The sequence below is a fragment of the Nothobranchius furzeri genome, chromosome 2, assembly GCF_043380555.1.
Source record: "Nothobranchius furzeri strain GRZ-AD chromosome 2, NfurGRZ-RIMD1, whole genome shotgun sequence".
Taxonomy (NCBI): Eukaryota; Metazoa; Chordata; class Actinopteri; order Cyprinodontiformes; family Nothobranchiidae; genus Nothobranchius; species Nothobranchius furzeri.
This window is the reverse complement of record NC_091742.1, coordinates 80,696,135-80,768,223: the sequence shown is the minus strand read 5'-3', so window position 1 is coordinate 80,768,223 and position 72,089 is coordinate 80,696,135. Positions and strand designations below refer to the sequence as shown.

The window sequence follows — 72,089 nt, the reverse complement described above, 5'->3', positions numbered from 1 at the left end:
TGCAGTATATGCTTGTTGAATATAAATCTTCATTAAAACGTTTAAATGTTCGTTTTTCAAAACATTAAAAAATTAATTAAAACGTTAAAATGTTCATTAAAACATTAAAATCTTCATCAAAATGTTTAAATCTTCAATAAAATGTTAAAATGTTCATTAAAACGTTTAAATGTTCATTAAAACGTTTAAATGTTCATTAAAACGTTAAATTCTTCATTAAAACATTAAAATGTTCATTAAAATGTCAAAATGTTCATCAAAACATTGAAATGTTCATCAAAACGTTAAAATGTTCATTAAAACATTAAAATCATCATTAAAATGTTAAAATGTTCTTTAAAACGTTAAATTCTTCATTAAAACGGTTAAATGTTCATTTTTTAAAACGTTAAAATGTTCATTAAAATGTTAAAATGTTCATTAAAACGTTAAAATCTTTATTAAAACGGTTAAATGTTCATTTTTTAAAACGTTAAAATGTTCATTAAAATGTTAAAATGTTCATTAAAACGTTAAAATGTTCATTAAAATGTTTAAATGTTAATTTTTAAAAACGTTAAAATGTTCATTAAAACGTTAAAATGTTCATTAAAATGTTAAAACCATCATTAAAATGTTTAAATGTTAATTAAAACGTTAAATTCTTCATTAAAACATTTAAATGTTCATCAAAACGTTAAAATGTTCATTAAAACATTAAAATCATCATTAAAATGTTAAAATGTTCTTTAAAACGTTAAATTCTTCATTAAAACGGTTAAATGTTCATTTTTTACAACGTTAAAATGTTCATTAAAATGTTAAAATGTTCTTTAAAACGTTAAAATGTTCATCAAAACATTTAAATGTTCATCAAAACGTTAAAATGTTCATTAAAACGTTAAAATGTTCACGTAAAAATGTCCATTAAAACGTTAAATTCTTCATTAAAACGGTAAAATGTTCATTAAAATGTTTAAATGTTCATTCTTAAAAACATTTAAAGGGTTCATTAAAACGTTAAAATGTTCATTAAAACGTTAAAATCTTCATTAAAATGTTAAATTATTCATTAAAACGTTAAAATGTTCATTACAATGTTAAAATGTTCATCAAAACGTTAAAATCATCACTAAAATGTTTAAATGTTCATTAAAACTTTAAATTCTTCATTAAAACGGTTAAATGTTCATTTTTTAAAACGTTAAAATGTTGATTAAAACATTAAAATGTTCATTAAAACGTTAAAATGTTCATTAAAATGTTAAAATCTTCATTAAAATGTTTAAACGTTCATTTTTAAAAACGTTAAAATGTTCTTTAAAATGTTTAAATGTTCATTAAAATGTTAAATTCTTCATTAAAACTTTTAAATGTTCATTTTTAAAAACTTTTAAAGGTTCATTAAAAAGTTAAAATGTTCATTTTTTAAACAAGCAGTCTCCTTCTGACATCACGTAGAAACAAGCAGTCTCCTTTTGACATCATAAAGAAACAAGCAGTCTCCTTGTCACATCATAAAGAAACAAGCAGTCTCCTTCTGACATCATAAAGAAACAAGCAGTCTCCTTCTGACATCATAAAGAAACAAGCAGTCTGTCTCTGACATCATAAAGAAACAAGCAGTATCGTTCTGACATCATAAAGAAACAAAGAGTATCTTTCTGACATCATAAAGAAACAAGCAGTATCTTTCTGACATCAAAAAGAAACAAGCAGTCTCCTTCTGCCATCATAAAGAAACAAGCAGTCTGCCTCTGACATCATAAAGAAACAAGCAGTATCTTTCTGACATCGTAAAGAAACAAGCAGTCTCCTTCTGATATCATGTAGAAACAAGATAAATATGTCTGATATATATCAGAATATATACAGTATATGCTTGTTGAATATAAATCTTCATTAAAACGTTTAAATGTTCGTTTTTCAAAACATTAAAAAATTAATTAAAACGTTAAAATGTTCATTAAAACATTAAAATCTTCATCAAAACGTTTAAATCTTCATTAAAATGTTAAAATGTTCATTAAAACGTTTAAATGTTCATTAAAACGTTAATTTCTTCATTAAAACATTAAAATGTTCATTAAAATGTCAAAATGTTCATCAAAACATTTAAATGTTCATCAAAACGTTAAAATGTTCATTAAAACGTTAAAATCATCATTAAAATGTTAAAATGTTCTTTAAAACGTTAAATTCTTCATTAAAACGGTTATGTTCATTTTTTTAAACGTTAAAATGTTCATTAAAATGTTAAAATGTTCATTAAAACGTTAAAATCTTTATTAAAAAGGTTAAATGTTCATTTTTTAAAACGTTAAAATGTTCATTAAAATGTTAAAATGTTCATTAAAACGTTAAAATGTTCATTAAAATGTTTAAATGTTAATTTTTAAAAACGTTAAAATGTTCATTAAAACGTTAAAATGTTCATTAAAATGTTAAAACCATCATTAAAATGTTTAAATGTTAATTAAAACGTTAAATTCTTCATTAAAACATTTAATTGTTCATCAAAACGTTAAAATGTTCATTAAAACATTAAAATCATCATTAAAATGTTAAAATGTTCTTTAAAACGTTAAATTCTTCATTAAAACGGTTAAATGTTCATTTTTTAAAACGTTAAAATGTTCATTAAAATGTTAAAATGTTCTTTAAAACGTTAAAATGTTCATCAAAACATTTAAATGTTCATCAAAACGTTAAAATGTTCATTAAAACGTTAAAATCATCATTAAAATGTTAAAATGTTCTTTAAAACGTTAAATTCTTCATTAAAACGGTTAAATGTTCATTTTTTAAAACGTTAAAATGTTCATTAAAATGTTAAAATGTTCTTTAAAACGTTAAATTCTTCATTAAAACGGTTAAATGTTCATTTTTTAAAACGTTAAAATGTTCATTAAAATGTTAAAATGTTCATTAAAACGTTAAAATCTTCATTAAAATGTTTAAATGTTAATTTTTAAAAACGTTAAAATGTTCATTAAAACGTTAAAATCATCATTAAAATGTTAAAATGTTCTTTAAAACATTAAATTCTTCATTAAAACGGTTAAATGTTCATTTTTTTTAACGTTAAAATGTTCAATAAAACATTAAAATGTTCATTAAAACGTTAAAATGTTCATTAAAACGTTAAAATCTTCATTAAAATGTTTAAATGTTCATTTTTAAAAACGTTAAAATGTTCATTAAAATGTTTAAATGTTCATTAAAATGATAAATTCTTCATTAAAACGTTTAAATGTTCATTAAAACGTTAAAATGTTCATTAAAATGTTAAAATAATCATTAAACTGTTTAAATGTTAATTAAAACATTACATTCTTCATTAAAACGGTTGAATGTTTATTTTTTAAAAATGTTAAAATGTTCATTAAAACATTAAAATGTTCATTAAAACATTAAAATGTTCATTAAAACGTTAAATTCTTCATTAAAACGTGTAAACCTTAATTAAAATGTTAAATTCTTCATTAAAACATTAAAATGTTCATTAAAATGTTTAAATGTTCATTTTTAAAAACGTTTAAAGGTTCATTAAAACGTTAAAATGTTCATTAAAACGTTAAAATGTTCATTAAAACATTAAAATGTTCATTAAAATGTTTAAATGTTCATTTTTAAAACGTTAAAATGTTCATTAAAATGTTTACATGTTCATTAATACGTTAAATTCTTCAATAAAATGTTTAAATGTTCATTAAAAAGTTAAATTCTTCATTAAAACTTTGAAATGTTCATTTTTAAAAACGTTTAAAGGTTCATTTAAACGTTAAATTTTTCATTATTACGTTTAAATCTTCATTTTTAAAAACGTTTAAAGGTTCATTAAAAAGTTAAAATGTTCATTTTTTGAACAAGCAGTCTCCTTCTGACATCATAAAGAAACAAGCAGTCTCCTTCTTATATCATGTAGAAACAAGCAGTCTCTTTCTGATATCATGTAGAAACAAGCAGTCTCCTTCTGACATCATAAAGAAACAAGCAGTCTCCTTCTGACATCATAAAGAAACAAGCATTCTCCTTCTGACATCATAAAGAAACAAGCAGTCTCCTTCTGCCATCATAAAGAAACAAGCAGTCTGCCTCTGACATAAAGAAACAAGTAGTATCTTTCTGACATCATAAAGAAACAAGCAGTCTCCTTCTGATATCATGTAGAAACAAGATAAATATGTCTGATATATATCAGAATATATACAGTATATGCTTGTTGAATATAAATCTTCATTAAAACGTTAAAATGTTCATTAAAACATTAAAATCTTCATCAAAACGTTTAAATCTTCATTAAAATGTTAAAATGTTCATTAAAACGTTTAAATGTTCATTTTTAAAAACATTACAAAATTCATTAAAACGTTTAAATGTTCGTTTTTCAAAACATTAAAAAATTAATTAAAACGTTAAAATGTTCATTAAAACATTAAAATCTTCATCAAAACGTTTAAATCTTCATTAAAATGTTAAAATGTTCATTAAAACGTTTAAATGTTCATTAAAACGTTTAAATGTTCATTAAAACGTTAATTTCTTCATTAAAACATTAAAATGTTCATTAAAATGTCAAAATGTTCATCAAAACATTTAAATGTTCATTAAAACGTTTAAATGTTCATTAAAACGTTAATTTCTTCATTAAAACATTAAAATGTTCATTAAAATGTCAAAATGTTCATCAAAACATTTAAATGTTCATCAAAACGTTAAAATGTTCATTAAAACGTTAAAATCTTCATTAAAATGTTAAATTATTCATTAAAACGTTAAAATGTTCATTAAAATGTTAAAATGTTCATCAAAATATTTAAATGTTCATTAAAACGTTAAAATCATCACTAAAATGTTTAAATGTTCATTAAAACTTTAAATTCTTCATTAAAACGGTTAAATGTTCATTTTTTAAAACGTTAAAATGTTGATTAAAACATTAAAATGTTCATTAAAACGTTAAAATGTTCATTAAAATGTTAAAATCTTCATTAAAATGTTTAAACGTTCATTTTTAAAAACGTTAAAATGTTCTTTAAAATGTTTAAATGTTCATTAAAATGTTAAATTCTTCATTAAAACTTTTAAATGTTCATTTTAAAAACTTTTAAAGGTTCATTAAAAAGTTAAAATGTTCATTTTTTAAACAAGCAGTCTCCTTCTGACATCACGTAGAAACAAGCAGTCTCCTTTTGACATCATAAAGAAACAAGCAGTCTCCTTGTCACATCATAAAGAAACAAGCAGTCTCCTTCTGACATCATAAAGAAACAAGCAGTCTCCTTCTGACATCATAAAGAAACAAGCAGTCTGTCTCTGACATCATAAAGAAACAAGCAGTATCGTTCTGACATCATAAAGAAACAAAGAGTATCTTTCTGACATCATAAAGAAACAAGCAGTATCTTTCTGACATCAAAAAGAAACAAGCAGTCTCCTTCTGCCATCATAAAGAAACAAGCAGTCTGCCTCTGACATCATAAAGAAACAAGCAGTATCTTTCTGACATCGTAAAGAAACAAGCAGTCTCCTTCTGATATCATGTAGAAACAAGATAAATATGTCTGATATATATCAGAATATATACAGTATATGCTTGTTGAATATAAATCTTCATTAAAACGTTTAAATGTTCGTTTTTCAAAACATTAAAAAATTAATTAAAACGTTAAAATGTTCATTAAAACATTAAAATCTTCATCAAAACGTTTAAATCTTCATTAAAATGTTAAAATGTTCATTAAAACGTTTAAATGTTCATTAAAACGTTAATTTCTTCATTAAAACATTAAAATGTTCATTAAAATGTCAAAATGTTCATCAAAACATTTAAATGTTCATCAAAACGTTAAAATGTTCATTAAAACGTTAAAATCATCATTAAAATGTTAAAATGTTCTTTAAAACGTTAAATTCTTCATTAAAACGGTTATGTTCATTTTTTAAAACGTTAAAATGTTCATTAAAATGTTAAAATGTTCATTAAAACGTTAAAATCTTTATTAAAACGGTTAAATGTTCATTTTTTAAAACGTTAAAATGTTCATTAAAATGTTAAAATGTTCATTAAAACGTTAAAATGTTCATTAAAATGTTTAAATGTTAATTTTTAAAAACGTTAAAATGTTCATTAAAACGTTAAAATGTTCATTAAAATGTTAAAACCATCATTAAAATGTTTAAATGTTAATTAAAACGTTAAATTCTTCATTAAAACATTTAATTGTTCATCAAAACGTTAAAATGTTCATTAAAACATTAAAATCATCATTAAAATGTTAAAATGTTCTTTAAAACGTTAAATTCTTCATTAAAACGGTTAAATGTTCATTTTTTAAAACGTTAAAATGTTCATTAAAATGTTAAAATGTTCTTTAAAACGTTAAAATGTTCATCAAAACATTTAAATGTTCATCAAAACGTTAAAATGTTCATTAAAACGTTAAAATCATCATTAAAATGTTAAAATGTTCTTTAAAACGTTAAATTCTTCATTAAAACGGTTAAATGTTCATTTTTTAAAACGTTAAAATGTTCATTAAAATGTTAAAATGTTCTTTAAAACGTTAAATTCTTCATTAAAACGGTTAAATGTTCATTTTTTAAAACGTTAAAATGTTCATTAAAATGTTAAAATGTTCATTAAAACGTTAAAATCTTCATTAAAATGTTTAAATGTTAATTTTTAAAAACGTTAAAATGTTCATTAAAACGTTAAAATCATCATTAAAATGTTAAAATGTTCTTTAAAACATTAAATTCTTCATTAAAACGGTTAAATGTTCATTTTTTTAAACGTTAAAATGTTCAATAAAACATTAAAATGTTCATTAAAACGTTAAAATGTTCATTAAAACGTTAAAATCTTCATTAAAATGTTTAAATGTTCATTTTTAAAAACGTTAAAATGTTCATTAAAATGTTTAAATGTTCATTAAAATGATAAATTCTTCATTAAAACGTTTAAATGTTCATTAAAACGTTAAAATGTTCATTAAAATGTTAAAATAATCATTAAACTGTTTAAATGTTAATTAAAACATTACATTCTTCATTAAAACGGTTGAATGTTTATTTTTTAAAAATGTTAAAATGTTCATTAAAACATTAAAATGTTCATTAAAACATTAAAATGTTCATTAAAACGTTAAATTCTTCATTAAAACGTGTAAACCTTAATTAAAATGTTAAATTCTTCATTAAAACATTAAAATGTTCATTAAAATGTTTAAATGTTCATTTTTAAAAACGTTTAAAGGTTCATTAAAACGTTAAAATGTTCATTAAAACGTTAAAATGTTCATTAAAACATTAAAATGTTCATTAAAATGTTTAAATGTTCATTTTTAAAACGTTAAAATGTTCATTAAAATGTTTACATGTTCATTAATACGTTAAATTCTTCAATAAAATGTTTAAATGTTCATTAAAAAGTTAAATTCTTCATTAAAACTTTGAAATGTTCATTTTTAAAAACGTTTAAAGGTTCATTTAAACGTTAAATTTTTCATTATTACGTTTAAATCTTCATTTTTAAAAACGTTTAAAGGTTCATTAAAAAGTTAAAATGTTCATTTTTTGAACAAGCAGTCTCCTTCTGACATCATAAAGAAACAAGCAGTCTCCTTCTTATATCATGTAGAAACAAGCAGTCTCTTTCTGATATCATGTAGAAACAAGCAGTCTCCTTCTGACATCATAAAGAAACAAGCAGTCTCCTTCTGACATCATAAAGAAACAAGCATTCTCCTTCTGACATCATAAAGAAACAAGCAGTCTCCTTCTGCCATCATAAAGAAACAAGCAGTCTGCCTCTGACATAAAGAAACAAGTAGTATCTTTCTGACATCATAAAGAAACAAGCAGTCTCCTTCTGATATCATGTAGAAACAAGATAAATATGTCTGATATATATCAGAATATATACAGTATATGCTTGTTGAATATAAATCTTCATTAAAACGTTAAAATGTTCATTAAAACATTAAAATCTTCATCAAAACGTTTAAATCTTCATTAAAATGTTAAAATGTTCATTAAAACGTTTAAATGTTCATTTTTAAAAACATTACAAAATTCATTAAAACGTTAAAATGTTCATTGAAACATTTAAATCTTCATTAAAATGTTAAAATGTTCATTAAAAAGTTTAAATGTTCACATAAAAATGTCCATTAAAACGTTAAATTCTTCATTAAAACGTTAAAATGTTCATTAAAATGTTTAAATGTTCATTTTTAAAAACATTTAAATGTTCATTAAAACGTTAAAATGTTCATTAAAACGTTAAAATCATCATTAAAATGTTTAAATGTTCATTAAAACTTTAAATTCTTCATTAAAACGGTTAAATGTTCATTTTTTTAAAACGTTAAAATGTTGATTAAAACATTAAAATGTTCATTAAAATGTTAAAATGTTCATTAAAATGTTAAAATCTTCATTAAAATGTTTAAATGTTCATTTTTAAAAACGTTAAAATGTTCTTTAAAATGTTTAAATGTTCATTAAAATGTTAAATTCTTCATTAAAACTTTTAAATGTTCATTTTTAAAAACTTTTAAAGGTTCATTAAAAAGTTAAAATGTTCATTTTTTAAACAAGCAGTCTCCTTCTGACATCACGTAGAAACAAGCAGTCTCCTTTTGACATCATAAAGAAACAAGCAGTCTCCTTCTGACATCATAAAGAAACAAGCAGTCTCCTTCTGCCATCATAAAGAAACAAGCAGTCTGCCTCTGACATCATAAAGAAACAAGCAGTATCTTTCTGACATCATAAAGAAACAAGGAGTATCTTTCTGACATCATAAAGAAACAAGCAGTATCTTTCTGACATCATAAAGAAACAAGCAGTCTCCTTCTGCCATCATAAAGAAACAAGCAGTATCTTTCTGACATCGTAAAGAAACAAGCAGTCTCCTTCTGATATCATGTAGAAACAAGATAAATATGTCTGATATATATCAGAATATATGCAGTATATGCTTGTTGAATATAAATCTTCATTAAAACGTTTAAATGTTCGTTTTTCAAAACATTAAAAAATTAATTAAAACGTTAAAATGTTCATTAAAACATTAAAATCTTCATCAAAATGTTTAAATCTTCATTAAAATGTTAAAATGTTCATTAAAACGTTTAAATGTTCATTAAAACGTTAAATTCTTCATTAAAACATTAAAATGTTCATTAAAATGTCAAAATGTTCATCAAAACATTGAAATGTTCATCAAAACGTTAAAATGTTCATTAAAACATTAAAATCATCATTAAAATGTTAAAATGTTCTTTAAAACGTTAAATTCTTCATTAAAACGGTTAAATGTTCATTTTTTAAAACGTTAAAATGTTCATTTTTTGAACAAGCAGTCTCCTTCTGACATCATAAAGAAACAAGCAGTCTCCTTCTTATATCATGTAGAAACAAGCAGTCTCTTTCTGATATCATGTAGAAACAAGCAGTCTCCTTCTGACATCATAAAGAAACAAGCAGTCTCCTTCTGACATCATAAAGAAACAAGCATTCTCCTTCTGACATCATAAAGAAACAAGCAGTCTCCTTCTGCCATCATAAAGAAACAAGCAGTCTGCCTCTGACATAAAGAAACAAGTAGTATCTTTCTGACATCATAAAGAAACAAGCAGTCTCCTTCTGATATCATGTAGAAACAAGATAAATATGTCTGATATATATCAGAATATATACAGTATATGCTTGTTTAATATAAATCTTCATTAAAACGTTAAAATGTTCATTAAAACATTAAAATCTTCATCAAAACGTTTAAATCTTCATTAAAATGTTAAAATGTTCATTAAAACGTTTAAATGTTCATTTTTAAAAACATTACAAAATTCATTAAAACGTTAAAATGTTCATTGAAACATTTAAATCTTCATTAAAATGTTAAAATGTTCATTAAAAAGTTTAAATGTTCACATAAAAATGTCCATTAAAACGTTAAATTCTTCATTAAAACGTTAAAATGTTCATTAAAATGTTTAAATGTTCATTTTTAAAAACATTTAAATGTTCATTAAAACGTTAAAATGTTCATTAAAACGTTAAAATCATCATTAAAATGTTTAAATGTTCATTAAAACTTTAAATTCTTCATTAAAACGGTTAAATGTTCATTTTTTTAAAACATTAAAATGTTGATTAAAACATTAAAATGTTCATTAAAATGTTAAAATGTTCATTAAAATGTTAAAATCTTCATTAAAATGTTTAAATGTTCATTTTTAAAAACGTTAAAATGTTCTTTAAAATGTTTAAATGTTCATTAAAATGTTAAATTCTTCATTAAAACTTTTAAATGTTCATTTTTAAAAACTTTTAAAGGTTCATTAAAAAGTTAAAATGTTCATTTTTTAAACAAGCAGTCTCCTTCTGACATCACGTAGAAACAAGCAGTCTCCTTTTGACATCATAAAGAAACAAGCAGTCTCCTTGTCACATCATAAAGAAACAAGCAGTCTCCTTCTGACATCATAAAGAAACAAGCAGTCTCCTTCTGCCATCATAAAGAAACAAGCAGTCTGCCTCTGACATCATAAAGAAACAAGCAGTATCTTTCTGACATCATAAAGAAACAAGGAGTATCTTTCTGACATCATAAAGAAACAAGCAGTATCTTTCTGACATCATAAAGAAACAAGCAGTCTCCTTCTGCCATCATAAAGAAACAAGCAGTATCTTTCTGACATCGTAAAGAAACAAGCAGTCTCCTTCTGATATCATGTAGAAACAAGATAAATATGTCTGATATATATCAGAATATATGCAGTATATGCTTGTTGAATATAAATCTTCATTAAAACGTTTAAATGTTCGTTTTTCAAAACATTAAAAAATTAATTAAAACGTTAAAATGTTCATTAAAACATTAAAATCTTCATCAAAATGTTTAAATCTTCATTAAAATGTTAAAATGTTCATTAAAACGTTTAAATGTTCATTAAAACGTTAAATTCTTCATTAAAACATTAAAATGTTCATTAAAATGTCAAAATGTTCATCAAAACATTGAAATGTTCATCAAAACGTTAAAATGTTCATTAAAACATTAAAATCATCATTAAAATGTTAAAATGTTCTTTAAAACGTTAAATTCTTCATTAAAACGGTTAAATTTTCATTTTTTAAAACGTTAAAATGTTCATTAAAATGTTAAAATGTTCATTAAAACGTTAAAATCTTTATTAAAACGGTTAAATGTTCATTTTTTAAAACGTTAAAATGTTCATTAAAATGTTAAAATGTTCATTAAAACGTTAAAATGTTCATTAAAATGTTTAAATGTTAATTTTTAAAAACGTTAAAATGTTCATTAAAACGTTAAAATGTTCATTAAAATGTTAAAACCATCATTAAAATGTTTAAATGTTAATTAAAACGTTAAATTCTTCATTAAAACATTTAAATGTTCATCAAAACGTTAAAATGTTCATTAAAACATTAAAATCATCATTAAAATGTTAAAATGTTCTTTAAAACGTTAAATTCTTCATTAAAACGGTTAAATGTTCATTTTTTACAACGTTAAAATGTTCATTAAAATGTTAAAATGTTCTTTAAAACGTTAAAATGTTCATCAAAACATTTAAATGTTCATCAAAACGTTAAAATGTTCATTAAAACGTTAAAATCATCATTAAAATGTTAAAATGTTCTTTAAAACGTTAAATTCTTCATTAAAACGGTTAAATGTTCATTTTTTAAAACGTTAAAATGTTCATTAAAATGTTAAAATGTTCTTTAAAACGTTAAATTCTTCATTAAAACGGTTAAATGTTCATTTTTTAAAACGTTAAAATGTTCATTAAAATGTTAAAATGTTCATTAAAACGTTAAAATCTTCATTAAAATGTTTAAATGTTAATTTTTAAAAACGTTAAAATGTTCATTAAAACGTTAAAATGTTCATTAAAATGTTAAAACCATCATTAAAATGTTTAAATGTTCATTAAAACGTTAAATTCTTCATTAAAACGGTTAAATGTTCATTTTTTTAAACGTTAAAATGTTCATTAAAACATTAAAATGTTCATTAAAACGTTAAAATGTTCATTAAAACGTTAAAATGTTCATTAGAACGTTAAAATCTTCATTAAATGTTTAAATGTTCATTTTTAAAAACGTTGAAATGTTCTTTAAAATGTTTAAATGTTCATTAAAACGTTAAATTCTTCATTAAAACTTTTAAATTTTAATTTTTAAAAACTTTTAAAGGTTCATTAAAACGTTAAAATGTTCATTTTTTGAAACAAGCAGACTTCTTCTGATATCATAAAGAAAAAAGCAGTCTCCTTCTGACATCAAAGAAACAAGGAGTCTCTTTCTGACCATAAACAAGCAGTCTCCTTCTGATATCATTTAGAAACAAGCAGTCTCCTTCTGACATCATGTAGAAACAAGCAGTCTCCTTCTGAGCTTCTTACTTCGGTTAGGTGTTTTGATGACGTATGTTGCTTCACCAAGTTTGTGACTGACTGTGAAAGGTCCCTCATATTTTGGGGTGAGAGCTCCCCCTGTAACGGGGGTTAACACTTGGTCACCAGAGGAAAAAGTCTGTTTAACAGCCTTTTTGTCAAAGTTGCTTTTCATTACCTTTTGGGCGCTTTGAAGGTGTTCTTTAGCCACCTTGTTCGATTCCCGTAACCGATATTGGAACATCTTAATGTACCTGTCCACAGCGATACGCTTTATTTCAGGTGCCTGCAAGAATCATTCTTTCAAGGCCTTTAATGGCCCACGGGGAACATGGCCGAAGACCAACTGAGCAGGACTGAATCCTAATGACTCTTGTTTAGCCTCCCGCGCTGCAAACAGCAAAAAGGGGACTCCTTCATCCCACTGGCGTCCTGTAGTAAGGCAATATTTACGCAACATATTCTTAAATGTCTGACGCCATTGTTCCAACACACCCTGAGATTCGGGGTGATAGCATGACGACACTGTATGTTTTATTCCCAGGGTCTCAGTAACCGCTTTAAACAGCTCAGACTTAAAGTTCGAGCCCTGATCTGTTTGAATCGTGTGGGGTAATCCAAATGTAGAAAAGAAGCCCACCAATGCTTTTACAATGGACTTTGAGGTTATCGAAGACAGGGGAATGGCTTCGGGGAATCGGGTGTTTTTACACATAAGGGTGAGTAGAAACCTTTTTCCTGATTTGGTGCGGGGTAAAGGACCCACACAATCCATCACTATGTGATCAAAGGCATCCCCAACAATCGGTATGGGCTGGAGAGGAGCGGAAGGTAAGTATTGGTTTGCTTTTCCCACGACTTGGCAAATATGGCAACGCTTACAAAACTGACTCACATCCTTTCTTAAGCCTGGCCAGAAGAAGTGTTCCAAAACAGTTTGGTAAGTTTTCTTGATGACAAAATGTCCTGACCAATCGCTCTCATGGGCGATTGTCAGTATTTTATGTTTGAATTTTTGAGGGATAACAATCTGTGTTACAGTTTTCCAGGTAGCTCCTGCATCATTAGGGTCAGTCCAAGATCTCATCAAAACCTCGTTTTCAAAAAAGTACTTAATGTTACTTTGCTCTGTACCCCTGACTGCTGCAAAACATTTGTCTAGAGATTTATCCGCCTTTTGCTCTTGCACTAAAGTGGTTCTAGACACACTGTTGTCATCAAGCTTTAAATGTTCCGGTTTTTCCGAGGACATTTGTTCTGGGTGACATTCTGGTTCTGAGACCTGCCCAAGATTTTCTTCAAACAGGGGAGAAATGTCAAGTAACCCATCATTTAGTTTTGATTGAGAGCGCGTCACAACACATGAGGTAAATATGTCAGGGAAGAACTTAACACAGTCTAGGAGATTCGCTGTGGGGGCCATCGACTCAGCCTGTTTCCTGACCTGTCGCCAGAGACGCGGAGCCGGGAGCGAAGATTCGACCCTGTGAAAGCCCAGCTGCGCGCATTGAATATCCGCTACGGGATGCTATACCCAGCCCAGTTGATCATCACTCATAACGAGAGGCGCATCATCTTCAAATCAGAAGAAGAGGCTGAGGACTACATTAAAAAAAAAATAAAACGACAACCAGCGACAGACAACGGGGCTGACTGAGTTCGGGGACTGTCTGGTCTTATTATCTCTGTCTCTCCCCCTCTGAGAGGGGAGCGGATCACACAGTAAGGCAAGAACCGAACTATATATTAGTGGTTATGGTGGTTCTAAAAGCAAGTAAGTTTTTTTTTTATTTTGTTTTTTATTTTTAAATTTATTTATTTATTTTTAATTTTTTTAATTTTTATTTTTATATATATAAGAGTTCTACGGTATGTATCCTATTTTGTTATCTCTTATTAATATCCCGTTGAATTATATACCGAATGGTTATGTCTTTTAATACTATCATAATTATTCTTGCACTGATCAGGGATTTCCTGTGGGGGGCGAAATGGACCTCTGTTTTTTTGGGGGTTTTTTTCTCTTTCTTTCCTCCTATTGGCTGATGCTGACTCTTGGGGGAGTCTACTGTAGAGACGGGCACACCAGAGCTGATATGAACGAGCAGTTGTACGCTACCCTCACTGGGGATGGAACGTCTTATTTAACCCAAGGTCTTAGGTTTAGAGGGTTTGGAGCCACGTTTTGTTTGGGGAAACGTGGGGGGGGGGGGGGGGGTTGCTTTAGAAACTTCACTCAATATGATTTAAATGAAGAGTCTTTACTCAATATGAAAGCAAAAGTCAAAAAGGTGCAGCCACGATCCTTTGGCACTATCATACTAAAACATATTAATCATGATGGGTAGATCTGCTATAAAAGTCCTTATGTGGAATGTGCACGGTTTAAATAACATGGTTAAACTTAAGCAAGTATTAGGCAGAATAAAACAGTTAGGGGCCACAGTATGTTTTTTACAAGAAACACACCTGTTGGAGAAAGATATCAACCGAGTAAGAACCAGATGGCCTGGACAAGTATTCTCCTCTGGATTCTCCTCTCACTCTAGAGGGGTCATAATTCTGGTCCATAAGTCGATTCCGTTTCAGTTAAGAGATAAGTATTTAGATCCCTCTGGGAGATTTATTATACTGAATGGCACTATAGTTTCAACTCTTGTAAATCTGGTTTGCTTATATGCCCCTAATGGAGATGATCCTACTTTTTACCAGCACTTCTTTTTAACTATTTCCTCTTTTACTGGCCATTACATAATAGGAGGTGATTTTAACTGTGTGATTAACCCTGGGATTGATAGATCAAACACCCATGTTACTCCCTCTCACCAACAAACTAGAACAATGACTGGGAAATTTATGAAGGACCTCATCTTGATGAAGGTGTGGAGACTATTACACCCTAATAAAACTGAGTTCTCGTGTTTCTCTAGCACCCATAAAACATATTCACGTATTGAATTTTTCCTGATCTCAACAAATCTAATGTCTCTGGTACAAAATTGCTGGTATAAAGCTATTTTACTTTCCGATGATGCCCCAGTCATTTTATCTCTTCTACTGCCGAACCTTTTACTCCAGCTATTCCCATTTTGTTTCCAAGCAAAATGGTTGAGATATACAGAGTTCGTAAAATTCATAGATGGGAAGATAAATGATTATTTCACTTTTAATACGAACCAAACAAACGCATCAATAAAATGGGAAGCCTTTAAGGCCCATATAAGGGGAGAAATGATAAGCTATACTGGGAGCAAATCCAAAATCCATTTGAACAAACTAAAGGAACTTGAAGAACAAATTAAAGAGTTACAGGACCACTTATATCACCACAATGATGTTGAAAAATATAAAAAACTCCTTCTGTTAAAGTCAGAATATAATGAACTTAGCGCAAATAAAATTGCTACAAATCTAATGTGGTTGAAGCAGTCCTATTATGATCAAGGGGAGAAGGCAGGGAAGCTCTTGGCTTGGAGGCTAAAAAAATACAATCAGAAAGAACCATAAACTCAATTATAATGGACGATGGAATAGAGATTATGGATCCGGAAAATATAAATAACACTTTTGCAAACTATTATGAAAATTTATATAAATCAGAATACCCTGAAAATGAAAATGCACAAAACCAGTTTTTAGATCGATTGAAATTTTCGACCCTTCCCGAAGAAGTCAAAAAGGCCCTTAATGCTAAGCTGAGCATAGAGGAACTCAGAGAAGCACTGGGTCTTATGAACAGCGGCAAAGCTCCAGGTCCCGACGGACTCCCAATTGAAATATATAAAAAATTTTCTGACAAGTTATTGCCACACCTGTTTGAAATGTTTAATGAGTCCTATGAAAGGGGCATTTTGCCACCATCTCTGAGAGAGGCATCTATTTCAGTCATTTTAAAACCTGGTAAGGCCCCAACAGATATGAGCTCATACCGCCCCATATCACTAATGTCCTGTGATACTAAAATATTGTGTAAGGCCCTAGCTCGTAGGATTAATTCATACATTCCAAAATTAATTTCTGATGATCAAAATGGATTTGTTATGGGCTGCCAGGCCTTTTATAATACTCGTCGGCTTCTGAATATACTGTGGGATAAGCAATTTGCTACTGACCATGCCTTTTTATCATTAGACGCTGAAAAGGCGTTTGATAGAATAGAGTGGAGATATCTTTTTGAAACCATTAAGAGATTCGATTTGGGAGGAGAATTCCTGAATTGGGTCCAATTGTTATATACGGAACCGATAGCCAAAATCGTAACAAACAGTCAGATATAAAGGCCTATACAACTTGGTAGGTCTACTCGACAGGGCTGCCCACTCAGTCCGTTATTGTTTCTTTTGGCCATTGAACCACTTGCTATGGCGATACGCAAATCCTCTGAATTAACCGGAATAAGAATAGGTCAAGTCGAACATCGGGTATCATTATTTGCAGATGACATCATTCTGTTTTTAACTAACCTAGAGAAGTCGGTTCCGGCAGTGGGCGATATTCTTCAGAATTTTGGGTACTTCTCTGGGTACAAGATTAATCAGAAGAAAAGCTCCCTGCTATTTCTAAATAAAAATAATCCTCATATCCAGACACAATTTACCAGTACCTGTGACGGCTTTACCTACTTGGGAATACAGATTGTCCCTGACATAAAGAAAATTGTTCCCATTAATTATGACCCCTTGATACAAAAAGTTTCAGAGCTATTGGTAAGGTGGGATGGGATGCCGATTTCTATGATAGGTCGCATTAATACGTTGAAAATGTCAATTCTACCAAGATTTCTCTACTTATTTCAATCCATCCCCCTATATACCCCAGACTCTATGTTTTCATCACTGAATAAACTTTTCTCCAGATTCATTTGGAACAGCAAACGACCCAGACAACGCCTCTCCCTGTTATACTTACCTTATGAGCGTGGAGGGCTTGGAGTGCCCAATATGAAGATGTACTATTGGGCAGCCCAGATAGGTGCAGCTACTTGCTATTTTCCAACTAGGGAGACTCCTTCCTGGGTTAAAATTGAGAATAACAATATAGGACTGCCATTACAATCTTATGTTTACTCAGATACAGCTAAAAGAATAGTGAAAAATACAAAAAACCCTATAGTTAGAAATACGATTTCAATATGGCACCAAGCACATATAGCTTTAAATGAGGAGTCGCAACTATCAGCTTTGTCGCCGATTTGGGGTAATGTTAGGTTTAAACCTGCACGTGCTGATAGAGGCTTTAAAATCTGGGAAAGCAAGGGAATAGGCCAAATACAAGATCTGTACGAGGATGGAATTCTAATGTCCTTTGAACAATTAGCAAATAAATATGATCTACCTAGGAGACATTTTTTAATTTTTTTCAAATTAGAAGTTTCGTTACTAATATACTGGGATCGACTGTACAACCCACGTTATCTACTTTAGAGAATATAGCAGCTAACTATGACCAAAGTAGGGGCCTCCTCTCCAAATTTTACAGTACCCTAATCTGGTATGAACGAAAATAGCAACTCATATTTACAGGCCTGTATATCTGATCTGGAAACAGACATTTCAGCAGAAGAGTGGAACGACTGTTGTGAACGTGCGCAAAAACAAACAATTAACACAAGATTTAGATTATTACAGTACAAGTGGCTGTTTAGAACCTATATCACACCAGTGAAGCTTCATTATTTCAACCCTAATATCCCTGACGATTGTAATAAATGTGGAAAAGAAAAAGGGACACTTTACCATTGTATGTGGCAATGTGAAGAACTTCAAATTTTTTGGAAACAAATCTGTACAATTATTTCAGATTTAATTAAATGTAAGATGCCCCTTGACTGTAAACTTTGCATACTGCACATCTATCCAGACAGCTTTGTGTGTAACAAAAAGAATAAGAAATTGGTTGAATTCTCCTTGTTACAAGCTAAATATGTTATTGCCTTGAAATGGAAGGCCACAGAAAGGCCAGGAGTGAAACAATGGATCAATTCTATGTCCAGTAATCTGGCGCTTGAGAAACTAACGTATATGGCCAGAGGAAAACTCGAGGACTTCAAGGACATCTGGCTGCCCTTTTTGCATCTTCTTGACACCTTTGACTTTGAAGAAGTGGAGTTAAGTTGGGGGTGGGAGGGAGGGGATTTTTGGGGTGGGGGGGGTGGTTGTTGTATTTTGTTCTGTTTTAAACTGAAAATCATAATAAACATATTTGGGGGGAAAAAAAAGTATGTATGTGTAATAGAAATAAAAATATATTAGAATTAGTGTAACTCACTGTGATCCAAACAATAAATCAGCCATAGCTGATTAGTAAATATGACATGAGATCTGGGAGTTTTTAAGTTTCATTCTTTTATTACATTTTTTTCTTAGATCTGTTTAAAGGTCACCATGGCAGCCTGTGTCTCCAACATCAGCTACACAACGCAGCAAGTGTAAGTTCCAAATACCTGTCTTGACCACTTCATGTATGGTTTTGTACTTTAAACAATTATGACAAACCTGTGATTTTTTCTCCATAGCCATTTGGATCATTGGAGACAGTTACGTGAGGCGTGGTGCCCAGAGAGCTGCAGAGACCCTCAGAGACAACCTTTTAATATTTTACGTTTTTTTTTAATGTGTCGACACTTTGTGCCCTGTTGTTTTATAAAATGTAGTGTAAAAAATAAATGTTTTTGCTCAATTACTGGAATTTCTTTGGTTAAGACTACAAAGTGAGGAATAATCATTTACAAGTTATTTGTACAACAGGCCCATTTTAAATCCCAACAGTTTCTTAGCAGCCAATAGAAATGCGTTCTTTACTAACTTTACTTGGTTTAAAAATCTTACTAAAATAAACAGAGTGCCGTATTGCAAAACCCAATCATACTTGTTATGTAAACATTAGCTTTGTAGATATTTGTGTGCAACAAAAACCAAACTTAAATAATTAGTCATTCTTTATTGAAAAACAACAAAATACAGGTATACAGAAAGTGTGGGATAAACAAGTAAATAGGAGGAAAAATTAATACAACTAGGAAACCAACATAAAAACAGCAACCAGCAGCTGCACCTGTGAAGAAACATTTCTAAGAGTCATCAAGAAAACAGCACTCAGAAAGTTTGGGTCAACAACTGTCTCTCCGGTCTCCGTTCCACCTCCACCGGCTCCCCCCAGGGCTGTGTGCTCTCCCCCCCGCTCTACATCCTCTCCACCGACGACTGCAGATCCACACATCCCAACTGTCACCTGGTGAAATACGCTGATGATACAGTCCTCCTATCACTGCTGTCAGGCTCCTCACAACACCACAGACCTGCTCTTCAGGAGTTTGTAGAGTGGTGTGACAGCTCCAAACTGGTGGTGACCTTCTGCAGGAGGCCGAGGGATCCGGCTGCTTCAGTCACCACCATTATCCATGGGAACCCAGAGGAGGTAGTGGAGGAGTACAAGTATCTGGGAACCACCTTTGACCAATCTCCAATACTTTGTGATGTTACGTTGCCATGTCCTTAACTTCTGATAGTGATGTGCTGGTGAAAGCTAAAAGATGTAAAGTAAAATGAGTCAAATATACTTTAAGTGCTGCATGAAACTGATCTAGCCATGTGATCTGTAAGCTCTTTGAATCACTAAGGAATGTTTTTTTTATTGATTGATTTTTTATTATTTTCAAATTTTCAAGTACACTTCAGGTGTTTTACTATTTTGGATACACTGTCCTCAGGCTCCAGCTTTGTTTTATATTGATTGTATTAAAACAAAGGAAACAATCTGAAGTTGCTTTTAATTTACCGGTCCAGCCCACTTGGGACTAGATGTCCCTCAATGTGGCCCCTGAGCTAAAATGAGTTTGACACCCCTGGTTTAGATCGTATCTCCACAACAGGACATTCTGTGTTAAACTGGGTGATGTTTTTTCTTCTTGGGAGGGGCTCCGCTGGGGGGTCCCGCAGGGGTTGATCCTTGGTCCTCTTTTGTTTGCCATTTATCTGCTACCTCTGGGTCAATCTTTCGTAAACATGGCCTATCATTCCATCTCTATGCTGACGATTGCCAGATTTACTCTCCATTGTGTCAGGAGAAAGGTCACTCTATCCAGTCCTTTGTCTCCTGTGTTAATGAGGTGAAGTCTTGGCTAATGGCCAACTATCTACATCTGAATGAGGGAAAGACAGAGCTCATTGTTTTTCACCCCAACAGCAGGAATGTGGATCGTTATGTTGATCTTGGCCCTCTTTCTCCATACTCAAAACCAGTTGTTACCAGTTTGGGGGTGAAACTTGATGCAGGACTTAAATTTGATGCTCACATCAATTCGGTGATCCGGTCCAGTTTCTTTCACTTGAGATGCCTTGCAAAAATCAAGCATATGCTGTCGAGAGCCCACCTGGAGCGGGTACTGCATGCCTTTATAATTTCTAGGCTTGACTACTGCAACTCTCTCTATGCAGGGTTGTGTCAGTCATCCCTGCGTCGCCTACAGGTTGTGCAGAACAGTGCCGCCAGGTTCCTGACTGGGACCAGGAAACGGGACCACATCAGTCCGGTTCTGGCCTCCCTGCACTGGCTTCCGATTTGCTATCGCTCACAATTCAAAATCCTCGTCTTTGTTTATCATTTCTTCCAGGGTGGTTCTCCCCCCTATCTGGCCACTCTCCTGAACAAACATTCCCCATCACGCGCTCTGCGCTCCTCTGACCAAGGCCTGCTCGCTGTCCCTCGTTGTAGGTGTCGTACCCGTGGGGACCGGGCTTTCTCAGTCCTAGCACCGTTACTCTGGAACCAGTTGCCACCCTCAGTTAGGCTGTCCCCATCTCTGCCAGTCTTTAAGAGTCGCCTAAAAACCCACCTCCTCCGCTTGGCGTTTCCAGAACATGTTTGATTTTTGGCCCTCTTTTATGTTGAATTTATTTCACAGTTTTCATTGGTTCACTCAAACCATCCACTCAATCCAAATGTGTTTCACACATTTGTCCTGTACCAGAATGTTTCATCTATCTTGTAATTTGTATTTTATAATTTGTATTTTGTAATTTGAATTGCTTTTATTGTTGATTTATTCAATATGTTTACCTATAACTGTACCATGTTCAGCGCTTTGGGCTTACTGACAGGGTTGCGGAAGGCGCTTTATAAATAAAGCTTTGATTGATTGATTGATTGATTGATTGACAACCTCCTGAAATTCTCTGCTAACACAGAGGAGATTCTCAGGAAGTGCCACCAACGGTTATATCTCCTTAGGAAACTCAACTCCTTTGGAGTCAGCTCCTCAGTCATGATGACTTTTTACTGTGCCTTCCTGGAAAGCATCATGACCTTCTCCATCACTTGCTGGTTCTACTCTCTTAGCCTCCAGAACAGGAACAGACTCCAGCACACTACATCAGTGTGTTCCAAAATCGTGGGCCTGCCTGTTAGAACTCTTGCTCAGGTTTTCTATCAACAAGCCCTGAGACAGGCAGCCAAAATCCTCTACAACCCCTCTCACATTCTCCACCCCGCATTTCAATGGCTCCCCTCTGGGCGACGCCTACGCTGCATTTCCTGCAAGACTGAGAGGAGGAGCCACCTTTGTCCCCAAAGCCATTCTGCTCTTTAACTCCAGCAGATAAGACCATCCCCTGATAAACCCTCTCCTTGGGCTCTCCATATATTTAACTTTTATACAGACGACACTTTAGTCACTTTATTCACTTACTCAGTGATTTTTGCATATTTTACTGTTTTATCCATCTTCTTGCTGCTTTATTACTTCCTTATTGCCTATTTATTCAATGTTCCTGGCCTGAATTTGTGCACAAAAATGCAACAAAAAAAAAGTGATGCTTACTCAGATTCAGAAAAAGAAACAAGTTCAGAGAGCTCTGAGGATGAGGATGTTTGATTCAGAGGGAAGAGATACAGTGGGAAAAAAATAAATCAATGTTGCACTTTCTATATGTTCTTGTGTGTATTGCAGTATGTGTGCGTTTTTCACAACAACAGTGTTAATAAAATGACAAAATCTTCATTCAGTGGCATTCATAATCTCTTTTTTGACTGCAGAAAAAAATGGCTAGTGGAAATCCAAGGTGATGATCATAAAGGTTAATTTTGAACCCTGGTTTTTACAATGAAAGAAAGTTTATATTTTGGATTTGTACTTCGTTCTCACTTGGTGTCGTTCTTATCCTGACCAGCAGGTGGCGGTAACACGTTCATCGTTCTCCAAGCGCCAACCAAAACCAAGACGAAGAAGAAGTAAAGGACTGTTGGCAAACTTAGCTTGTTGTATGAGGTGAATATTGAGTCTCCGGCTTAAACATGTATTCAGGAGAGTCTCTGATGGACTTTGTCAACAAGCAAGTAGCTACTGCTAGAAAACTCATCACGAAGGTTGAAGAAGCCTTGGCCCAGTTCGAGGAAGGGCTCGGTGATCAGCGCAGACTTATGGCAAGCCAAATGAGCATTTATTCTGATATCAGGATATCAGCCAGAATTGTCATGAACATGTAAGCCATTTCTGTCCACTAGTTAACTAGTTAGACATGTTTGTGTCAACTAGTTAAATATCGAGGGTGAAAATGTGCCCACTAGTTAACTAGTGACAGCAGAAATGCGCACTAGTTAACTAGTGAATACATTTAGGCTTCAGTAGTTAACTAGTTGACACAAAAACTGCTCACTAGTTAACTAGTAAAAGCAGAAATGCATAGCAGTCAGCTACTTGAAGGTATTTGTCTCACTAGTTAACTAGTGAGGGTCAAAATGTGCACACTAGTTAACTTGTGGTAGAGATAAATGCGCACTAGTTAACTAGTGAACATATTTTGGCTTCACTAGTTAACTAGTTGACACATAAATGGCTCACTAGTTAACTAGTAAAGACCAAAATGCATACCAGTCAGCTAGTTGAAGGTTTTTGTGTCTCACTAGTTAACTAGTGATGGCCAAAATGTGCACACTAGTTAACTTGTGGTAGACATAAATGTGCACTAGTTAACTAGTGAACACATTTTGGCTTCACTAGTTAACTAGTTGTCACATAAATGGCTCACTAGTTAACTAGTAAAGGCCAAAGTGCATACCAGTCAGCTAGTTGAAGGTTTTTTGTGTCTCACTAGTTAACTATTGATGGCCAAAATGTGCACACTAGTTAACTAGTGAAGGCTTAACTCCTAACTAGTTAACTAGTTGGAGTAGGTCAGTGCCACTAGTTAACTAGTGAACCATTAATGGCTCACTAGCTAGCTAGTTGATGGCAGCAGGCTCACTAGTTACCTAGTTGATGCATCCATTGTCCAAACTAGTTAACTAGTGAGGACATAAATGTATACTAGTAAACTAGTTCAAGTCTACATTCACACTAGCTAGCTAGTTGCGCAGAATTCTAATTAGGAGGCGGAGAATTTCTCAAATTAAGACTCTCTATTGGCTCCCTGTGTCAAAATAAAATATGACAACCAATCACAGTGCGGAATTTCGTAAAATCCCACCCCAAACATTTGCATGCGGCACACAAGTTAACATGCTGGCCAGAGGAACCTCAGCTAGTGAACTAGTAGTGGCTTCAGTGTGACACTTACATGTAAACTTGTGAAGGCAGAACTGCTCACTAGTTAACTAGAGAGGGTACAAATGTCCACTAGTTAACTAGTGAGGTGCAAAATAAGTGTCACTAGTTCACTAGTGGGCCCCAAATCGCCCACAAGTTAACTAGTAAGGTGCGGATATGCTCACTAGTTAACTAGTGAGGTGCAGATTTGCTCACTAGTTAACTAGTGCGCCCTAAAGCGCCCACTAGTTAACTAGTAAGGTGCAAAAAAGCATCACTAGTTAACTTGTAAAGTGCAGATATGCTCACTAGTTAACTAGTGGGCCCCAAAATGTCAACATGTTAACTAGTAGGGTGCGGATTTGCTCACTAGTTAACTAGTGAGGCACAGATATGCTCACTAGTTAACTAGTGATGTGCGGATTTGCTCACTAGTTAACTAGTGAGGTGCAGATTTGCTCACTAGTTAACTAGTGTGCCCTAAAGCACCCACTAGTTAACTAGTAAGGTGCAAAAAAGCATCACTAGTTAACTTGTAAAGTGCAGATATGCTCACTAGTTAACTAGTGGGCCCCAAAACGCCAACTAGTTAACTAGTAGGGTGCGGATTTGCTCACTAGTTAACTAGTGAGGCACAGATATGCTCACTAGTTAACTAGTGAAGTGCGGATTTGCTTACTAGCTAACTAGTGAGGTGCGGATTTGCTCACTACTTAACTAGTGAAGTGCGGATTTGCTCACTAGTTAACTAGTGAGGTGCGGATTTGCTCACTAGTTAACTAGTGAGGTGCGGATTTGCTCACTAGTTAACTAGTGAGGTGCGGATTTGCTCACTAGTTAACTAGTGAGGTGCAGATATGCTCACTAGTTAACTATAATTTTTTCTCACTAGCTTATAGAGGGCAAACTGAGCCTTACATGTTAAGTAGTGAACACAAAACACTGTCACTAGTTAACTAGCTGCAGAAAAATGCCCCTAAAACTAGTAAATTTGTGGAATTTGAATAAATACACACTTGGCTGGCATTCTGTGTAACATGTTAACTAGTTCGACCGCTGTACTGCTCACTAGTTAGCTAGTGAGCAAATCCGGCCTTTACATGCAAATGAAGAAATGCAGAACAGCTATGTGATTGGTCCATGTAGGACTGAGAAACAGAGAAAGTATGGCGGACTCTGTTCAGGCTGTTCTAAGAGAAAATTTGATAAACTAAGATCGTTTGAGCACATAAATATGTTTTGACGATATTTGTAGCGAGAAAGTTGTGGTGTATTGCTGTAATCTTTGTTCAGTTAACGTGTGCAGTCTTTAGTTTTCAGTTATTAGTCTGAAAAAGCCTGGAGGCGGAAGGCAGCGGCAGACAGCATGTCTGTTTCTGTTGACAGGAAAGTGCAGAAACTCCGCAGAAATCTCCGTCAGATATATTGTTTCACATTTGTACGGAAGCGACAAGTTTATAATAATAAAAAAGGCTCTATTTTACATACGTTGCTGTAAAGCCTCCAGCTCTCATAGTGTTTTAAAGGTATGAATTTGCGAAGAGATGTAGCACCTAGTGCCGGTGGTCTAGTGACTAACGCGTTCGCCTGCAATGGTGAAGGTCGCGGGTTCGATACTGGATCATACACTTTAGTTGTGTACATTATTTCACTTCTTTTCTTTTGCATAATTTTTGTATTTATGTCAACAAGAAACAAAATACGTAACGGATTAGTGGGCAGAGTTACACACACACACACACACACACACACACACACACACACACACACACACACACACACACACACACAAAACATGTTAACAAGTATTTTATGAGTATGAATCTGATTATTGCCGACAGTCGATATTTAAGCATGTGTGTCCCCCTTCCTCAATCCATCCTCGCAAAATAAAATCATCGGCACAGCACAGCAGGCTTTCTCTTGATCCAGAACTAGCACTTCGAAATTGATCATGTCCGCGGCCATCTGCTGCACAATCAGCTGCTCGCATCGCGGGAAACATTGAAAACAGCTTCATGAACTGAGACACAACAGGGTTAACATCGACAAAAAAATCCACAAATAAATCTAAATAATTAATGCCATTTCCGTCTTTTTCGTTGAAATATACAAATAGCAGATCATAAATCTAGAGCAGAAAAAGCTGCTGCAGGAAGCAGGGTTTGTAGTTATTCATGCACCAATTCATCAATGTGATTATTGATCAAGATCAGGTAAACTGATATTAATGTTGCAACATTTCATTTGATCATCTGAATGATACCACACAACTGAATGACCTGTTGAGTCTCTGCATATTCAGGTATTTACTACGGAAAACAAACAACAGCAGGCAGCAGCAGGACTCCCCATGTTATTTCTCGGGTCGCTGGCCCGCGGTCGTCGGGGCCGCTGCGGTCAGCTCTTAGCCGGGAAGCCCTCGTCCGGCTGCGTGGGCTGCTTCACCGTGGACCAGCTCCCAGCAGCCGCTGGTCGGGAGAAACGCTCTGGCTGCAGCTCCGATCAGACCCTACCAACACCTCGCCACAGACAGCACCGCATTAAAAGCCCACAATTACGACCCGCTCCCCAAAGTTACAGTTCTCAAGCACTGATGAACACATAAATAACCCACAACAGCTATGAAATGTGTGTTATTTACGGCAAAAAGGAGATATTTTTCAAGCCGACGTGCCAATGTTAACCGCAGTTGGCTTGGAAATGTGCTGATTTTATTATTTTTGTCAATTAAAATCCCCCTTGTTTGCTCTTACGTTTTACGAAAACGCAATATTAATTAAAGCACGCTTTAGTGATCAGCATGTAAAGCAAAGAAGAAATGTGAACATTTCAACCCATTTCGAACCAACCAGTAATATCATTTCTTAATACGGTGCAGCGGCAGCATTTAAAAACCAAAATATAGTTTTTACTCTCCAAAAAAAGGAGAAGACAGTCACGGTGCAGCAACCCATTTTAGTCCATTAATCTCCACAATAAATATCCAGACAGAGAATTTCTACGGCCTCGCTGTAAACTCCAATGTCACCCAGGACCAGTCTTAAAGAGACAACGCGCTTAAAGGGAAAGTGTGTAGATTTCTGGCAATAGGGGGTAGTAAATACCAAAGTCACTGCAAACAAGCTGTATTTTTTGTTCAAGTGAGGACCTTACTAACTAATGCTCATAAAGCCAACAAAACTCTCTGGACTCTAGCTGTAACTCTCAAATTAGGATATGAGATTAATGACTCAGGTTCACGCTCCAATACATTAATTGTTTGAGAAATGCATCTTTTTATGTTGAGTGCCATCTGCCAAATAACACACGAGAAAAGGAAGAAGAAGAGTGTTGTTGCACAGTTTTCAAAGGAGTCAAAAACCACCAGCAAAACCATAAATACAGCTAAATAAACATAGAATCCAACATGGCGTCCTCCAGAGAGTCGGACCCTCGCCTGTGTATTTTATTACTATGAAGGGTACATGAACTGATTAGGAACACAATGTAATAGGGTCAAAGGTCAAGGTTGTGTGAGGTCATATATATATCAAAAATTGCCTGAACGGGTTGAATGATTTTGACCAAATCAGAGGTGATAGCTCCCTATCAAAGGTAGATAAACTGATCAGGTCACAACCTCATAGGGTCAAAGGTAAAGGTCGTGTGAGGCCGTATATATGAAAAATTGGTTTTTGTGTGCAATATCTTCTGAACAGGTTGAAATACTTTGACCAAATCGCAGGTGAGAACTCCCTATCTAATGTAAATAAACTCATGAGGTACAAAACCTCATAGGGTCAAAGGTCAAGGTTGTGTGAGGCCGTATATATGAAAATTTGGCTTTTGTGTGCAATATCTCCTGAACGGGTTGAAGGATTTTGACAAAATCAGAGGTCATAACTCCCTATCAAAGGTAAATAAACTCATCACATACACAAGTTCATAGGGTCAGAGGTCAGTGTCATGAGAGGTAATATATATGACCAGTCAGGCATATCCCGCGACGCTCTGCATCGATTTCCAGGGCTTTCTTGTTTCTACAGAGTTTATGTAGGGTGCTGCTGGTTTGGGGTGTTATGTCAGCAGGCAGAGTTTAGGAGTCTGACAGCTGTGGGGAAGAAACTGTTTCGGGACCTGGTAGTCTTAGTCCATAGGCTCCTGTAGCGCTTCCCAGAGGGCAGGAGGGTGAAGAGTCCATTCGATGGGTGACTGGAGTCTGATGGTTTTCCCTGCCCTTTTCAGACACCAAGAAAAAAGGAGAGTAACTTTATTTTGTTTGTGTGATTTTATTTTGTTGTGTGACTACTGGTTGCAGTTCCCTGTTCAATTGATTGCTGTTCCCTGTTAAATTTAAAAAAGAAAAAAGTCTAAAGTTTTGTTTTGACTGGAGAGAACTAAAAAAGGTTACACTGTCTTCTGGTACTAGCTCAAAATAACAAGTGGTGCTTGCTGCAGAACCACAAAGGCGGAGCTGCACCAGAAGGTGGAGCTGCACCAGAGTCAGCGCCGCCCATTCCAGAATCAGCCCCGCCCATTCCATTAGAGTCAGTCTAATTCCTTCCAGTTGTCAGACTTGATAGCATTCTGGAACCAAAGAGGGTGTTGTAGCTAAAAAATGCGAGATTGAGGACGGAGTTGAGAAGTTAATTGAACAGTTTTTGTAAAGGTTCCATATAATTAAAAATCTAACTTTTGGAACTTTTAATCATGTTATATTGTCATTTCCTCATAAGAAACACGCCAAAGCCATTTTTAGCCTCATTCATGCATTTTCCTCCCATCTCAGCTTCAATTTGGTCTCCTCCCCCGAAGCGGGTCTGGTCTTGGTTCTCAAATCTGGATATTCTGTGAATTTTCTGACAAATTATTTCTGAAATGACTTCTACTGAGACACCGCCAATAAACCATACATCCCATCTCAGAGACACACTGGGCAGCACAATTACATGTAACGCCACTTGATTTATAACAGATGTGGTGGTGTAGTGGTTATGGAGTCAGGTTGACATGCTGTTTCGCCTCCCAGTAGTGTAAGTTTTAGGTAGTTTACAACCTCTTTTCTTCATTTCTAGCTACACTTGCCAGTACTATGTTTACAACAATTTACTGGTATACCGTTTAACATATAATGTGTTTATTTATTTATTTATTCGTTTATTTAGCCAGTGTGAGTCCATTTGTGAGCAGAGTTTCAACTAAAATGCTGTTTAGGAACGACCAAATTCAAAGAACTTTTAGCGACATAAATATTTTGCTGAAAAGAAACATTACAACTAAAATATAAACAAATTGAATGTGGCTAAATAGACTGCTGATTACCCCACCGAGAATCGAACCAGCATCAGCTGAGGGGAAAGCAAAAACCAACTCAGACAATTTTACCACTAGACTACCAGAGGCCATTCAATAGACTGAAGTGCTGTTGTACACCACTTTTATTAGACCAGCTGTAGGCAGATATTCGTTAAAAGAAACCTTTTCATTTCGAGATATATTCAGTCTTTGTCATGTAGCAAGTTATATTTATCTTGTTTAATTGGAGTATAGAACATAGCATTAACGACTGTAAACTAGTAACAGCCGTAATTCATGTGGGTCAGGTCAGTTTGCGATAAAGTTGAAAACAAAAACGGAAGTCAGTGGGCTAGGCTGAGTTTGCGTGAATGGGCGGGGTGCAGCTCCGCCTTTGTGGTTTTGCAGCCAGCACCCTCTCCAAAATAACCACAGTTTTTTCCCTCAGTGTCATTTGATCTATTTCTTGGGAAGATGGATGGATGGATGGATGGAGATATATATATATATATATCAATAATTATTTTTAATATAGCCTTTTTCAATACCAAACTTTCAATACCAAACAAAAATGAACTACAATAAAATTACTGGCACACTAAATTCCAATTCTCCTCAATGGGACTTGAACTCGCCAACTGATCTCCCTTACACGACACCAAACGAGGTGCTTTACTTGATTTGGGAGGGGGGAATAAAAGCAGTAAAACAATAAAACTTTGAACATTACAACACAAAGAGAAAATAAATAATGTTACAGCAATTGCGGAATGCCATCTGCGGGATTCGAACCCGCCGCAACGACCAACCAGTAGGTGTCAAACCATGACTAATGAGTGCAAGCCTTGGCGCTCAGGGACACCCATCAGATTGTGAGGCCACAGCACATACGTTTTAGACTGGGTGGGATTCTTATACCCAACAGGAGTCTTCTGCCCGCCTTCTCATTAGAATATGCATAATTTGTGTTTCAGGCACTAGTTAACTAGTGAGCTGCTGCACTCCCACACATGTAAACTGGTGAAATTTCAATTGTTCCACTAGTTAACTAGTGGACAAAAATGGTCAGCTTGTATGTGTTTTTAGATGCAACTAGTTAACTAGTGAGCAAATCCGCACCTCACTAGTTAACTAGTGAGGTGCAGATATGCTCACTAGTTAACTAGTGAGGTACTAGTGAGGTGCAGATATGCTCACTAGTTAACTAGTGAGCATATCTGCACCTCACTAGTTAACTAGTGAGCAAATCCGCACCTCACTAGTTAACTAGTGAGCATATCTGCACCTCACTAGTTAACTAGTGAGCAAATCCGCACCTCACTAGTTAACTAGTGAGCAAATCCGCGCCTCACTAGTTAACTAGTGAGCAAATCCGCACCTCACTAGTTAACTAGTGAGCATATCTGCGCCTCACTAGTTAACTAGTAAGCAAATCCGCACGTCACTAGTTAACTAGTGAGCATATCTGCGCCTCACTAGTTAACTAGTGAGCAAATCCGCACCCTACTAGTTAACTAGTTGGCGTTTTGGGGCCCACTAGTTAACTAGTGAGCATATCTGCACCTTACTAGTTAACTAGTGATGCTTTTTTGCACCTTACTAGTTAACTAGTGGGCGCTTAATGGTGCACTAGTTAACTAGTGAGCAAATCTGCACCTCACTAGTTAACTAGTGAGCATATCCACACCTTACTAGTTAACTTGTGGGCGTTTTGGGGCCCACTAGTGAACTAGTGACACTTATTTTGCACCTCACTAGTTAACTAGTGGACATTTGTACCCTCTCTAGTTAACTAGTGAGCAGTTCCGCCTTCACAAGTTTACATGTAAGTGTCACACTGAAGCCACTACTAGTTTACTAGCTGAGGTTCCTCTGGCCAGCATGTTAACTTGTGTGCCGCATGCAAATGTTTGGGGTGGGATTTTGCAAAATTCCGCACTGTGATTGGTTGTCATATTTTATTTTAACATAGTGAGCCAATAGAAAGCCTCAATTTGAGAAATTCTCTGCCTCCTAATTAGAATTCTGTGCAACTAGCTAGCTAGTGTGAATGTAGGCTTGAACTAGTTTACTAGTATACATTTATGTCCTCACTAGTTAACTAGTTTGGACAATGGATGCATCAACTAGATAACTAGTGAGCCTGCTACAATCAACTAGCTAGCTAGTGAGTCATTAATGGTTCACTAGTTAACTAGTGGCACTGCCCTACTCCAACTACTTAACTAGTTAGGAGTTTTGCCTTCACTAGTGAACATGTGGACACTTTGAACTGTCACTAGTTAACTAGTGAGACACAAAAACCTTCAACTAGCTGACTGGTATGCATTTTAGCCCTTACTAGTTAACTAGTGAGCCATTTTTGCGTCACCTAGTTAACTAGGAAGCCAAAATGTGTTCACTAGTCAACTAGTGGGCATTTCTTCTGTCACTAGTTAACTGGTGTGCACATTTTGGCCATCACTAGTTAACTAGTGAGACACAAAAACCTTCAACTAGCTGACTGGTATGCATTTTGGCCTTTACTAGTTAACTAGTGAGCCATTTTGTGTCACCTAGTTAACTAGTGAAGCCAAAATGTGTTCACTAGTTAACTAGTGAACATTTCCGTCTCCCACTAGTTAACTGGTGGGCTCATTTTGACCCTGACTAGTTAACTAGTGAGACACAAATACCTTCAACTAGCTGACTGGTATGCATTTTGGCCTTTACTAGTTAACTAATGAGCCATTTTTGTGTCAACTAGTTAACTAGTGAAGGTCAAAATGTGTTCACTAGTTAACTAGCGTGTACAGTTTGACCCTCACTAGTTAACTAGTTGACCTGTTGACAAGATATCAGAATTAATGCTCAAGCGGCTGGCCAAATTGGGCAAAGTTAACAAGTGGGATTTTTACATTCAGTAGTCAGCTAGTACGAGTTTTTGTACCTTACTAGTTGACTAGTAAAAACTAAATGTGTTTTAACTAGTTAACTAGTGGACATTGATCTGTCCACTAGTTAACTAGTGAACACACTGAGCAATACTAGTTAACTAGTAAGATATGAAACATTTTAACTAGTTAACTAGAGAGAATTTAGGCCTTACTAGTTAACTAGTTGACATTTAGGCTGTCACTATTTAACTAGTTGACACAAACATGGCTAACTAGTTAACTAGTGGACAGAAATGGCGTACATGTTCATGACAATTCTGGCTGATATCCTGATATCAGAATAAATGCTCATTTGGCTTGCCATACAGACTGTCGGATGTGAGCTGGGAACCACAGAGCCGCTCACACGGAGCAGGTATGAAACACCAGCGGGACTCGTGCAGAGACGGACTGGGACAATAATTTAGCCCGGGGCCCTGTCCTGTTATTATTATTTAAGGTGTGTAGAAAGCTGCTTTCTTGTGTAGATCATCTCCAGCAAGCGGACCTCAGTTTTCTGACTGCCTTTTAGCCAGCCGTCTTTCGATTTTTACGGGCGCAACTACAAGAGAAATTACGGTGTCCTCGTTATAGAGTGCCTTTCAAAATAAAAGCGCTCAAAACACATTTCAAAGTTTGTGTAAAATTGTGTCTACGATAAAACTGCGTTTTATGATTTTATCTATTTAAAAATACTTTTAATCAAAATAATGAACACGATATAAACGTGTTTGTGTAAAATTGTGTGCAAGATAAAACCGTGTTTTTTTATGATTTTATCCATTTAAAAATACTCTAAATTAAAAGAATAAACACATTTGTCTACTTTGCAATTCTTATCCCTCCCCTCCCTTTCATCCTGATCTGATGTGGGATTTCAAAAGAAAGTGAAAATTATTGACAATTATCACTAAATTCAATGGTTTCTTTCTCAAAAACTGTCTGATTTCACAACATCATTCCACATCAGACTTAAAGTACACACCGACTGCTGAATCTTCCCCAACTTTCATATGGATCTGATGTGGCATTTCAAAATAAAGTGCAATCAAATATGACTTTAGAGACAATTTTCACTATATTCAATGGTTAATTCCTCAAAAACTGTCTGATTCCACAACATCATTCCTAGTGTTGTGTTGTTTATCAGTCTTAGAGTACACATCGAGGACTACATTCTCTGCAAATTTTTATTAAGACCTGATGATACATCAGAAATTTTGTGAGGATGTAGTCTTCTATGTGTACTTTAAGGCAGATGTGGAATGATGTTGCAGAATGAAACAGTTTTTGAGAAATTACCATGGAATTAGTAAAAATAGTCATTAATGACTTTTGATTGCACTTTATTTTGTAATGCCACATCAATCAATCAAAGCTTTATTTATAAAGCGCCTGTCGGGAAGCCCAAGGCGCTGAACATGGTACATGAGAAATGTGAAACATGATGAATAAATTGAAAATAAAAGCACAGGGTTTCCCTTACATAGGCGTAGCCGTGGCGGGCCGCCACGGCTGAAATCCCACCGCCACGCCTACAAGATCCCAAGTTTTATTTATTTATTTATTTTGCGCTGTTTCCCAAAGAAGCAGCGGGAACTACTATGTTGTCGCTTGTGATCAGGAGCAGGCAGGGCAAGGTGAAGTTACAGCATAAGTTACAAAGTTTAAAATTAGAAAGGTAGCAGTGGATATAATGCTTTGTGGTTTACATGATTCAATAGCATTAAGATAAACGAGTGTTGATGATCTTGACAGGGTTTCCTCCAGTGCTTACTAGGCCAGGTTCTCCTCCCCCCACCAGGCTAAGCATCACTTATTCATGTAAAATTTATTTATTTTTTCATGTCTGACTTTAACCGCATCTAATACTGTATTACGGCGTGAGCGCAACGGCGACAACTGAAGATCGATTTGTGAGCAGAGTGAGAGGTCGGGTGTTTTCATCTGAACCCTTAAAACCTCCAGCAGCTACGTTGCACTATTGACGTGTTAGCGCGCGGCGCTAACAACTTAGCGACGTGACATGTCTCGGAGAAAGCGTAAAAACACGTTGGACGCTTCTTCTGAAGCGGGAAAATAACACCTCTTCTTAAGCAGAGCACGACGCCGCCTCGGCCCGTTCACGGCCGAGCCGGACTGAGCTCGATAACATTGACCCAGCACAGCCACTGGGTCGTTGGAGCTGTCCCGTGACTGCCTGATGGAAAACCAGCGGGTTTCATCAGACTCGTAAAGTTTCTTGTTTTTGGTGGGGACCCCTGTATTTTACCGCTGCCTCCTGCAGTCTTCCCCTATCAACATTTAAAATGATTCTGTAAATTCCGTGTATCAATAGAAAAAATCTCTGCCTCTGCCAGCTGCAGTAAATGTAGTCTTTTTGAAGCGACTCATGCTTTGTTTTTATTAAACGCTACATAAAAATCCTTTCTTGTCATTTGTGTGCTTCTGTGAAGTCTTTGGATGGACGAGTTCAGTTAACCAGATTCAAGACAGGACAGAGACAAGTAGAGCCACTGGGCCAGCCTGAAAGACTGACAACACCCAGGCACATTCCATTGTCCCTCATCTGTGGCTGGCTGCATTTACAAATGAAAGGCAGCTAACGATCAGTGATTTAGTCATTGTTATCAAACCAAGCAGTTATTTGACAAAGCTCTGGTAGAGCTGGGGGAATCAGAAAATGCTGGGAGTTCTAGTGTTAACACAGAATGTTCTGTTGTGGAGATATGATCTAAACCACTCCAGAACAGACCCTTTGATCCCAACCCATCGTTCCAAGCGACCAAGTAGAATCGCCTGGTCAACTGTGTCAAACGCTGCCGTCAGATCTAACAACAGAACCACCACAGATGTACCCTGATCTAGTGATAGATAGATATCATTTAAGACCCTCAGTAGAGCCGACTCAGTACTATGGCCAGACCTGAACCCTGATTGGGAAATCTCAAACAGATCAGAGTCTGCTAAATGTGAAACCAGCTGCTGATAAATGACTTTCTCAAGCAGTTTCAATGTAAAAGGCAGGGTAGAGATAGGCCTGTAATTTTCGATCACAGAGACATCAGCACCAGGTTTCTTCAGGGTCGGCCGAACAACTGCTGCTTTGAAAGCAGCTGGGACCACACCTGTGCTGAGGCTCCCATTGGTAATCTGACCAAGTGATGGGCCAAGACACGGAAAGGCAGCCTTCCAGAGACGAGGCGGCAGGACCTCAAGTGGAGAGCCAGATGGCTTCTGCCTTGCAACAAGCTTACTCAGCTCAGAATAAGAAACGGTCTTGAGGGAGCTCAGGGTGGGTGGTGATGGAGGAACTGGAACAGGGTCAATAGAGTTACCAGAAATAGCTGCTCTAATGCCTGATACTTTATGAACAAATAATTTGTGAAAATCTTCAGAGTTTCCAGCAACTGTAGTGGACAGGAAGCTGGGCTCCTGATACACCAGAACAGAGTTCAGTGTTTTGTAGAGAATCTTAGGATTCTTAGAGTTTGTTTTGATGATGTCTGCAAAATAGGCAGTTCTAGCAACCCTCACTGCATCCAGATAAGCAACCAGGTCCAGGGTGTGACCCCTGGCATGAGTTGGGGACGATAACCATTGAGTTAAATTGAATGAATCTAGAAAATTCAAAAAACCTTTAGCAAGCACATTGTCAGGACAGCAGATGTTAAAATCACCAAAAACAGGACATAGTCATGTTTTAGGATACAGTCTGCCACAAGATCATATAAATCATTTAGGAAGTTAGAGTCAGTCTTTGGAGGGCGATAAATCAGCACGGAGAGCAGGCGGGGGCAGATGCACAGTTCAAATAGACACAGTTCAAAGGAAGAAAATGACATGGCGGGTGTAAGCTGTTTACAAGGAAAGCTGGATTTTAAAACAACAACCAGCTCACCACCTCTGCCCCGCGATCTAGGGATATTAAAACAGGAGCAGCCAGGTGGTACCAGCTCCAGCAGGGCGCTTGAGTCACCAAACGGGATCCAGGACTCACAGATGCACAGAAAACTCAAATCATGTTTAATAAAAAAAATCCCGAAGAACAAAAGTTTTGTTCAGCACAGACCTGGTATTGACCAGACCAAACCAGGTCTGCGGCGGGGCCGCAGCACCGGGATCGCGCACGGACACCGTCTCCTCCAACTCTGAGCCCGTAACCAAGCGTAGATTCTCCCAGCAAACCCCACTCTGGCGAGGTCCTCGAGCCGATTGGCCATGGCGCGGTGCCAGCTCACCCTCATAGCCAGCCAAGTTCACAAGGCAGGGCGCAGAGTAAACCATCAGACGTCTCGGAACCACCGGGTCACAAGCTGGGCCGAATCGGACCAGCCGCTTCTTCAGGGATCCAGGAAGTCCAGCCCGACGTCTCACGCGCCGGCTACCTTGCTGTCCCCGTCTTCTACGATGCTTCCTTCTCAAGCTGGGGCAGACAGAGGGCCAACACATCACGGCTTGGGGGGAGAGAGCACAGGGGCAGTCCAAACAACAATGCTATCCGTGAGGTTCCCTCACGCAGCGACCGCTACATCAACAGGAGTACAAAGCCTCAGCAGCGCAGCTTGATCAAAAGTCACCAGAGAAGCCACACCATTCAAAAAAAGAATCAGAGACAACAAAAAAACATAAAAACCAATAAAACGCAAGTTTCCATTGCGTAAAGAGGACGAGCAGCTCGCTGCGTGCGCCCGCGCGAGCGCCGTCTGAACTCAACATCAGATCTTTATGAAATTTGGGAAGGATGTATTACTCGATGTGTACTCTAAGACTGAAGTGGATTGATGTTACGGAATTGGACAGTTTTTGAGAAATTAACCATTAAATAGGGTTGTCACGGTAACCGGTATAGCGGTAAACCCCGGTAAAAAAGTTTACAATAAAAATAACCGTCCAGTTTTTAAAAAACTATATTATCTCGGTGGGTTTACCGTGGCCGCGGTTTCGGCGCGATGACCCTTACCAGCCACCGTCGCTTCAGCTGAAGTTCCCGCGGCGCGCACACGCACTTTTTAATTTGCAACGGCACCAAAACTTTGAAGCTGAAATAATGGCCGAAGGAGGCGACGGCAGCGCCCAGGACATCCATCAGCCCTCAAAGAAGACTAAATCGGAAGTATGGGCATATTTGGGATTTCTGAAAAATTTTGAGGGACAGTTAATAGAAGACGGCTATCCCGTTTGCAGAACGAGCAGGAAACAAGTGTCTGCAAAAGGCAGCAACACTTCGAATCTAATGGCACATCTGCGTGACGATCACCCATGTCTCTACAGCCAGTGCAAGGTAAGTTAACATTAGCATTTTAGCTTAAATGCATGACGTGAGGACTTTTGGTTGAGGGAGAATGCAACGAGTCACTATATACTGCAGCTGCAACGTCCTCTGCCAGCATTTAAACCGTGTCACGGACACCCTGTTGCTGGATGAAGCATCTTATTTGTTGATGATGAAGAGAAATATACAATTAGTTCCTTGTCATGGATTTGTTTACTTATTCAATGCCATTTATACTTGAACATTTGGATTTGATTACATAGTGTAGTAGTTATTTTAGTAATTTGTTTAAAGTGGATATTTATTTTAAATACATATTTTTTAAGGTTGACTTGTACAATGCTCAAGTCAAGTGTGGACTGGAGTTTTAGATTTTCATTTTGATTATGAAGAAAACAAGTATATGAGAAAACAAGTGGTGTTTCTTTGATTTGTTTACATATTGTTTATGTTTTGAATGTTTGGATTTGTATAATTTAAACCTGCACTGACTACTGTAACATGTTCCAGAAAAAGAAGCTATTTGTTCCTTTACTTGTGAAAAGTTGCACTTTTGCTAAGGCTTTGTGTTATTTTAGGTTTAATAAACACTGTTAAACCTTTTCAGAACTATTTCAGTTTGTGTAGAACATGACTATCAATGCTTTCTGAACATATGCAACACCGTTTAAAAAATACCGCGATAATACCGAAAACCGTGATAATTTTGGTCACAATAACCGTGAGGTTAAATTTTCATACCGTGACAACCCTACCATTAAATATAGTGAGATTTGTTTTATAGCCAACTTTCATTGCACCTTTTTTTAAATGCCACATCAGATCCTTATGAAAGTTTGTGAGGATGTACTAGTCGATGTGTACAATAAGTATTTTTTTTTAAATCACGGGTGGGGAACCGTGGTCCATCGAGGGCCACTATCCAGGATATTTTAGTTTCAACCCTTCTTCAACAAACCTGATTTCAATCAGCAGGTGATTAACAGGCTTCTACAGAGCCTGATGAGCTGCTGAACAGGTGAATCAGCACCTGAATCAGAAGTGTTGCAGCCAAGACATGCAGGATGCCGGCCCTCGAGGACCAGGGTTCCCCACGCCTGGTTTAAATAGACAGAATCATTACACACCATTGTACACACAATTGTACACACACACACACACATACACACACACAAAATAGCATACCATTCCTCTTTTTTTGTAGAGCACTTTTAACACAGCAATACAACCGACCACAGCACTGCACATAAAAACAAATAAATAAAAACACAAGCTAAAATAGTCGTGTGTATCATAAGAGGTAAAAAAGATGAAAAAGTTAAAAGAACAACAAACTAAACCAATAGAACAAGTAAAACCAGAATATAAAAAACACAAATTTAAAATCGAACAAACAAGGTGGAAAAACTAAGGATGAGTTGATGCTTTATGGTTTGGGAGTTGAAGGCCAGGGAGAAGTAGTGGGTTTTCAGGCGTGATTTAAAACGGCAATAGAGGGTGCTTGCCTAACCTGAAGAGGCAATGAGTTCCACAATTTTGGGGCACAGACAGAAAAAGCCCTTTCCCCATGGGTCTTCAAACGTGCCTCAGGGACAGTTAGGAGGAGCTGATCTTCAGACCTAAGAGCATGAGGAGGGTGGTAGTAGTTAGAATAACATTTAAATCTAGTTCATTCTTTTCATCAAAAGTATTTTAATTAGATAAATCATTGTAAAGCTGTTTTATCTTAGACACAATTTTACACAAACTTTTAATTGCGTTCATCAGCATGCTCAGACACACATCTTAAAAGTGTGCTTTTATTTTGAAAGGCACTCAAAAATGAGGGCACCGTAATTTCTCATGTAGTTGTGGCCATAAAAATCGAAGGAGGGCTGGCTTGACGCTTGTTTCCAAACAGTCATGTCTGCGCTTAAACATTTTTAAAGAGAAGATCTGGACTTCTCCACAGCACAGCCAATGGTTGAAAGTACCAAAGAGGCTCTGAAAGAAATAATAGTCCATCTTGGCTCTGCTGAAAGGGAATTATTTAGCTCTCTTGATGGATACTGAGCATGCGCAAGGAAAACAGGCGCTGAAGTCGCTGAAGGAACACGCCAGAGTTATGGAATGTGGTTAAAAACTGTCAAGATTGATGGAGTAATATTCTGGATAAAACTTTTCGAATCACTTTTATTGTGAAGGACTTCTGGCTGATTATTTGGAGCTTACGGATGACGTTATGTCATTAAAAAGGTCAAGGATAAGGAACGCGAACAAGAAAACAACGCTGGAGCAAGGTGTGGCTGACGAGCAACAGGTGACAGGAGTTACAATGGCAGGCGTGGATGATCAGCAACAGGATTTACCGACGACGATTTTCATGATAATAGGAGAGGAAATAAGAGGAGTAATAGAGACCTTGCAGCCACAACTGGATGATTTAAAGCAAGAGATATTGCAGGCTGGCAAAAAAATGGAAGATGTGGAAGAATCATGTGAAATGGACAGTCGGATTATAATATTGGAGAAAGAAAACGGACAACTTCGTAAGGTGAATAGTGAGTTAATAAAGAAGGTTGATCATCTTGAAAGTTACTCTAGGATGTGTAACATCCGCGTTTATGAGCTGCCGAAAGATGTAGAAAAGGGACAACCATCAAAATACATGGCTTCTCTCCTGAGCGAGATGTTTAAAAGTAAACTAACTTCGGAATCTGAGGTTGGAGTGGCTCATCGGATTGGATTAGCTGGGAAGACTGGAGACAGAGCCATGATTGTGAGACTACAACGATATAAAATGAAGGAAGAGATCATGGAAATTATGAAGAAGGAATGCATCTTTGAAATTTGCGGGATGAAGCTGTGAATTACTGCAGACCAGACGGAGATGATGGCGAAAAAGAGGGCAAGCTTCCGTGATGTGAGAGAGAAACTGTGGAAGGCAGGGGTAAAAAATGGGATCATTCATCCTGCAACATTAATTATAACATTTAAAGAAGAAACCAAGAGGTTCGTAGATCACCTCCAAGCTGAAGATTACTGGAAAAAAGTGATAGAGCCAAGCTTGAGTACTAGAGAATGATATATTAAGACCACAGGATCTAATTTAGGTTAAACTACAGCTGGCGTGGTGAGACACTTCTAATTTAGATATGGTTAAAGGGGGTATGGAGTATGAATGGGTGAATGTGTGTGATGTGATGGGGGTTTTCTTGTGGTTGAACATCTGTAATGTTATGTGTTGTTCAAATATATATTATTATATGACAATGGCAAAGGTTTGTGTATTGAGAGGGAAAGTATTGAAACTACATAATGACAAATGTTCTTGAATTACCTAATTCCCCTACCGGACCGAGTACCCAGAGGCTGATCAACATCCTCCCTTGACCTCCGGATCTGAACAGAGGGTCGTCTGAATGGTGAGGTAGAACACAGATTGCGTCTGAATGCCTCTTTTCAGAAATAATTTAGCTTAACTGCAAACCAAATTCTTTCACCCAGAACGTGTTTTTCTCTCTCTAAGATAAAACCTTCTGAGACCTACATTCACACATTCAAACACACACACTTCATGTTTAGTTTCATCCAGACACGGACTGCTTTAATACCAAGTTTTAATACCAAAGCTTTTATAAATTGTCATTTATGTATTGTCTTTTAAATTGTCATCTTTAAATTGTTAGTTATAAATTATTAACTTTTTAAACCTGACTCTTCTTTGAAATAAGACACAGAGTGGTGCATTTGGTCATTGAACGAGCAAAGATCTCTTTAGCTCTTCGGAATTAATAAACTTTTGTTATTAATTAAAATCTCTTAAATTAAATATTAATCTTTTGATTAAATATAGACCAAGCCAGTTGGTGTTTGAACTTCTATCGATTATATAAATATCCATATATATATATATATATATATATATATATATATATATATATATATATATATATATATATATATATATATATATATATATATATGATATAAGTTTCATTGCCAATTCGTTTGATCTTTCTCAGAATTTAACAAAGCTGAATAGCAACAGCGTTAAATTCTAGTTATGTAGATCAACAACGCAACATATATAAATTATTCTTTTTTGCACACGCATTCTTTAATCTCTAAAGCGTGGTTTATGCTTGACGCGTCCGCGAGGTGCGCAAGGCTCCGTGCGGCAAAATTGCGTCATTTTAACGACCACGGCCCCTCCACCGTGCCTCTGCACGGCCCAAACTTTCCGCACCGCGCACATAGGAAATTTTCTAACCACGCGGATGGTCGGACACGTAAAAACATGGCGGACTGTAGGCTTGGGCGGTATCCAAATTTGAATACCGTCTAACTTCCACTTAATTTTACCCCGGTATACGGTATTACCGTGAATACTTAAAAAGTATGACGTAAGCCTCAAGTGGACCTTCACCTTTCTGAATCCGAATACCAAACAGTTACTAAAAAAATAACAACACAACTCACATACTATTAACAACATTTATTAACACAAAAAATGCAGCTTATAAACAAGTGCAAAGAGTCAACAGTCCAACAGCAATAAATCAACATAAAAACCCAGGACAGCTGTTGTGCGCAAATCAAGTGAACAACTTATCAACGAGCAGCATGAAACACTGCAAATAGGCCCGTAACAGTCAACAAGAGTTGAATAACCATAAACATTGAAATTATAAAAAATATTGCAACCAAAACAACTGCATTAAAATTATAAAAAGAAAACTCCGTCACACGGCCACACACACACACAGGAGTGTGAACATTACGGCATGTTGCAGCAAATCTAGTTAAGATTTCTCACCAGAAAAACCAGCATGTTTACTTTTTCTAGGTTCAAGTTTGCACTTTGTGGACCAACAACTTTACCTGTGGTGCTGAAAGCCCCCTCCGATGGTGAGCTGGTGGCACAAATACATAGATACCTCCGGGCCAGTCGTGACATCTGGTGAAAACGACTGCCAGCATATTTCCACCAGAGAAGAGGGTCTTCATCCCCTTGAATAACAGGTTCCGAACAGTACGCTGTTATTTCAGCTCCAGCTCGCTGCTCTGCGCTGACGGGACCCTCTGGCGCAGCGTCAGCGGCTCGTTTTTGCAGGAAAGCCCCCAGAGACACCTTTTTGCGTGGAGGTTCAGCTTGTGCTCGTTCCTCTATGGTTCGGATGGCCACTGCTTCTGGTGCTGTTTGCCCCTCTAAGCTCACGATCTCAGCCTGTAATTCAGCTTTGATTTCAGCCAGTGCGTTGTCATCAAGCTCATATCTGCCACTGTAACGAGGATCGAGGAAAGTGCATTTTCGCATTAATTTGCGCACTGAATCAGATTCATACTTGGCCTCCAGCTTTTTTAGAATTGTGGTTTTTATTGACTTTGTAAGCTGGAGGTCGTTTTCTGACACAGCCAACAGAGCTGGAGTATGGGGAGGATAGAGGAACTGGTCAGTCGCACAGCTGTTTTTCATGACGGTATTGGAACTGACACGGTCGCTATTTTGTAATACCGCGTGTATACGGTAGTACCGTAATACCGCCCAAGCCTAGCGGACTGGCAAGGACTAGTATGGCAGAGGTTCATAAATACAGACATTTGTATGATTCAGCTCTCAAAGATCACCATGATCAACATGTTAATAATCCTTGGAGAGAAATAGCTCGCACTGTCGGAAAAGACGAGCACGCTGTTAAAAAATGCTGGAATGCCATATTGTAAACAACAGTAATTTTTACTTCTTCTATGGTGTAGTGTTGTATGCATGCCGTAGATTTCCATGCTGCCCCGTTCAGTTTGGGAGAATATTGGCTCACCGCAGAGACAAGCCGCATGAACCATAAACGCTGCAAGTTGTGAAGCGTGTTCCATCCGCGAGCCGCATCACCAAGCGGAAAGTAAATGCGTCAAGCATAAACCAAGCTTTAGTCATCCAAAGTTGATTTTCCCTTTTACCTGTAGATTTGATTAATTTGCAGTTATCAATATATGACTTCAACAGTATTTTCATGAAGGATGTGTATGCAGGATGTGTATGCAGCCTTTCATTTTAAACTGTCATTATGGTTTAGTATACATGCATACAAAAATAGACTATATGTGTCTCGTATTTACATAGTTTTAATGTATATCCAAAAAATTAATTCTTAAGGTACGTTGTTTAAACATTTTTTTTAATCCCTCTGAAGGTGTGGTAGCTTTTATTTTGCCATGGCGGCGCGCCACAAATATTCTGTACCTGTACAGAATATATACACCAACCTAAAGGATTATTAGGAACACCATATTAATACAGTGTTTGACCCCCTTTCACCTTCAGCACTGCCTAATACTAGGTGACATTTATTCAACAAGGTGCTGAAAGCATTCTTTAGAAATGTTGGCCCATATTGATAGGATAGCATCTTGCAGTTGATGTAGATTTGTGGGATACACATCCAGGGCAAGAAGCTCCCGTTCCACCACATCCCAAAGATGCTCTATCGGGTTGAGATCTGGTGACTGTGGGGGACGTCGTAGTACCATCAACTCATTGTCATGTTCAAGAAACCAATTTGAAATGAATGGAGCTTTATGACATGGTGCATTATCCTGCTGGAAGTAGCCATCAGAGGATGGGTGCATGGTGGTCATGAAGGGATGGGCATGGTCAGAAACAAGGCTCAGGTAGCTCGTGGCATTTAAACGATGCCCAATTGGCTAGTGCTGGGTATCGATTCAAATTACCAGAATCGATTCGATTCCGATTCTTGAGATTTAAAATCGATTATCGCTATCTAATCCAATCGATTCCGATCCGATATCGATTCAATTCATGTCATCAATTTAAAAACATTTTTGCAGTTACCATGATTCCATGACTGCATAGTTGTGCAGTATATTGATAATATTGACATTCAATAGCTGCGTTTTCATGTGGCAAATTTCCTCAATCCGATTGAAATCTTGGTTGATCGGAATTTCCGAATCTCTGTTCACATGGACACGAACTGAAATGATCCGATCATGCCGTGCGTACATATGCACCAAGCATTTAATCCGATTAAATAGGTTGAGCATGCGCAGAGTTGCCTTTCACGAAAGAAAAATTGTAAACAAACGCCATGAAACGAAAAGAAAAATGTAAAAACAGAAATAACCATTCTTCCTGCTTTCCTGATCCATTTATTCAATTTAATATTTTTATTTAGCTCATAGAAGTTACGTTTTCTTCAGTGAATAACTGCAGATATATGCTTTGCTGCAGTTTATTGTTGATTAAAATAAGGGAGGGTTATGTCTGCCTCTTGATCAGCTGGTCCGCGGGTCTGAATTGACAGCTGTTGCGCTGCGCTGCGCCACAGAGCGGGGGTGGGGGGTGGGGGGTTTAGCCTCATGTTTTATTACTGAGCTCTGTTGTGGCTTAATATTAATAACATGTGACGATCAGCTGAAATTGTTGAGAAAAATCTGTTCAAACAAAATAACAGAAGATGTTCAGAGTTTAGAAGCCTGTGTTCATCATTAACGAACCGCATCTCAGGTCATCTGCGTTTACGTGCTTTTAACGAACACGGACTTTACTGTCGTCCAGAGTATTTAACCGAGGACGTTTTTCTACCCAACATCAGACTCCAATCAGGTCTGTAAAACCCGTATTATCCTGTGTTCTTTACAAGCGTGTCTCCATCACCTGCTGCAGAAGCTGCTGTGTTCAAAGCTGACAGAAACGGGGATCCGTGCGCTGCAACCCCCACGATAAACCTGCGTATTTCCAGTACAGATTTGAACATCTTTGTCGAATGATTTGTGCAATAGTCAGATTTTTATTTTACTTCCACAAAATGCAAGTTCTGAATTAAATATTACTGAAACGGGGACGGCTTGTCGTCGGATTTAAAAGCCGCCGCTCGTTAATTACGCCGTCATTTTTGAAGTCAGGCAGTCCAAATGACAGCGGAGAGGCCCGCTGGCTGTTGCACACATGCGCAGTGGGCATTATTTTACCCCAACAATCCGAATGGCTGTGTACATGTACGTCAATCGGAATGAAGAACGGAATAAACCACCTCTCTCAATCGGATTTAAATTTCAATCCGATCGGGCCGAATCGGATCAGAATATTCTGATTGACATGTTTACATGCAGAATTTTCAATCTGAATGGGCATTCAATCCGATTAAATATGCGCATGTAAACGTGGCTAATGATAAATTAATGAAATATTGGCCATTAAAAACAGTTGTAAGGACCAGTTCCTCTCCAAGACTGTCAAGTGTTTCCAGTGTTTTCTAGGACATCATTAAATTCAGATGTTAGGAATTCAGCCAAAAACTATTGCTGTTGAAAGCAAATGCCATTTTTATTCAGATAAGTTTAACCATATAAAAAAAAGACATTATTTGCCAGTGCAAATGTAAACAGAAACAGAAAGCTTAAAATTAACGGCTTTCGTTTTACTTTGTGCAAATAGAAATTAAAAGGTACAGAACCTTAAACAACAGTTTCACAGTCTTGTGCAAAAACTTAAACACTTCAAGTATCCAGAAACATTCAAATGCCGTTAAAGTACAAAAATGTAAACTTGTGAAAAGTGAAAACTGAAAGGCATTCCATATTAATGTACAAACAAAATTGAACAGGAAATTAAACTTGACTCAAGACAGACTGTGTAAACTGTCCTCTTATGAACATCACTTGGGAATGGTAAGATTCTTCTGCAGGAAAAGTAGCTGATTCACATGACCAGGGGTGAGACAGCTTCTTTTTGCAGTAATTATATCACCTGCAGTTGAAAAAACCCTCTCAGATGCGACACTGGTCCCAGGGACACAGAGATATCGCTTAGCCATGCGAGCCAAAAGAGGATACTCTTTTTCATTCTCTCTCCACCAGACCAGAGGATTGTCCTGCAGTCCTGCAGGTCTCCTCGCCCTGTACCTCTTGATCTCATCTTCTGCCACCTCTGCAAGAGTTTTCTTTGCATGTCCCCTCTCCTCTCTTGGTATGTAGGCTTCCCCAAGGAGAGACTCCAAAGCACTGGATTGCTTGGGGTTAGGTGCAGGGGGGTTGTTTTCCTCCTCTTCCTCCATTTCATCAACTTCATCTTGCTGCATGAGAGAAGAAATACTTATGTGTCGTTGTGCAACAATAGGCTTTGGTTTGGCTATGAATAACTTAACATAATATAAATCTGTCATTTTGATCTAAACTATCAAGTCAGACAACAACTTGGATATCAGGAAAAGTGTTCAGTCTTGGTTCTTAGCGTTGTGTATTTTTTTGAAGGTTACAATAGCTTACTGCCTTGTGTATTTGAGTGTAATATTATTTCTCGTTTTCTCCAAGGATATGTGCTGCTGTAGCGAATTAACTTCCCCACTGTGTGATTAATCGGAGTATATTCTATCATCTATGAATACCTGCCTGCTCAGGCTGAGATTTAAAATATGATAAAAGTATTTGCTTGGATTTTATTTTTCACAAGGATTCTTATTACTTACATTAGATGCTTCTTCCTCCATCCCACCCACTGCCTCAGCCTGGAGCCTGGAGAAGGTGTGCTCTTGCTCCTCCTCACCCAGAAATGGCAGGGCTTTGAAGCGTGGATCAACAGCTGAGGCGGCATGCAGCATGGCCGTCTGGTTCACATACCTGAAATATAAATGTCACACATTTAAATCTATGCAATTAGGGAGATAATATTTTCTTAAATTGTTTAATTAAATACACAATATAACCTATTTTCTCTCTCACACGCACAAAATAGGCCTACCTTGTGCTCAGGTTTTTCTTGATCTCATTCTTCATATCCTTAACAACTTTGGAGTCTTCTGGGAGGCTGGTCATCTCCTTCAGCAGCAGAGCACGCAGGGGTGCGATCATTGAGAGAGTTGGTGACTTTTCTTCTGACATGACTTCAGTAGCTTTTTTCATTGGCTTCAGAGCTCTGACCACGTCTTCAGCATCAGTTATGTCTTCCTCTTTCAGACTGCACAAATCTTTTTCATTTCTGCGGACTTCAGGTGAGAGCAGAGCAGCAGAGATAGCAGGCTGCTGCTCCAGAAAACGTTCGAGCATTTCCAGTGCACTATTCCATCTGGTCACAACATCAATTGTGAGCTTGTGTTGTTTAAGCTGCAATAGTTTCTGCTTTTCTTTCAAGATGCGGCTAGCTGTTGTGCTGCGATGGAAGAACGTTACAATGTGCCTCAGTTTGAGACCGGTTTGTGAGGCGAGGTTTATGATGTGTGCAAAACAGCCAATGTATGTTAACCCTATCATCTCAACAGCACGAATCATATTAGCTGCATTGTCGGTCACCATAGCAGGATCTTTGCTCATCAGCCCCCACTCCTCTATCGCTGCGGTCAACATTTCTGCTAGACTGGCAGAACGATGGTCAGTTTCAACTTCTGTGGTCTGTGATACGTACGAGTTGAGGTTCCACTCCTCGTCAATGTAGTGTGTCGTCAAACTCATGTACGATTCCGTAGCCACAGATGTCCAGGTATCCGTTGTAATGCCCACTCTCTCTGCTGACTGAAGCTTACTTTTCACATTTTCTTTCACCGACTGGTACATGTTTGGGATGACTTCTTCGGAAAGACGTTTGCGCGAAACCATAACATATTGCGGCTCCGCCACTTTCATTAGCCGCTTGAAGCCCTCGTTTTCAACGACAGAATATGGGCGCATATCCTTGCAAATAAAGCCCGCTATCGCCTCGGTTATTTTGTGAGAACGTGTAGAATTAGCCGGTAGTTGTAGTGATTCCTTGATTTTCATCTGCTGCAGACCAGTGGACGGCTTGCACGCAAGATCTTGGTGATGTCGCAAAATGTGATTGTTGAGATTGGTTGTATTTCCGCAATATTTCACCTCCATTTGGCATGACTTGCAAATCACTTTGCTTTTGTCAAGCTGACCTTTCTCTTTGTCCGTTCTGAAACCAAAATGCTGCCAGACCGCAGCTTTAAGAGTTTTTGGTGTTTTCAAACCGAGCGCATGGCTAACGTTGCTGCTAGTATCCGACGCCATTTTTAAAAATATCTTCACACCTAGCACGCATGCGTGAATTCAGTCACATGACGGTGGGTGGGAGAAGGTCGCTGCACCATATTAACCCTTTATCATCACCCACGCCTCTGAACTTCTTTTATATTTTAGCTGTACAAGAGCCAGACACCGTTAAATGGTTAAATCGATCTTTGGACGTATGAATCGATCTTCATGAATTTATATAAGAATCGATTCAGAATTGGAAAATCGATTTTTTCAACACAGCACTACAATTGGCATTAAGATCCCCCACACCATTACACCACCACCACCACCCTGCACAGTGGTAAAAAGGCACAATGAATCCATGTTCTCATTCTGTTTATGCAAAATTCTGACTACCATTTGAATGTCTCAACAAAAATCGAAACTCATCAGACCAAGCAACATTTTTCCTGTCTTCAACTGTCCAATTTTGGTGAGCTCCTGCAAATTGTAGCGTCTTTTTCCTATTTGTAGTGGAGAAGAGTGGTACCCAGTGGGGTCTTCCTCTGTTGTAGCCCACCTGCCTCACGGTTGTGCATGTTGCGACTTCACAAATGCTTTGCTGCATTCCTCGGTTGTAACTAGTGGTTATTTCAAATTTGTTCTTCTATCAATTTGAATCAGTCAGCCCATTCTCCCCTGACCTCTAGCATCAACAAGACATTTTCGCCCACAGTACTGCCGCATACTGGATGTTTTCCCTTTTCGCACCATTCTTTGTAAACCCTAGAAATGGTTGTGCGTGGACATCCTAGTAACTAAGCAGATTGTGAAATACTCAGACCGGCCCGTCTGGCACCAACAACCATGCCATGCTCAAAATAGCTTAAATCACCTTTCTTTCCCATTCTGACATTTGGTTTGGAGTTCAGGAGATTGTCTTGACCAGGACCACACCCCTAAATGCATTGAAGCAACTGCCATGTGATTGATTGATTAGGTAATTGCATTAAGGAGAAGTTGAACAGGTGTGTGCACTTTGGGGACTAAATTAAGATGATGTGCATAACAGTGAATGAATAAGGCCATAGGTGCCTTTTCCTTAACTTTAGCTTGCACCCATTTAGTCCAGATGCCATCACCGCTGCGCCATCGTAACACTGTAACACCTTTGTCCAAACAGCGTTCATATTCCTCAAGAATACGGAAAATAAGTGCGGCAAGGTCATTAGCTCGCCTGCCACTAGTTACATCCACAAATTTGAAAAAATGCTCCTCGATACTTGTGGCTGTCTCATAGCGCAGGACGAGTGCGAGCGTCATTGGTTTCATCAACCATGATGGTAACAATAGGGGCTCTTCTGATCTCCATTTTGATCTCATCTCCCATCACTTCAGCAATAGCATAAATGAGGTCGTTTTGTATTCTGCTTGATGTCCCAGTAAAGACCCTGTTTGTGGTCAGGTGGTAATGCAAGTCGGCATCATGCTCAGCAAGAAAAGATAAAAGCTCCACATAATTACCTCTATTTAATGACTGGGGGTTTTCATCGTGTCTCCTAAATTAAAGTTCCTGTTTACCCAGAAACATGACCATTCATAGTTGATTGCCTGAAAATGTCGAACAAATCCTTTCCCCTGCTGTGACAAGCCAGCTAGCATTGGGGTCGGGACGACCTGTTCTCACAAGATCCATTTTTTTCTTGAAAGGTTCATCTTGAAAATGGTGTGGCAAGTAAATCTGCAACCAAGTCTGTCCTTTCTCCTCTTTCAGCCATCATGTGTTCAAAAAATACACGATAGCAGTCTATAGATAATAATAATTATATATATATATATATACAAATCTCTGTGTTTAGTTTTGATATTTTGCTTAATGGCGCTAGAAAAGTTCAAACTACTGCTTATCCAATCACAGGATGCGTTCATGTCAGCTTTTGCGTGGGCCACTCCGACTCGTGAGCTGATTGGCTATTGCAACTGGATTGTCTCTGTTCACTTACACTCCGAGCGGACTGCTCGGTTGATTCTGAAGACTTACCCCTACTTTCCACAGGAGCCGTCAGCAGCACGTTACTGCAGCAGCACGTCATAGCTGCTGATAGGAACCGCTGTGGTCAACAGAACCTTTTCCACTGGAGCCGTCAGCAGCGTGAGTCGGCCGCGTCTCAGGAGCAGCATGTCGCGGCTTTTACGCGCCGGTTCTATTTTCTACGCGCGACGCCTCTGAAACGGGTCAAGTTTGACATTTTTGGGGAAGGAAAGACAGGAAATCGGACGCGGAAACGGAGCGAAGCTCCCGAAATTGTCAGAATAAAGAAACGTACTGCCTTCCGGTTGCTTTACTTTTAAAAAGAGTTACTAACTGTGCGTCCCCGTGAGAAGTTATCACCTAGCTAGCGGTCTCCTTTGTTTTTCAGGTCCGTATTGGCGATTATAAAACGGACAGAACATAAAACACAAACCTTTTGGAGCCATGTTGTAATTTTCTCCTGCTTGTTGTTGTGTTTACTGACGAAGTCACTCGTGTGACTTCGTGCTCTGTCGGTGACAGCTGCTCCCCTGCTGCTTTGCGTCTCGTGGGAAGGGCCAAGCAGCAGTTTACGCGAGCAAGACGTGCTGCTGCAGTAACGTGCTGCTGACTGCTCCTGTGGAAAGCAAGTGTTATGGCAGACTTAATCTACCTGAAAACGCAAGCTAGCTGAAATCTGATTGGATAACACCCAACCTTGGTATTTTTACACTGGAAGCAGTGCAACCAAGTGGGTATAATAGGATATAAAGAAAATAGGCCAGTGAAAAATTTTTGATTTAAAAATATTTACCAAAGGAAAAAATACATTTACTTTTAGTTGAGTAAGTTTAGGCCAGCAGAGAAGGCTTTGCTGGCCCTGACTGCCCACCAGTGGTACTAAGCAGCAGTAGCTCAACAGGTTGAGCGGGCAGCAGTAGCTCTCAACAGGTTGAGCGGGTTGTCCAGTAATCGGAAGGTTGCAGGTTCGATCCTGGCTCCGGACAGAGAATTCTGCGGTTGTGTTCTTGGGCAAGACACTTAACCCACTTTGCCTGCTGGTGGTGGTCGGAGGGACCGGTGGCACCTGTGCTGGGGCGCCTCGCCTCTGTCAGTGCGCCCCAGGGCAGCTACATGGCTACATCGTAGCTCATCACCATCAGTGTGTGAATGTATGTGTGAATGAATGAATGAATGATACACTGTAGTGTAAAGCGCTTTGGAGTCCTTACACTAAGAAGCGCTGTACAAGTGTGGGTCATTTATCATTGATCATTTAATATTACTAATCTTAATCAAAAGTACATATATAAATATATTCACAGTTAAACTATGATAATAGAATTTAATGTATTTCATTAATCCTTAAGACCTGTCAGAGTTCACCAGAACTTATGTTTACATTTTTACATGCTTTGGTGCCATTTTTTTGGAGTATTTCAACTTGGTATACATCAATACAACCTTAGATTCTAAATTTTAATAATATAAATATAAAATGTTCATAGCAACTAAATATTTCACTAAAAAATGCTATTATCCATACACAAATTGAAAATCGTTTTTTGTTTTTACACATATTTTTCATTATATAGAAATGCCACACCTTTATCCCTCAAAATTGTCAATGGCAAAAAGTTTCACACAATCCTTTCAAACAACAACAAATTTATTTGAAGTGCTTTTATAAATTAGTTTCTGAGATACACTCATTTAAATAAACTATTTGTAGCAAATTTTTCAGGAGTATAAAGTTTTCCTAATCTCTCACTAATAATAATAACAATATTAAAGATTATTGCATTAATATATACATGAGGAAACAGAAACTGAAACTTAATCACCCAGTGCTGTAATGGTGTCAACTGCTTTGAGGAGGGAGGATGCACCATTTGGTAGGTCCATGATATGTCTAAACGTTTGTAATGGTGTGCGTGTGTTGGGAGTTTGTAGTAGGTGTGTGATGTGTGTAGGATGTGTTTGTCTAAATGTATTATTGCAAAAAAGCACAACGCTCTGGGACATGTTTAGCATGGGAGATATTAGTGTAAATCCTCCGGTTTAATATGCAAAAAATAAATAAATTATATAATTTCAATTCTACAAGCATTTGAACACAGATATGCAAATGGGAGCGCCGGCGCTCCCGCCGGTCTCAAAGGGCTAAGATATTCAGTGGTACTGGAAATGCTTAAACATTTAATTTTTACTACTAAATTGGAATGGTGACATATCTATTATGTACAGATTAGCAGTAATATGTTTTAAATAATTTTTGAAAATAGACATGGTTGCAAATTAAATGCTACAGTGGCTTGCTATATACCTGCACACTGCATGGAGCAGACTTGAAGCAGCAACCTGACTTTGGCGGTTCTGCTGCATAGCACTGCCGACAGCTAAGAATAAACAGCGCTTGTGTGTGTGTGTGTGTGTGTGTGTGTGTGTGTGTGTGTGTGTGTGTGTGTGTGTGTGTGTGTGTGTGTGTGTGTGTGTGTATGTATGTATGTATATATATATATATATATATATATATATATATATATAGTAATGATGGGTAGTTTACATCTTACTTGTGAACCATAAAATGTGAGATTCCATAGAAATATGAAATATCAGTCTGATAGATCTTTGAATATTTTAACCAGAAGATCAGAAATTTTTATTGCAGTGATTACTGGACACTTTCTATTAACTCAGATAAAAGAGAGAGAGTCAGGTTTATAATAGTTAAGAAATTTATTTCTACACACTTTAAACAAGTCTAACTGTAAACACTCTGTGTACTGATGAAACTAGGTGGAATTAATCAATTAATCTAGGTGGAGTTAATCAATTTCCCTCTGGGATTAATAAAGTATTTTTGAATTGAGTTGAATGAGACATGAGATGAATGGTGTATGTGTGGAATGTTGTTTTCAGAACTCTCGTATCCGGAGAAGCAATTAGTTCTGAGTGGGAGCGAATGTTTCGCTCTAAACTACGGTTGGTGATTTATAAAACACATTAAACGCCATCTGTCGGTCTACGTACCCACAGGCGAAGCCTCCGTTCAGATCCAGAATGTCGAGGTCCGTGGACCTTCCTTGGTACCGAAGCCGTTAGAGAGAGCAGCAGTGCCAACCAGACTAGTCTTGGAATTCTTCCAGGTCACAACAGGTTATTATTGGCGTCAGCGAGACCCTGAAGGGGTCGTGAGGTTCAGCTTTTATTCTGAAGGAACCGCTGCGGTCAGGTGTAATGTGCAACAGATTTTATCCAGCTTGTCAAGGTTCTTATGGTTGTAAAGGACACCCTATGAAAAGAAAATGGTCAGTAATTTGGGGATTAAAATCGACTCAGCACTTAATCTTGACACTCATGTAAATACAGTGGTGAGGTCCTGTTTCTTTAACCTGAAAAGACTATCCAGGATCAGGCCTCTGCTGTCCAGAGCTCATCTGGAGTCTGTGTTGCATGCCTTTGTCCTGTCTCGGCTGGACTACTGCAACGCTCTGTATGCTGGTCTGGCCCAGTACACGGTTGCACGGCTCCAGTTTGTGCAGAACTCTGTGGCTAGGTTCCTGACAGGCACTAGATGTCGAGAGCACATTACCCCAGTGCTGGCTGCTCTGCACTGGCTCCCGGTAAAATATCGAGCTCAGTTTAAAATCTTAACTCTTGTTTATAAGGCCCTCCAGGGCAGTGCCCCCCCCCCGTATATTATTGCGCTTTTGAACAGGTATGCTCCATCTCGGGCTCTTCGCTCAGCCGAGCAGGAACTTCTGGTGGTCCCCCGGTCGAAGTTTCGATCGAGGGGTAGTCGTGCTTTTTCTATTTTTGCTCCAACTCTGTGGAACGATTTGCCACTGAGCATTAGACAGGCTTCATCCCTTCAAGTTTTTAAGTCTCGTTTAAAGACTCATTTTTATCTGATTGCGTTTCAGCGCTAGGGTCACTTGAATTGCCCTAACATTATGGTTTTAACTATTCTTCTTTTTATACCGGATGCTTGATTTTATTTTGTCTGACATTTGTTTTTTTAATCGATTGGTCTTATTCCAATATCTCTTATCTGTAATACTGTTTGCTTGCTATTTTATGATTTTATGTTTTTATCGTGCTTTTATGCCCATGTATTGAGAATGTTTTTCTTTTAATGATGTTGTTCAGCACCTTGGGCTTCGGAAAATGTTGTAGAAGGTGCTATACAAATAAAATTTGATTGATTTATTGATTGATTGGTAAAGGTTCCGGATGGCCTGTCCAAAACTTCTCTAGAATGCTTTGAACTGAAGTAAAGGTGACGTGGGGATAGTTTTTATAAATGTCATATTTTGGTTTACTGGCGAATCAGAATTTGACATGCAAAAGAGGGCTTACAGGTGCTGGCCAGTAAATTAGAATATCATCAAAAGGTTGAAAATATTTCAGTAATTCCATTCAAAACGTGAAACTTGTACATTATATTCATGCAATGCACACAGACCAATGTATTTCCAATGTTCATTACATTTAAATTTGATATTCATAAGTGACAACTAATGAAAACTCCAAATTTGGTATCTCAAAAAATTAGAATATTCTGAAAAGGCTGAATATAGAAGACACCTGCTGCCACTCTAATCAGCTGATTTACTCAAAACACCTGCAAAGGCCTTTAAAAGGTCCCTCAGTCTTGTTTTGAAGGCACCACAATCATGGGGAAGACTTCTGACTTAACAGCTGTCCAAAAGACAATCATTGACACCTTGCACAAGGAGGGCAAGACACAAAAGGTGATTGCTAAAGAAGCTGGCTGTTCGCAGAGCTCTGTGTCCAAGCACATTAACAGACAGGCGAAGGGACGGAAAAAATGTGGTAGAAAAAAGTGTACAAGCTCTAGGGATAACCGCACCCTGCAGAGAATTGTGACGACAAACCCATTCAAAAATGTGGGGGAGATCCACAAAGAGTGGACTGCAGCTGGAGTCAGCGCTTCAAGAACCACCACGAGGAGACTCATGAAAGACATGGGATTCAGGTGTCGCATTCCGTGTGTCAAGCCACTCTTGAACAAGAAACAGCGCAAGAAGCGTCTCGCCTGGGCCAAGGACAAAAAGGACTGGACTGATGCTGAGTGGTCCAAAGTTATGTTTTCTGATGAAAGCAAGTTCTGCATTTCCTTTGGAAATCAAGGACCCAGAGTCTGGAGGAAGAGCGGAGAAGCACAGAATCCACGTTGCATGAGGTCCAGTGTAAAGTTTCCACCGTCAGTGATGGTGTGGGGTGCCATGTCATCTGCCGGTGTTGGCCCACTCTGTTTCCTGAGGTCCAGGGTCAATGCAGCCGTCTACCAGGAAGTTTTAGAGCACTTCATGCTTCCTGCTGCTGACCAACTTTATGGGGATGCAGACTTCACCTTTCAACAGGACTTGGCACCTGCACACAGTGCCAAAACCACCAGCACCTGGTTCAAGGACCATGGTATCCCTGTCCTTGATTGGCCAGCAAACTCGCCTGACCTTAACCCCATAGAAAATCTATGGGGTATTGTGAAGCGGAGGATGCAATACGCTAGACCCAACAATGCAGAGGAGCTGAAGACGACTATCAGAGCAACCTGGGCTCTCATAACACCTGAGCAGTGCCACAGACTGATCGAGTCCATGCCACGCCGCATTACTGCAGTTATTGAGGCAAAAGGAGCCCCGACTAAGTATTGAGTGCTATACATGCACATTCTTTTCATGTTCATTCTTTTCAGTTGGCCAACATTAGAGAAACAAACATTTTTTCATTGGCCTTTAGAATATTCTAATTTTCTGAGATACCAGATTTGATGTTTTCATTGGTTGTCACCTATAAATATCAAAATTAAACGTAATAAACATCGGAAATACATTGGTCTGTGTGCATTGCATGAATATAATGTACAAGTTTCACGTTTTGAATGGAATTACTGAAATATTTTCAACCTTTTGATGATATTCTAATTTACTGGCCAGCACCTGTATACAGACACCACAGAAAACCATGCCTTACATCAGAAATGTAGGTTCTGATTGTATCAGACAAAAGGAAATGTGAAATGTGACTTAACATAACTCTATGTCAATGTGTCTAGTGCAGCTGTCCAAAATTATAATTAAGTACTGCTATTATGTCCCCGGCTCTCTAGGAGAGATGAGGAGGGGAGTAGTAAAATTATTGTGTGGGATAAATAATAACAGAGTGCTATGTCGCTAAAAAACAAGGGATTTATTACAAAATGAATGGAATATTTACAAAGAATCCAAAAAACAATGTTATATACAAAACAAAAGAAGCTATATTTAAAAAGGGAGAAACTGAAAACGCCACCCCAGAAGGGGGTGGGAAGAAAACCGAGAATAATAAATATATATATTCAAAAGGGGAGATCCGAGGTCAGGGTCTAAAGCCGGTCCAAAGTCTATACGCCAAATGGTCTAATCCGAAATCCAAATCCGAAATCCTATTGAGAGCAAATCGAAGACTAGCGAGTGAACTGAGTTGTACCAAAAGCAAACCGAGGAGAAGAGAATTGTATAAACTGTTCCCAGTCTACACTACCCTTGACCTTCTCCTCGAACTGGTGGCTGGGAGCAGCTTTTAGCTGCTGCCAGGTGATCATCAATGATTTGGAACAGCTGGGCACCGGGAGACGGGCGAGACAAAGGCCACCGAGGCCATCTTGTGGTCGAAAAGGGACACGGCACGAAACAACTACTGATCACAGGATTATAATATCAAGTAATACATTGTCATTTCACAAAATGATTGAATATCTGATTCACATTATAATTTGCAATAACTAACGTTGTTTGATTTTGTATTTATCAAAAGAGTTCTCCGTCTAGTCTTGAGCTGTTTTGTGACGCTACAATTTATATATATATATATTAGGGCTGGGATTTGATTAAAAATTTTAATCTAATTAATTACAGGCTTTGTAATTAATTAATCTAAATTAATCGCATTTTAATCGTTCAGGAAAATGTGCTCTCAAAGTAAAACTTTTAATTAAAATTATGAGACAGAGAATCAAACATTAGACATGGTTATTACTGTAAACTAAAGCTTCTAATAATAAAATGCATTTGAATTATTCAAATGTCACTGTGTGATATGAAACAAAACCCAAATCAATTAGAATTTATAATTACAAATAGAAAACACCTGCAAAGGGTTCCTGAGCCTTTAAATAGTCTCTCTGTCTAGTTGAATGACTGAAATAAGTTTGACTTTGCACCAGATTCTAATTTTTCCAGTTTCACTTGTTTGTATAATTGGGAGTTTTTATTAGCATTTCTACTCATAATGTAGTAAAAACACATAAATAATAATCTTTCAAAATGACAGTAGAACATGAACAAATATGATCTAGGACTTAAATGTACTAAGTTTTAACACCAGAGCAGGCATGGCATATTCTGAGAATGATCAGGAACACTAACTGGTTCCAGTTGGATGACTGGAGGTTGATGGGATGATAAAAGATCACGGCGAGGAAATAATGATCTGACGAACAGGTGAGCGGACCTTCCTTACATGGGAAGTCCTGCTGTCACGTTAAGAAGTGGATGCTGCACACCCACAGATTCAGGCCTGCTGCAGCGAATCTGGTGTGATCTCCAGCCTGATCACAACTTCCTCGTTCCTCGCTGCCCCTGATTCACTTGAGCATCCACCCCTTAGCTGATGACAGCTTCAACACACCTCGCTGCTTAATGATAGTAATGCATGTGATGTTTAGACAGTGACTCGTCTCAGAAACGTATAATTCCTCGACAGAATTGTTTAGAAAATCATCAGAAAAGTTTCAGAGTGTTTCTGTTTTAACTTAAACTTCTGTTATCAACTTTAAGACATGTCTGTGATCAGAGTAGTGAGGACACAGAGCGTTCTCCCAGCGGCAGCCAAGTGCCTCTCGTTTGTCTGACTACTTTCATAAACTACTGTTAGGGCACAGAATTATTCTGTCTGGTGCTTTCAGCGCTGCACAGATGTTATGTAAATGTTAAAAATATAGCTTACCGCAACTTTCGTCAAGTTTCCCGTGCCACCGGGCAGCCGCAGCAGAGACGATCTCTGAAAAATTTCCGCGACACGGACTCCGTTGTTGTCTGGAAGTTTTTTCATCCAAGTTAAGAAAAGAGGCGGACGTGTTTCCTAAATCCTGCATCAGTCCAAGCAAGGCAACTTCTTTCTGTTTTTATTCCGTTTTAGTAGTCATTAGCACTGTGCATTGTTGTGTGCGTCAGTGATATTCAGTCTATGAGGAAATCGTGCAATGACAAAGGTTCCGCCGTGCTTGAAATGCAAGCTGCGATTAAATGCGTTAATTACGCGTTATTTTGTTCTAATTAATTAATCGTAATTAACGCGTTAAAGTCCCGGCCCTAATATATATATATATATATATATATATATATATATATATATATATATATATACATACACATATACATACCTTCTCATTCAATATGTTTTCTTTATTTTCATGACCACTTACAAAGGGGCCAACAAGTGCTAAACACCTCTGGGAACTCCTTTAAGACATTTTTCAGGTGACTCCCTCTTGAAGATCATCAAGAGAATGCCAAGAGTGTGCAAAGCAGAAATCAGAGCAAAGGGTGACTATTTTGAAGAAAATAGAATAGAAAACATATTTTCAGTTATTTCACTGTTTTGGTTAAGTACATAACTCCACATGTATTCATTCATAATTTTAATGCCTTCATTTAGAATCGCCTGATATAAATGGTCATGAAAATAAAGAAAACACGTTGAATGAGAAGCTTTGTCCAAACACGAGAGATTTTTTTAATTCACATTAATCTACATTTTGTTTTGTCTTTTATCCTGTCCAGAACTTCCACAGCATCATGTCTGGGAAAACAAGATGACTCTGACTGACCAGCAGCTCTCTAAACAGAAATGGACCTCCAGTTTGGACCAGAAGGAACCAGAACCTCCACTGATGAAAGAGGAACAACAAGAACTCCTTATCCATCAGCATGAAGGGCAGTTTCTTCTGAAGCAGGAAGTTGTTACCTTCATGGAGCCTTCTCCTTCTGAAGAAACAGACTGTCATGAACCAGAACCAAACAAGAACCAACCCTTGTGTCAGAGTACTACAGAAGCTGAGAACCAAGATCAGGGTGGATGCAGGAAAGAAAACTCAGAATCAAACAGCAAAGAAGAACTGACACGTAATAAAATATGCCAATCCAAAGATCACAGAGACAGTGTAGATGATGAAAAACAAAAAAGGCACAAGAGGGCTCACACAGGTGAGAAGCCATATCCATGTAAAATTTGTGGTAAATGTTTTAATGTCAGTAGTTCCTTGATTAAACACACGAGAACTCACACAGGTGAGAAGCCATATCCATGTGAAACTTGTGGTAAATGTTTTAATGTCAGTAGTTCCTTGACTAAACACATGAGAACTCACACAGGTGAGAAGCCATATTCATGTAAAACTTGTGGTAAATGTTTTAGTGACAGTAGTTCCTTGACTAGACACATGAGAACTCACACAGGTGAGAAGCCATATTCATGTAAAACTTGTGGTAAATGTTTTATTGACAGTAGTTCCTTGACTAAACACATGAGAATTCACACAGGTGAGAAGCCATATCCATGTAAAATTTGTAGTAAATGTTTTAGTGACAGTAGTCCCTTGAATACACACATGAGAACTCACACAGGTGAGAAGCCATTTCATTGTAAAAGTTGTGGTAAATGTTTCTCACAGAGTGCTGGTTTGATTTATCACATGAGAATTCACACAGGTGAGAAGCCATATCCATGTAAAACTTGTGGTAAATGTTTTATTGACAGTAGTTCCTTGACTACACACATGAGAACTCACACAGGTGAGAAGCCATTACATTGTAAAAGTTGTGGTAAATGTTTCTCGCAGAGTGCTGCTTTCATTTATCACATGAGAACTCACACAGGTGAGAAGCCATATCCATGTAAAACTTGTGGTAAATGTTTTAGTGGCAGTAGTTCCTTGACTACACACATGAGAACTCACACAGGTGAGAAGCCATATTCATGTAAAACTTGTGGTAAATGTTTTAGTCACAGTGGTCACTTGACTACACACATGAGAACTCACATTAGGGCTGCACGATATTAGGAAAACCTGCGATATTCGATAACAGTGCTTAATATTGCGATATTGATATTACTCACGATAAATGAACAAATACTAAAGTATGCAGTGTTGATTTCGTCTGGTGTGTGACGGCTGCTCTGGGTTTAAAGCAAACAAAAACTAATGCATGAATTCCATTACAACATAACATTTTTTTGTGCAAAAATATGCAGCTGCACCTGCTACTGTATTAGCAGCAAAACAACAAACTGCATGCATGCAGTTTCTCAGTGACTTAAAAACATCACCACCACCATAAAACTTTTTCTGATGCTCCAAATACAGAAAATCATCCCTTACCAGGGTTTTTGAGTAAATTAAAAAAAAAATCAGAAAATAAGTTTAAATGTTAAATAATAGTTAACATCACTTAAATGCAACAGCAAATTCTCTCATTGCTACTGAACATTTTCTCCACTTATGTGGTTATAATATAAGGCTGTTGCTGTAATTGGGAAGTGATCTGTGCTGGGCCAAACTAGGAGAATATTAAGATTTTCTGAGGGAAAGAGAAAAACAATTGTCTTACCTTTCAGAAGAGGAACTGGCAAAAAACTGCATGGAAAATATGTGAAAACGTTTGTTTTTGACCCCAAATTGAACAAGTTTACCTAGATCTTAAAAAGCAGCTCAGATGATGAAACTGCAACTATGATTCTGATAACAAGCTAACAAATTGAACTAGCTCCTCTAAGATAACCGGCTAGCAGAGCTTCTGACTGACAGTTTATGTGCAGCAGCAAATCAACTATCCTGATTAACAAGGTTATAAAAGCTCATAAATGAAAAATCACTTTGATGTGTGGGGGAACTTTTCCAGGCCCTTTTTAGCAGGGTGGGACTGGGAGGAGAGTGCTGTAGCCTTTTAGCTGGAAGCTAACCAGAGCCACCACCCGGTGGAACACTAGCAACATGGAGGTGGGTTTGTTCACCGGCACGTGTCTGAGTCAGCCCGGTAAAAATGATTAACGACACGGAGCAGACTCGCGTTCACGTTTGAAAGCAGCGCTGTTTCCAGAAACCTCAGCACAAAGTGCGTTCATTGCTCTGAGCCAGCATGATGAACAAGGGAACGGCGCCGCTAATGTTCGGGTGTTGCTTTCCAAAAGGGTCTACGTAGGGGGCGGGCGTATTACGTTAACGGACCCATCTGATTGGCCGCATATCAGAAGGGCTACATTTGATTGGTCAAATAATACTTCCGCGTAAAAAACAGAGCTGGTTTACAAAAAGTTGATGTATGGCACGGATGGAAATGTTTGAACCAAACATTTATCGCCGTTTTTGACGTGCTTTGCGATGGGCCTATCGCACGTCCTGTTATCGCGATGACGATAATTTTTCGATATATTGTGCAGCCCTAACTCACATTATATCATTGAATTGCTAAAGCCTCATACTCCAACCTGAGCTCTCAGGTCCACAAACTAGAACCTTCTAGAAGTTCCAAAGACCAATTATAGAAGTCCAGGTGATGGCTCCTTCCAGACTGTTGCACCCTGACATTGGAGTGGTCCTCCTTTTAGCCTTACGTAGTCTTGACAGTCTGGACACTTTTTAAAAAACAGCAGAAGACCCTTTCATTTAAAGCTGCTATTTCTAAATATTGTATTTTCTTATTTTTAACTCAAATTTGTAATCATCATTCCTTTGTTTAATGGTATTTTATAAATATGTGACTTAGATTTTTATTTCTGTTTTAAGATCACTATGATTTTATGACTTAATGATTTGTTTTGATCTATGTGAAACACCATGTGATTTTCTGTCTGTGATGAGTGCTATATAAATAAAATGTACATACATGTGAAAAGCCATATCTAGGGATGCTCCGATCAAGTTTTATGCTTCCAATCACGAATTCAAAGAATGTTGATTACTGATACCGATCACACATCTTGGCCAAAAATTTCCTGTGAAGTTATGAGTTCTACAGATATGATCTGGGCATAAAGGAACTATAACATCCACTAAAATGGCCTATATTAATTAGAAAGAAAAGGAAACAATTTTTATATAGCTCCTCTCAAGATAAAAATCAGAGGCGCTTCACAAAAACAAAACATTTTAAATATAGAAAAGATTTTGAAAAAATTCTAAAAATTGTGATTAAAAATGTAAGGAAAGGGAATGCGAAAACGAAGAGGAAAGAGAAATCGGTGGATCCTGGGCAGAATAAGGAGGGTGATGGTCACATCAAAGCCAGCCTGAACTGGTGAGATTTCAGCTTCTTTTTAAAGGAGACCACTGAGTCCAATGATCTCAGGCTCAGGGGGAGAGAGTTCCCGAGCCTGGTGCTCTGCACAACCAGGCTTTGGTCAATGGACCTCAGGGACCCGCTGGGGGTGTAGGGACTGAGAAGAGAGAAGATCACCAATGTATGATGGAGCTTGTCCATGTAAAGCCCTAAAACTAGAACCAGGATACTAAATTGAATTTGACTGGCAGCCAGACATGTTAGACAAAAACATATTTTTAAACATTTTTAAGAGATAAAAAGACTTGCAACACAATAATTGTGTTTGTTTCCGTATGTTCCCCAAATGAGTCAAGAAACTAAAGTCTTCTGATTAAACATTCAAAGGCCAATCAGATTGATATTTCATATTTACATGGAATTATCACATCTTATTGATCAGTTCATATATATGTAGCCAATCCTCACTACGAGGGGAAATCCTGCTGTACTGCCTGATTGAAACGGAGCGCAGCGCCGCAGTGAAAGCGGATAACGGGACGGGGAAGCTAATTAGCATAAAAAGCCAGCATGAAATTATGGAAATGCCTCAAAGAAAATCAACACGATCCATTAGGTGTCCCAGTAGGCTTATATCTGAAGACAGTGACCATGAAGAAGGACAGATCTCCAGTGAACCAGAGTATGAATGTTTGTTCAGTCTTTATTTTTTATTTTTTTTTATTTGAACAACCCTCAACTATTTGCTAATTGTAAGATTCAGCTTCATTCCAGCATTATTTATCTTTTTACAATAAATAATTATTTTTTTGCTAAAACAAAGTTTTTGGTATAGCAGTGCACGGTGTGCAAGAGAAGCACCCCATGGCAGTGTGAGGTGTGCAGAGTGGGACTGCCTGCAGCTGGAGAGAAACTGCTTCAAGGTCTACCACATCAAATAAAAACGTCTGAAAGTTTACAAAAATAAATGGTCCTAAAAACTGCTAAAAAAGATACCAAGGTTCAAACTTTTTAAGAATAGATGCAGTTCAAAGTTTAAATTGTTCATTCCAAATTGTTTGTCCAGTAATTTTGAAGTTCCTGTTGTTGGGGTTATTAGGAGCGAACAATTAGTAAGCTTCAACTTACTTTTGGATTCTTCAATAAATTCTGTAAATATGTAAATATTTACTGATTTATTAATTAATTAACATATTCTTAGATATACGGGGCACCATTCCCCTTTAACCGGGGAAAAATTGAATCCAAAACTCTTATCAGTCTTTCTTGAAGTTCGTAGAATCCTCGGAGCAGAGACTTCTCTTCGACACAACAAAGCTACTGGAGACGAAAATCTGAATTTTATAACGTTTAATTAACAATTTGTCAAATGAATAAACAGTGGCATAAATGAATAATAACCATGTGATATAATAAAAGGATGTATATTCAAAATAATGTTCAAGGTGTTTTGTGTGTATGTATGTGTGTGTGTTTCTAAAATGGAGTCTGTATGCAAGATGGCTGACCCCTTTGTCTGGCTAAAGTGTGAGTGGCAACTTGCACTTTAACTTCCAAGGCACTTGGAATCATCAGTAACTTAACCTTAAATCACTCAAAACATTTCAAAGGATCATGAAACAACACAAAGGATTAATCACGAATAATATCTTTTAGTTTAACCACGTGGCCAAGCAGAAAACATTTAAAGATACCAAACAATGATCAATAAGCAGTTTATTCTTTCAAAATGACCCGAAGGACGAATTGGGAGCGAAAGAGGAAAACACAAAGCTACTTTTTAAGCAATAGCGCGGTTTTATTGCTTATTCTGGACTATAGAGGAAACGGGAGGAGAAAAGGAGAGAGAAAAATGAGTTTTCTGATCACCAGAAGAGCGAGGCGTCCCCCGCTGTTATGATTTGACGGTTCTCCGTTTTTCTCCGCAGTTTTCAGCGTCATCCGTCGGTTTGATGCTTTCTCCGTTGTTTGGCTCCACGAGTGTTTCTCCACGGGCTGGACACAAAGAGAACGAAGTTTCTTTTGTGCTGAGTTTGACAACTTACAGCGTCTCTGAGAGCTGGATGGAGCTCCGCTCATTCCCAGTCAGGTCCTGATGGAGTTCGAGTGGCTTTGTAGCGGTTTCGTGGCTCAACTTGGGCACTTAGAGCTTCCGCGTGCTCAAGTGGTCGGAGCGTTCGACAAGCGTGTCCTTACCGCCAGGTATCCTGGGCAAAAGAACGAGGTTTCTTTGTCTCATTCATGATTTATAGTCTTTGAAGTCGCGGGAAAGCTGTCCAAGCTCCCGCCTCCCACAGATCGTGTTTCTGGTATTAGGCGGTGACGTCATCACAATGCTTCTGTGTGCAAAGCATCATGGGAAATGAAGTTTCTTGGCGCTGATGTGATTATTTGCTTTTCAGAGCAATTTAAGCACAGTCATTTTGGAGAAAATCACTGCATAGTAATTTCCTCATGAGGTCAGACCCTCAACACTGTTCAGAAATAAATGTAAAAAATTCTAATCCATTTTTTGCTTTTTTCACTTTTAAGCTGATTTTTTAAAGGCTTTAATAGAAATAAATTCTAAATACAAATCATATACTGAAAGCTGAGGTTGCCTTGATAAAAGGAGAAGAGTTACACACACTTTGCACTTTTTTACACAATTTTACAGCCATAAGATTAAAAAATACCACGCGGCCCTGTTATAATTATGGTCATAAGAGGGTTATTGAGACGGCGTTGCACAAACAGGAAGTGATTGGTAGTCATTCCACTCCAATCCAGTTGGTGGCGGTAATGCACCAAATTGTTGTTTGCCAAGTGCCATAAAACCACAAAGAAGAAGAAGAAGAGAGGCGGGAGCGTTTGTAACAAACTCAAAGCGATAGTCAAAACATTAAGCATGAAATGGAGTTATCCTAGTGGCTCCAATGAGAGAAAGAGGCAGCTTGCTTCATAAAAGCTTTTATTTTCACTTCTGAAAGTGACGTCGATTTTCGATGTAAACATCAAAAAGAAGCAGAAAGGAAAGACTATGGAAAATGTTTAAAGGGAGGAAAACATAGACCAAAATGGAAAATAGAAAAAAAACTCAGGCTAAAGCACAGGAGCCCTGACAGGAAAAATAAAGCAGAGCAAATATTAAAAGCGCTCAAAGGGAGGGAAATACAGGAAAAAAGAGGAGGACTAATATAAAGGGAAAATAACTCATGTCAGAAGAGGGGAGAGTTTCGCAAATCCAGTTAAAGATAAGATTGTCGAGAATTTAGTGTAAGGGGCCCCATGTCTGTGTTCGCCTTGGGCTCCCAAATTGCTAAATCCGCCACTGATAATCAGATCCATAATCTGTTTTTAGTCATTTCCTCGGTTTTGGGGTTTACTTGGGGGCATCCTGAACACCCACCCAGTCCCTTCTCCTTCTTGTCACAGTCGAAGCGAGGGAGAATAATAACATCACTTCTGGCAGTGTCAATCGTTGATTTCTCCTCCTCTGCAGCTATGATGGTCTTCACCAAACACGTGATGGCGGAATCAAAGTTTGTGTCGTCCTGGAGAAAAAGGTTTGTGAAGATGACAACAGAGGATCATTAGAGTTGTAACAGACAACTTTCAGCTACTTCTGAGGATAAAGATGATAATTAAAGACACAATAAAAAAGTTTTTTTCCTGATCAGCAGGATCTTTGTAGACTCTTTAATTTTCTCACAAATTATTACAGTCTAATAAAAGCATTATATATATATATATATATACACACACACACACACATATATATATATATATATATATATATATATATATATATATATATTTAGTAGAGTATTACAGCAGCTCAAGATTTATTGGGATGTCTATTATGATTTAAATAAACTTATGAAAATCGTTTTTCTGGAGAAGTAAAAAAAAGAAGGCGGTCATAATAGAAATGAGACGTGGAGGACACCCTCCTCTTCATGACAATAAAAGCTAAATTATTTAATTTTGATGGAAAAAATAAAATCAACAGAACTGTTTACATTTGCAAAGACAGCATCCAGTTCTTATTTATGGCAACTTGGGGGCAGTGTTTGACTCCAGGGTGTCACCTAAAAGGGTGTCCAGAAGTGAGTGCAAAAGATCTAATCTGATCCTATATTCTTTTATTACATTTGAAAATAGAAAAAGTTAACCCTTTATTGAAAATAATAAAAAAAAAAATCCCCAAAACAAAGATGAATGCTATTATTCGTGCAATTTAAGTGGACTTAGAGAAGTTGTCTCCAAGCTTTCCTTCCTGGTTGCTCTGTGTTCTGACTCCTCTGGGTTCTGCAGAGCCATGACTGATGGTGTTTCTGTGTGTCTTCTCTATCGTGATAAGCCTCTACTGCTCTGATAACAAAGCAGATGTGCTCCAGATGGTTCTGTATGATAAGGTAGGGTGATACTTCTCTTTATTCAGAACTGCCTTTTAGATGGAATGTCTGAATCATCACAGAGCCTTCTGTGTGTTTTATAGATGGATGCAGATATTCACTACTGCACCTACTGGAGAGGTTCGCCGACACTTTTTAGTTTTTTGAGGTTTGGTTATTTTTTCCCCTGATTTGAATGAAACCTGATCATTAAGTTGAACATTTTTAACCCTCCCACTGTCTTTATGGGTGACCCCGCGAGGAAAGTTGACCATTGAGCAGGATTGATGGTTTATCCCTTGACGGGTGGCAGGGGTGAGGTTGTGCTCACTCCTCACCCCTGCCACATGGACCCAAGGGATAAACCATCAACCCTGCTCAGTAGTCAACTTTCCTCACGGGGTCACAGTGGGAGGGTTAAGCACAAACAAATGCCCAATTTGCTGTCTGAAAATAAAAGCTGCGTCTTGCCTTGGCAGAGGTTTCGAAGCAGCCAACAAACCCGTGCTCCTGGTAGAAGCTGTCCAGTTTGGGACACAAACCGTGACTACGCTGGTCACATTTGTTGGCCAACAGAACAGCTGGAACTGGCCTTCCATTGCTCAGGGTGACCTGGTGGAACAGCAGACATGCTTGGAACTGCCACAGGTTGAGTCTAGTCTGCCCCCAAGTGGACACAACAGTCTACTGCAGCAAATTCACTTACCTTTGAATCCAGATCTCCTTTCCACTTGAGGACAGCCTGGAACGTGGACAGCCTCGTCATGTCGAGCTCCCACAGCTTCTCTGTAATACACCCGGGTCATGTTCCCGTAACGTTCCTGTCCTGTTGGACAAAAACAAGAAGTGTTTGTGTTTCTGTCGTCCATCCGTCCGACTGTCAGAAAACTGCAGTATTAGTCAGAAATGTGATCAAAGCCAACAGAAATTAGGTGCTTTATGAAAAAACAAGTTAAACATTTTATAGCTCAAACACAACCCTGAAATCCACTTGTTTGTTATGCTGAATGGTCTTTAAACACACCTAACACAAGAATTCCATCTGATCACACTTAGCTCGTGGTATACACAAGTGAGAAATGCAACTGTAACTAAAGTTCAGAGGTTATTGTTTAAAATGTCAAAACTTCTGTCTTTTGTGTTAAGGGAGCTGCAAAGGGGACAACATGAGACAATTTAACTATTATAAAGGGTAATGCAACCACAAAATTAACCAGACAATTTAACTATTATAAAGGGTAATGCAACCACAAAAATAGCCCACAAACTCACTCACTCGTTTTCTATACCACTTAATCCTCATACGGGTCATGGAGAGCTGGTGCCTAACTCTGGCAAACAATCCACAAATTAAAGCAAAACAAGGAAAGTTGAATAATGACATGAGCTAGACTATGTAACAAACTGGCTAAAATAAACATAGAATAGCATGAAGCACAAACAGCTTAATCATTTTAAAAAATGCCCACAAACAAGAAAAGGACATTTATACAATATTAATAGAAAATGTAGTATAAATAGAGTTTCTGTGCAAATTTAGACCTCAAAACAACTGAAGAAAAAATGACTAAATTAGTCTGAAAATTACATTTACATTTACATCTTTTAGGGATTTTGCTTAAAAATATCTAAATGATAAAGTAAAACAAAACATCTGCCAGCAGATGGAGACAAAACAAAGACAAGTTACAAACAGATTCTAAAAATACATTTTTCTGCTAAACACACTAGCATAAAACATTTTTTCATGCCTCTTAACAACGTTCTAACATATTTTAGCTATAAATGTTTTGCTGTGATAAAAGAAAATACAACAACTTGTGGTTCTCTTGCATTTGTCTAAAAATCCCTGCCAATAACATGGCTTTGTCTAAAGCATCTACGGTATTGGTTGTCGCTTTTGCCAAACCGCCGCACTTTCCTGGGTCCTCCGCTCATTATGAGTTTTTTTTTGCTGCAGCAGCAGCAGCAGAACACCACTGGTGTGAGAGGTTCTCTTGGCTCAACAATATCAGAGAAGGAGAAACAGCCAACTGCTACCACTTGAACTTTAGGACAAACTACCAGAGTCCAAAGAAGAAAAACACTGTTAGAAGTCACAGACAACAAAATATGTTTAGACCTAGGTAATGGCGACTGGTGTTTAGTGCTTTCTTGATTACTGTGGCAATGCTGGTTCCGGTATCTGCCGGACGCGACTCAGGGATGATGGGTTAAGTGTTCTGTGACCGTGTTTGTGTTTAAAAGCTAGATTTCCTTGCACATTTGCTATTGCAGCTTTAATTTGAATGGTTTGTCAGCTTATAGGTATTTTTGATTTCCTATGAACAGAAACTTCTGATGATGATATGTTACAACCAGGGTTCGAAATTAACACCTGCCAACCCGCCAAATGCGGGTTAAAAATCGTTTTGGCGGGTACTGTTAAAATATTACTAGCCAGTTTGGCCGGTGATCCGTGAGGCAACCAAGCAATTCATGTCAGAGATGCTCTGGGTCGTTTGCCCCCTCCTCCCCTCCTCGAAGACGAATCACGACTGTGAGGGATTTATCTCCTCACTAATAGTTATTCCTCTTGTTTGTTTACTCCTGTATTTTTGTGTGTTTTAGGTCAAATATGCTTGGTAATCTATAAATTACTTTGTTAAGTTGATCTATTGGTGTTCATCACTCCCTTCTTTCTGAGGTCATTTGTTTAAGTGTTGCCATGGAAGCGCGCCCATAGGCAGCCATGATCAGTTCCTGGTGTGCTTAATCAGCTCTACTGAGGGAGAAACTAACTGACTGAAGAGAGGGGGGGGTTATCTTGTGTTTGTTTAAGTGTAGTTGTTCTTGTTTTTGTTCTTTTGAGTTAAGGTAGTAGGTAAATATGTAAATAGATTGTTTGACATATTTTGTTGAGGTGTTGAGATGTACTTTATTGATTGCAGGATTTGAAGCTAATGTTTCCCCTGCCCATGTCATAATGGCTGGTTCCAAATTAGCTTTAAAAAGGGTGGATTCGGTACTGTTGTGGTTGATTGCTAGCCTAGTGAACTAGACCAAATTCTTGCTTTGCAAAGTTTGGTCTACGTGGCTTTCCAGGCTAGTTGATTGCTTGTTAAGGGGAATCCATGCCCCAATGTCATGGATTGTTTGCATTAAAAAAAAAGGATAAAAAGTCAGAGCTCAGCAACATCCTGGACTCTTGCTTTTTCTTCTGTTGACAAACAGCTGGTAACATTCTGAGTGAGTAACAAGGCAGAGGCTCTGTCTGGGCCAAAACCTTACAACGACACTACCGTAAACCGTGTGCTATTTGTGACGTTTTAGATGCCTATTGGCTGCAACGCACAGGCACGCTTCTGTCTGCTGTGCAATTTGGTCCAATCAACGATGAGAGCGCGACACCAGAAACGCCTGAAAACACAAGCAAAAAATACGTGATGAAGAGCGAAGACAAAGAAAAATCAGAGCTGGACGGCGAAGTTGGATGAAATGCTGCGGTGGTTAAGCCGGGCGTACACTGTGCGACTTTTTCACTCGTAGCACTCAGCTTCAGCTCAAACTGTACGACTTCCTCGCCGAGCAGATCTCACGAGTCGTGCTCACACTGCACGACCCAGTTCTCGCATGTGACCTGACTGCTCACACTGTACGAGTGGCATGAACTACCGCAGCTAAAAATTAGCCAGTAGATGTTGGAATTACAAACACGAAGAAGAAAACCCCGGAAGTAAAAACGAGGGAAAACCAGTTCGGTTCCGAGCAGAAAAGCGCTTGCTTGCTCGCTGTTAACCGCAATAATGCTCGTGAAAACAAGACGTTTGTCTTTGGCTCTTCTTGCCATCATGTGTGTCGATGAAAAGAAAAAGAGAAGACGAATGTGGACAAAGAAATGGCTGGGCAGATGTTGCCAGTATGGTTTGTCAAATCTACAGCGGGAGTTGGAGGTAAGATGTTTGAAATAACCTTTTCCTTATGTAACTACAATTGTATCTATTGACTTAAATTACATTTTGACCAGCTGATGGACTTTGGGGTGGTGGGTGGAGTGACAACCGCCATTTGTAATGCTGTTGCAATGATGTGTGAAATAGAGCGATGATATGAAGGGGTTTCGGGACCTTCTCCGCATGTCTGTGGAAGAATTCAACGACCTTCTGGAGAGAGTGGCCCCTCAAATCATCACACACACCTGAGACACACACCTGAGGAAGGCGATCAGTCCTAGGGAGAGGCTCTCTGTGACACTGAGATTCCTTGCAACAGGCAAGAATATATACACACACACACACACATCCAAATCAAGTTTACACATTATGAAACACTTTCTTAATCTTTACAGGTGAGACCTTCAATTCCTTATCTTTCCAGTTCAGGATTGGGAGCACCACACTGAGCCGCATTGTGATGGAAACCTGTGCAGCCATGACTCTAGTATTACGTGACGATTACCTAAAGGTAATTTTTTCCCTGCCCTAAAACAGCGCATCCACCCATCACGCTGTGCAGAAGCAATTTATTCACCTGCTGATGTAAATCTGGTGTGTTTGATCAGTAAAAACTGTAAAACATGCTTGATAAGGACCCTCGAGTAACAGAGTGGCATGTGGCACATCACAGATTCATGCACATACAGTTGGAATGTAAAAAATTGTTATTGAAGTGGGTTTACATTCTGAGGATTATGAACCTGTTGAGTGATAGTCAAATGTGATGCATTGCACCAGATTTAGCTAGAAGCTAATTTGCAAGTGCAGTCCTGATTAAACCTGAGACTAATATAATGTATCACCATGTACTTCTTCCACAGACACCATCAGCTGAGACTGAGTGGAAGGTCATCGCTAAAGACTTTGAAGACAAGTGGCATTTTCCACATTGCATAGGGGCCATAGATGGGAAACACATCTTCATTCAACCCCCTGCCAACAGTGGAAGCACGTTTTATAATTACAAGTCAAGGTTTTCCATCATACTTATGGCTGTAGTTGACGCAAATTATAGATTTGTATA

At 37.6% G+C, this 72,089-nt stretch overlaps 2 protein-coding genes across 2 annotated transcripts; one reads left to right on the top strand and one right to left on the bottom strand.

Moving 5' to 3' along the window:
• The first annotated feature begins 22,709 nt into the window (after positions 1-22,709).
• On the top strand, positions 22,710-60,614 carry LOC139062062 (zinc finger protein ZFP2-like). The gene is made up of 3 exons (XM_070542268.1): positions 22,710-22,838; positions 32,433-32,508; positions 59,221-60,614. The coding sequence occupies exons 1-3, from the start codon at positions 22,710-22,712 to the stop codon at positions 60,498-60,500; spliced, it is 1,485 nt and encodes a 494-aa protein (XP_070398369.1). The 3' UTR covers positions 60,501-60,614.
• On the bottom strand, positions 46,065-48,411 carry LOC129157103 (E3 SUMO-protein ligase ZBED1-like). The gene is made up of 3 exons (XM_054736271.2): positions 47,147-48,411; positions 46,875-47,025; positions 46,065-46,481 (listed from the first exon to the last, which is right to left on the bottom strand). Exons 1-3 carry the CDS (start codon positions 48,409-48,411, stop codon positions 46,065-46,067), a joined length of 1,833 nt encoding a protein of 610 aa, XP_054592246.2.
• Positions 60,615-72,089: the final 11,475 nt, after the last annotated feature.

Coding starts and splice junctions, on each gene's coding strand:
- LOC139062062 (XM_070542268.1), top strand. CDS start 22,710: ATGTATTCAGGAGAGTCTCTGATGGACTTTGTCAACAAGCAAGTAGCT. Junction 22,839..32,432: donor GTGATCAGCGCAGACTTATG/GCAAGCCAAATG, acceptor TCCTGATATCAG/AATAAATGCTCATTTGGCTT. Junction 32,509..59,220: donor GAGCCGCTCACACGGAGCAG/GTATGAAACACC, acceptor TATCCTGTCCAG/AACTTCCACAGCATCATGTC.
- LOC129157103 (XM_054736271.2), bottom strand. CDS start 48,411: ATGGCGTCGGATACTAGCAGCAACGTTAGCCATGCGCTCGGTTTGAAA. Junction 47,026..47,146: donor AAGAAAAACCTGAGCACAAG/GTAGGCCTATTT, acceptor TTTATATTTCAG/GTATGTGAACCAGACGGCCA. Junction 46,482..46,874: donor TGGAGGAAGAAGCATCTAAT/GTAAGTAATAAG, acceptor TCTCTCATGCAG/CAAGATGAAGTTGATGAAAT.